This window comes from Oreochromis niloticus, linkage group LG3 (assembly GCF_001858045.2).
Source record: "Oreochromis niloticus isolate F11D_XX linkage group LG3, O_niloticus_UMD_NMBU, whole genome shotgun sequence".
Taxonomy (NCBI): domain Eukaryota; kingdom Metazoa; phylum Chordata; class Actinopteri; order Cichliformes; family Cichlidae; genus Oreochromis; species Oreochromis niloticus.
The window spans coordinates 70,766,425-70,838,513 of NC_031967.2; the positions used below are offsets into that span (position 1 = coordinate 70,766,425).

General features: G+C 41.2%; 2 long non-coding RNA genes across 5 annotated transcripts; both read right to left on the minus strand.

The window, feature by feature from the left end:
- Positions 1-2,857: 2,857 nt before the first annotated feature.
- Positions 2,858-50,733, minus strand: LOC106096778 (uncharacterized). Of its 4 annotated transcripts, XR_003217327.1 has the most exons (11): positions 48,913-50,733; positions 48,719-48,770; positions 48,426-48,639; positions 48,129-48,344; positions 40,608-40,955; positions 37,986-38,318; positions 37,800-37,898; positions 33,695-34,021; positions 9,736-10,062; positions 4,382-4,683; positions 2,858-2,876 (listed from the first exon to the last, which is right to left on the minus strand). It is a non-coding gene; the product is annotated as an uncharacterized LOC106096778 (long non-coding RNA). The 4 variants fall into 4 exon arrangements; XR_003217332.1 differs by lacking the exon at positions 48,719-48,770; XR_003217322.1 differs by having other exon boundaries at positions 48,129-48,363; positions 48,426-50,733.
- On the minus strand, positions 16,155-17,052 carry LOC112844695 (uncharacterized). The gene is made up of 2 exons (XR_003217425.1): positions 16,981-17,052; positions 16,155-16,237 (listed from the first exon to the last, which is right to left on the minus strand). It is a non-coding gene; the product is annotated as an uncharacterized LOC112844695 (long non-coding RNA).
- Positions 50,734-72,089: the final 21,356 nt, after the last annotated feature.

Here is a 72,089-nt window from a genome sequence, read left to right on the forward strand (position 1 = left end):
ATGTGTGAGTTTAAAGTTAAAGCTCCATCTCTGCTCTTCTTTCCCATAAATGTGAACCTACTGTCTGCTGCTGAATTAAATAGTACACATCTACGGTCCAACACTCATCTGATCAACACAGTGTACAGAGCTCTGAGAGAATTCCTGTCTGCTGCTCATATTAACCATCTCATATTTAACACCTTACTAAAATGTATTATCCACGTCACTGTTTCAAACCACAAACTTGAATTGTTTAAATCACATAACGCTTAACTTGATCTTGTAACTTGTGCCTGACCTCATTTCCTACATTTTCCTTATAAAAAACATCATCTTTGTCTTATTGAGTAAAAATTTCAATCCCCATTCATATGAGTACTTTTCATTGAAGTGCAACTCACTAAGGAACTGTTAAGGGTTCAGAAATTGAGGAGGAAGACCAAAAATAATGACCACTGATCCTGCCGGGTGCAATTAGACGACATTTTAATGAATACACATGTGGAGTCCAACACTGTGCAGATTCAGTGTTGAACTGTCTTACAATAATCAGAACAAAGATTTTATAGGGGTGAAATAGTACAGCCCCCCTTCTGTTGCCAGGCAGATCCAGTACAGCATACGTCAATCCAAAACCACAAACGTTCAGTTAACTTTTGACACAGTTTAAAAAGAACATTTGTCTCCGGCTCGAACCCAGGTGCTTCCCCCAGCCTCGGTGTCGCTTATCTCTGGGACATCTGGTGTACTTCCTGGAACAGACTAACACGTACGCACCCCAACTTTGCAGTTACTGCAAAACACATCTTAACTTCTTACCTACTAAATGAGTCTACTTATATGTATGTGTATGTGTGTGTCAGCTTCTGCTGCCCTTTATTTCACCCTTCACTTCATCAGCTAAACCTTGTAACCTTTCCACTAGACAGAAGGCCAGCACGTACACAACTGAAACTATGTGTGTGAATGTGTGTCTCGTCCTTAAATGCTCTCTCATCTCACCCTTTGCACTTCTGACCTTTCACCAGAACAGAGGCTCATCCTTACATGTAATACCCCAATTGGAACTATATATGTAATATGTTGAGTAAATGTTTTAATCAAGAGCCTCTACTAAAAGCTTAATCCAAAGATATAAATGCATAATAAAATAACATGCTCTTAGCTTGCACTCAGACTCTGCTTTTAGTTTTACTTTTGCAAAGCATGGCGTTTCCTGTCTCCTTTTGCACAGAGTATATTTCCTGTCCCTGCAGTCTGCACAGAAACATTTAAGATTATAGGAGCATTGAAAAGCATTTAGAATTATAGATTCAACTCAACAGTTTAAAGTGGTTCTTCCTGGACCTGTAATAAAAGCTTAATTGGGTGCCAATATGTTTAAACATCTAAATGCAATATCAATATTAATAATTAATGGAATAGTAATAATGATCATAAAAATAGCAGCAAATAATAGCAGCATAATATTTTACTATTCCTGACAGAACCTATAACCAAATATTGCAAACAATCTGCACGTGACTGATGTTCTTGAAAATTGTTAAATAAAATTAATTAATTAATTATTTAATTTAATTAAAATTGTTAGTGACTGAGTCTGAAGGAGGTTTTCTGACTTCTGGAACAAACTTGAAAGTTTCTCTTCAGCTCTGCTAACCATCGGCATTATGGGTAGTGTAGGAGGAGACACTCACCTGACACCAAATAATGACGGAATTGAAATAAAAGACCGACAGAAACAACTAGAAGAAGAACAAGAAAAACCAGAAGAGCTGTGGCCCAGGATGGAAACGGTTCTGTGGAGAAACATGAAATAACATCAACATGACTGTTGAACATTGACCTCAATCTCCTGCACTGACCCCTGGTGTTTTTCCACATCTCTGACCTTTGACCTGCAGCACTACTTTCTGTCTCAGGATGTCTTTGTCCCTGTAGATGGTGCAGATGTATCCTCCACTGTCTCTCTCTGTGGGGTATTCCAGGGTCAGACTGAGGTCTCCAGTTCTCAGCAGGTCTTTGTTCATCTTTGCGCGACCACAATAAAGTCTGTGAAGGTTCTCAGTCATCCAGGTCATCGTAGTCAAAGGAGTTTGCAAAGAAAAGCGTCTGGACTTCTTTGAGTTGCTTGAAGACGTTTCACCTCTCATCCGAGAAGCTTCTTCAGTTCTAAGGTCAAATGGCCGAGAGTCCCAGATTTAAACCCAGTGGGAGTATCCCCCCAAGGAGGGACAATGTTCACATATTGGACAGAGAGGACAGATGGTTTGAAAGAGGAGTGAAAGAGGCCATCTATGTCCACTGTGAGCGACCATCTTTGAACAGAGGCGGTGGTTTACGACACCAACTGTCTGCCATCTATAATCCAGTTTTGAGTTCCCTCCCCAGACGCCTTAACGCCCACTCACATCCTGGGCCATCTGACCTCAGGAAATCACATGATAGGGTGGGGCCAGGTTTCACAATGAGCTCACCCGAAACCCTGGCTGATTAGGTCCCACACCCACTTTCACACCTTGGCGCATGTGATTAGAGGATCACCAGGGGGTCCTTTGTCCCTCCTTGGGGGGATACTCCCACTGGGTTTAAATCTGGGACTCTCGGCCATTTGACCTTAGAACTGAAGAAGCTTCTCGGATGAGAGGTGAAACGTCTTCAAGCAACTCAAAGAAGTCCAGACGCTTTTCTTTGCAAACTCCTTTGACGACCACAATAAAGGTTGTCTAAATTTTTAGGACGGTCACTTCTGTTTACATACAAATGGACCATAGTGAGTTCTCGGTCGGGGCGAGTCCACTCCACTGTGGCCTTTTCAGGCAGGTCAGGTGTTGTTTTGCAGGGCAGGATGACAGAGTCTGATCCTTCCTCCACCTTCACCTCCACCTGCTGATCTACGAGGAAAATGAACCATAATATCAGCTACAGAAGCAGCAGCAGCCATGCTCATGGTAAAGACAGAGCTGATGTGCTCTGATCTGAGCATCTATGTTACTGAACTCTGACTCTGCTACCAGTAAAAACTACATATTAATAATATATAAATATCATGATTCTCTCCTTTTTGTTTTAAATGGTAACTAAATTGGACAATTCAAACTAATCCAAAGGTGATTATTTACAAATTACCAGCTGTATGAGGAAATGGCCACACTGATGTGTGGACTTTACATATCCAGAAATGTTATGTTTTTAGTATCAAGTTAAAATCTCTGGTCAGCATAAAACTATCAGAATAGGTTGTTATCTCAAAACGGTTCCAGGTCTTCACAGTGCTACCTTTAGTAATCACTAACAAGCATCAGAACATGTTGTGTCTAATTAAAGTTAGAGACATATTTCATCCTGGATGATTGGTCAGATGGGTTGTTTCATCAAGCTCAACCGTTGTTGCTGATTGGCTCTGATTACCCACATTTCCTGACTCCAGTGGAGCCTGTACATCTGGATCCATGAACAGGACCAGCTGTCACAACTTGGGTGGACTCTGGCAGGTCCAGCCCTGCTCTGAAAACAGTTGACCAGCCAGCAGCTTCATCTCCATTTCATCCCTCAGTATGCTGCACACGGTGGTTCATGGGAACAGGAGATTTGTTCCATCAAGTCAGCTTTACATCCAGCTCCACACCATTCTCAGCTCGTAGCATGTCACTGAACAAGTCTTTAGGACGTTACTCAGCAAAGTAAAGGGCATCATCACCTCCAAGCCCCTGGTTATGTCCCCTCATACGTAGCTGATTTTGATTCAATCACTCCCAACATGTTGTTGATGTGGCGGCCTAATGCAGGTATGTGCAGGTCATCTACCCAGAAACGGAGCTCCTGGACCATCATAGATGGAGTCAGTGCCAAGTTTTGGATCCACAACATTCAAAATTAGCTGTCTTTCCTCCAGATGCGCCACAAAAGGTCATTAAGGGAGCGTCGCTAATTTCTCATGTTGGCCCTTGTATAACACCCCTTACCACACACCACACTCACATTATGAATGCTACATGATTGTAAGTGGATTCTTTGGGATAAGCCATCTGTTCCTATTAGACAACCTGATAAGAACAGCTGGCAGCACTTTATCATCCTGTCATTCATAGTTCTGGAGGTCAGGTTCATCTTTCTTAAAATGACATCCTCCATTACATGTTGTACATCGGTCTCTATTAGGCCTGTGAGCTGCAGGTTTTCCTGCGTATACAGGATGTAAAACCTTCTGAATCAAATCATCCAGATTTAGTAGAAATAATAAAAATTGTACCAATAAGATTTTATTTTCTGGTGCTTCATTTTGATGTTTGCAAACTGGTTACATCAAGAAAATGTTACTTGTGTCCGCACTACTGATCTTTGACTTGTCATTACAGAAGGTGTTGGGTTTTTGTGTTTGTTTGTTTGAGTTTCTTACCTTTGACATGCAGCTGTATGTCTGTCAGTTTTAGTTCCTCCCTTTCATTTAGGATGGAGCAGGTGTAGATGCCGCTGTCTGTTGGTTGGGGGTTTTTCAGAGTGAGGCTGAAGTCTAAAGTGTCCAGAGCATCAGGCCTCGTTGATGTGCGCCCTCTGTAACGCTGGTTTTGTCCTGTTACATCATCGGTTTCCACAGCACTGTGCGGTTCTTAAGTGTAACATCTGTGTCCTGGCACGGCAACAGGACAGATGTTTCCCCCTCATACACCTCCACCACCACAGCCAGGGCATGCTGGGAAACTGGAAGGAGACACAAGCACACAAAACAAAAAACACTAATCACCTGTATGTGGTGGATTTTCCCAGTGGTTCTCGTAATGGACAAAGTGGTTTCATAACGTTGATGTATGTCTGAAAAACATGAAGGTGAAACGTTCTGAGACTAGTCTGTGTTAGGAAGTGTTTTAATCTGGAGTCACTTCCATGTTTACATTTTCTAAGCTCTAACAAGTCCTTGACTTTACTCTGCAAATGAAGAACGTGTTAATAAACAAGTGTTATTAAAGAAAAGGCGTCATCTATTTTGAACAAGGATGTATTTTTTTAATTTGTATGTATTTTTGATTAAAATTAAATGTGATCTATTTTTTTAAATATCATTTTTTGTAAATTTACTCCCTTCAGTTAACCACAATATTTATAAAAATTTATTTTGAACAAAAACAACAACAACACTTACCTAAACGCACAGGTAACAGAGTGGACAGGATATAACAGTGAATACTTGTATACTAAACCAATGGGAACCTGCATTGTGATTTGTTTTCATGGGTCGGGTTTAGAAAAGAAAAAAAATTCTCATTCACATTAACTCAATAAAATATTCCTCATGTCCCAAATTATTCTTTAAATTCAGCAAATTAAAAACCTTTAAAAGGTTAACAGTTTCTCACACCTATTGAATAAAACTACCAACCATAATAACAGCTGTTAAAAACAGTTTGAGAAATGTAATAATCCTAAAGCCTTTAATAATAACAATATTGATTTCATGCAGTTCTTAAATTTAAAATATATATATACACTATAATACATTAATATTTCCTAGTTCTTACATTTGTTCTCCTCCTGACATGGAACAAACACCAAATGTACAAAGATAACAGTTTATACAGTAAGAGTCACAGGGTGGAGATATATGAACGTAAGTCATGTGACCAGAGGAACAGTGGGGGGGACCTGTTCAGGGGGATTTCCATGGGCTGGCTGGGTGGGGGGGAGCATTCAGGACACAAGTTATTCCAAGGCTGAGCATTAAAAATATATAAACAGACACAGTAACATCTCGTGGTGAATAAAAAAAAAAGAAAAATGTCTATTTGTTGTTTTTGGATTGTTCTAACTTTATATTAATAAGTGAACTTGAACATAGATGATTGTGCACGTGGCGTTATTGTAAAATAAAACCATTTTTGACACATTAAAGTGCTTTTATAATGTAAGACAAGCTTTCAGTTTTTATACAAACTACTTTTATTCCTGCCGTGAATCACACGGACACGAGCACTGACGCACTTTTTAAACACACACGCGCAGATATCAGGATCATGAGCTCAGCTGTCACTGTGAGACCCGCCCCGCATGAAGCCTGCATGTGGGGACCACAGTCACTACACAGAGGGGCCTCATGCAGTCAGCGCGTGTCACACACTGTCTGCGTGTGTGCTTTCTTACCGAGGACCTGCAGTACGAGCCACAGCAGCATCTTCCTCTCCGCTGAAAGTCCCGTTAACTCTGAGAAACAGGCGCACACAGCTCGAGCACAGCACCGCTGACGCACTAAACAAAGTTTCCTCCCCTTAAGTTACACAGAGACACCTCACAACTTCCTCTCAGAGCCTTCAAAATAATTTTTTTTTATTTAAATACAATCTTCCTGCAGAACTTTCAGCATGAAAGTGAGAGAGAAGCAGCAGGCAGCACAGACACTGCAGACAGCGGGCTGCTTTCAGGAACACGTGGTTGATCCACGGGGTTTATATTAATGTAACCTGAAGCTGAAGCTTATTACAGATTTAGTTTAGCAAAACTGACAGTAAGTTTAGAAGCTGTATAGATGGTGGTGTGTGTGTGTGTGTGTGTGTGTGTGCGTGCGTAAAATAATAAAAATGAATAAATAATTAAATAAAAAGAAAAAAGTATTAGTATAATAATATGAGTAATTGTTCCTTCTTTTCCCTTCAGGCTTAGAGGGAACATGTTCTGCCCGGTGGTGTAGGGTCCTAATTACTCCAAGTTTGTGTTCCAGAGGGTGATGGGAGTCAAAGAGGAGGTACTGGTCCGTGTGTGTGGGCTTCCGGTAAACACACACACCACCGGGCAGAACATGTTCCCTCTAAGCCTGAAGAGAAAAAGAAGGAACACACACACGTGTAAAGGAAGCACTCAAAACATGCAGTTATCCTAACTGGGCATTCATAAAGTCAGCAAAGATGCACAGAAAAGAAGATCAGACACCAGCGAGGGAGGATAAGAAAGACAGACGCAACAACGTTGTCATCCCCTATGTAGCTGGTGTATCAGAGAAACTCAGGAGAGTTTTCTCCAAACACGACATCCCAGTGTACTTCAGACCCAGCAACACACTCAGACACAAACTGGTTCACCCGAAAGACAAAACTCCAAAACACAGACTGAACAACGTGGTGTATGCTGTACAGTGCAGCGAGGAATGCCCAGACCTCTACATTGGAGAGACCAAACAGCCACTTCACAAGCGCATGGCACAACATAGAAGAGCCACCTCCACAGGACAAGACTCAGCAGTTCATCTGCATCTTAAGGACAAAGGTCACTCTTTCGAGGATGCCAATGTTCACATATTGGACAGAGAGGACAGATGGTTTGAAAGAGGAGTGAAAGAGGCCATCTATGTCCACTGTGAGCGACCACCTTTGAACAGAGGCGGTGGTTTACGACACCAATTGTCTGCCATCTATAATCCAGTTTTGAGATCCTTCCCAGACACCTTAACGCCCACTCACATCCTGGGCCATCTGACCTCAGGAATTCACATGATAGGGTGGGGCCAGGTTTCACAATGAGCTCACCCGAAAGCCTGTCGCTTGACCCAGCGTGTTGTGTTTAGTATTATTATTTTCTCATGTTCTAGTTTATTCTGGTTTTGGTTTCCTGTGTCCTCCCCTTGTGCTCTGTTTGTGTCCCTGAGTTTGTGTTTGTGAATTTCCTGTTTTCCTTTGAAGGTCCCGTCTCATGTTAGCATATTCTGTTTTACTTCCTTGTCTTGACTAATTAGGTTCAGCTGTGGTCCCCCTTCACTAAAACCACACGACTGCTGCCACAGTCATGACAAAATGATGATCTTCTACACGCCATTTCCTTACGAGTTATCTGCTTTAGGTTATGTGTTTGAGAATTATACCACGGAGTCAGGTACTTCTGATTTGAGGCCTTAGTTTTCACAGGAGCTACAGTATCCAGAGTCGTATGTAGTGAGAAGGTAAAATTATTAACAAGATAATCGACCTCTGTTGGAGTAGCGTTCAGATAGCTGCTCTGCTCTATGTTGGTACAGGGCATTGAAGATGATAACAGTGGGTGGATTATATTCTTAAACTTAGTTACAGCACTTTCAGAAAGACATCTACTTTGATAAAGTCTACTCTCCACTGCTGTGCAATCAATTATTGTAAATGTAAATGTTATCAGGAAATGATCAGACAGCAGAGGGTTTTCAGGAAACACTGTTAAATGTTCAGTTTCTATGCCATATGTTAAAACAAGATCTAGAGTGTGATTAAAGTGGTGGGTGGGTTCTTTTACATTTTGAGAGAAGCCAATTGAGTCTAATAACAGATTAAATGCCATGTTGAGGCTGTCATTTTTAGCATCTACATGGATGTTAAAATCACCCACAATAATTATTTTATCAGAGCTGAACACTAAATCAGATAAAAAGTCAGAGAAATCAGAGAGAAACTCTGTGTAAGGCCCAGGTGGACGATAGATGATAACAAGTAAGACTGGTTTCTGAGTTTTACAGCTGGGGTGGACGAGGCTAAGCATCAGGCTTTCAAATGAATTAAAAGTGTACGAGTATCTCCAGATGGTTAAAACATATCGTCTATGATGAGCCCTGGCTGGATATAGAACAGGCACTGTGCAATAATAAATCTCTGACAGCATGGTGGGAGTTTCTAAAAATGACTGTCTTCAGTAATTGCACGCAAACATACACACAGCTGGAAAAACTTCTCAGATTGCAGTTGTAAAGGAATACCTGGAACATATATTTGAAGGAACAGACTTTATTCCATTCAACAGGTTAGTTATACAATATGGGATTATCAAGAATAGATTTTTTGAAAAGCAACAAATTAAATCTTTAGTTAAAAAAAACTGGACCTTAGGGTGGGCACTGAACAGCATCCAGGAACTGCTTAATCAGCCTCATCTCTAGTGATAGTTCCCACTTTTCATGCAAACATAGGTTTTTAAGCTTTGTCAAAACCTTTTTTTACATTTACATCATTTTGTCTGTGAGGTTTCCTTCTTCACACCTGCAGCGAGGATGTGCTGACTCAGACTCTTGATTATGTCCAGCAGAGATGTTGAAAAGATGAGAAAGATCCATCAAGGACACAGAAACTGTTAGTGCCCACTCAGCTCTGTGAAACATCACCTCAGTCAGAGTCAGCACCAGGAAGTCCAAACTAACTACATCGGTTCTCATTGTTTGTCTCACTCCTGTGATCATTTTTCAAATCTGATCCTTACTGTGCTCAGCTTTGTTCTAAAGAAAATATAACACAGCTCCATTAACAGCAGAAAAACTCATGATGAGTTTACAGGCTGACTTTAATGTGTTTCTACACATGCTTGTCCTCTGGTCATGTGATCATGGGGTTTGTAGGAACGCTCCTCTTCCTCAGAGGATCCACCTGTGCTTCCTCTCCTCTCTCCTCCACCTGTTACAGTGAGGGAACGTCCTCCATGATGGAGGAGCTGCTGGAAAGTGCTGAGAGTTTCCTCCAGAGTCAGACCTCTGTCACAGTTCAGAGGATCTACGGCAGCAGAGACCTTCATGGACACTAAAAGTCTCAAACACACAACAACAACATCACACTGACTCCACTCTGACATCACTGATCAATAATCAAAGAACACACAGATCAAACTGATTGATCAGCCATCAGAGGAGTCGGATCAATGGAGCTGCTTCTGTTCCTGATGTCCCCTGTTTGATCCTGGACCTAAACTCCCCCTGCAGAGGAGACACAAGACAGTCAGACACACACACACACACACACACACACACACACACAAACAAACCTTTGACTTTGAGCAGCACTTTTTTGAATCTAATCCGTCCGTTCCTCCTCACTTCACATTCATATTTCCCACTGTCTCTCTCTGTGGGGTGTTTCAGGGTCAGACTGAGGTCTCCAGTTTTCAGCAGGTCTTCATTCATCTTCGTTCGGTCTCTGTAATGCTGGTCCTGTTCTTCAGGCTGGTCAGAGCCGTTTTTATACACGTGGACCTTCCTGTATTCAGGTTCATAGCGTACCCACTCCACTTCAGCATCTCCAGGCAGGTTTTGTGTGGTTCTGAAGGGCAGCTGGACAGACTCCGCCCCCTCCTCCGCCTCCACCTGACAGACTGAGAGGACAACAAACACAACATGAGCTGTACAAAGTGTGACTGGTGTTGACAGAGCAGCATCATGTGACTCTTGTTCTGCACTAAATGAAGCGATGGAGTGGCGCCTCCTTCAGGCAGAGAAACAGCTCATGGAGAGAAATAATTATTAGAGCAAAAACAAGAGTGGAGCTGCAAATAAGGCCGAGAGGAATGCTGCAGAAAACTGTTCATGTGTGAATTCATCACTTCATAGATTTATTTGAGCAGTAAAATTAGAGCTGCTTCTATTTCTAATATGACAGCTGTACATTAGAGCTGGAACACTTTAAATGTGAGCCATAAAAACATGATACTCTACAAGTGCATTCAGCTCTGACACTGTCACATCATGAAGGAGACGTGGAAATCACTTTGTTACACAAATCAAAGTCACATCAATTCTATTGATGGAATATTGTGTGATCAATAGACTGATCAGTTTCTAATCTGTCATCTATCAGCTGGAAATCCAGCAGTGTCAAACAGACTTGGCAGCAGATTAGGACCAAACACAAACACATTGAGACTTTTTCTTCATCAGCAGTTGCAGGTAAATTGCAGCAACAATGCGACTCAGACAGTTTCTCTATAACTGCAGGGCTTCCTGCGCTGCTGTTAGTCAGATACGGATCAACAGGTTGTGGATAGAAAGCAGATTCCTTCAGCAGAGGATCCATATCACACTTGAAGCATGTCGTCGGGAAAACAATCAGTGAAAATGGGACACTTGGAGCCAATTTGAGCCTCAAACTCTGAACATAACCTGCTGCAGACCAGCTGATGTGTTCAGTTACCATGGTGAGGAATTTCACAATAAAGGAGGCGTACGCTCTGTCTTTTCCCGGCCCGACGCTCTGGGACATTTTAGACAAGTTTCCTGGCAGAATACGATCCCGTCCGGAGGCCGACACCATCCTTATCCACATGGGCACAAACCGGATTCCAAACAGCGCTCCCACTTCCTCAAACTGGACTTTGTGTGTCTTTGTGAGGCTGTGAAACAAGCCCACCGTAGTGTTTGTATCTGCGGCCCCACTCCCACCTGTGGCCGTGGGGCGTTTGGGCGGCTGCTCGGCCTCCACACCTGGCTCTCCTCTGTGTGTGACTCCCACAGCCTGGGCTTTAGAGACAACTTCAATGTTTTCTGGGACAGGAGGCATCTTTCTGCAGCAGATGGGCTCCACTTCAACCAATCAGGAGCCAGATCCTCTCTGCTAACATATCATATGGAGTCCAGCGTGCAGGAAACACTCCATCAAGTACCTGTCCACACCTGCCCACACCTGCTGACCGCTCCGTCACTGACTGACGTCCCCCAGGTCCTAGTCCCTATCATCTCAGTTCCACTCTAAACACTAATACATGTTCAGGTGGACTCGGAGCCTCTGGAGACATTTTGGATATTCCAGTCATAATAACTAACAGGACAGTTTGTGCAAGGTGGAGAAAATCTGCTGCATCATCCCATTGATGAAGCATTCAGCTCCACCCTACAGTTTCTCTGCTGCCTCCATCCACCTTGGTTCACTTTGCTCTTCTTAATGTTGGAGCTCTGAATAGTCAGGCTTTTATTCTGAAGGATTTTACAACTTCCCATCAGCTTGATTTGATGTTTTGAACATCAACATGCTGCTTGCTAAAATAAATTTATTTCTCTCCTTTAATTCATTCTAATAAGCACAGCCCAGAGCTCTTTGGAGCTCAGTGGAGCGTGCAAGTTTTTCCTGCAAGTTTTCATCAGATTACGGCATCGAGTGAGGAACGTCTTCACTTTCTAAAATTTCTGAAGGATCAAATGAATGAGAGGAAATCCAAACCAGCAGCTCCTGATTCTTTTCTTGATGTCCCCGACCCCAGCCACAATATCTGATCTTCTTCATCAAAGATCCAGCCTCCATCCTTCTGACTACAACAATTACAGAGCCAGCTCAAAGTTTCCTTTTAGAGCAGAACTTTTGGAGAACACTGTCTGTCTGAAGCTTCTTGAAGTGTTACGTCCATGCTAGAACTCCACTTTGACTCTGACTGTGGATCCTGCTGAAGCTTCTCCAAATAGTGGAGAAATGAAGACCTCCACAAGATCAGCAGACCCAGCTCAACAATGTCTGCAGGTGCTAACAGGTCAATCTTTGAGACGCTGAATGTTCCCAGTTTCCTGCTGTGAAACTAGAAGTGATGACTATTATTGTAACAGCACTACAGCTGGAACTGCTGACAGGGCTGGAGATGAACTGGATTCTGATTTCAGTCACAGTTTTGGCTTTCAGTCGTCATCAAAACACTTTGTTTCATTCATGTTGCTCTGAAGCTTTCCTTTCTTCTCATTGACGTGTTATGAACCAATCACAGCCCTTTCCTTTTCAGCACTCTGCTTTTAACATGTTGCCCCTTGAGGCAGACGTGTTTGTTTGCTCTGCTCTCAGATGCCGACTTGAGGTTTGTTTTTGTTTACTTTTTGCTTTGTTTGCACTTGATAAGTGCAGTGCACTATTAACATACCCGAGACAGGCACTACTTGACATCGGTAACACATACAATCCTCTGGACTTCACCCTTTCACCGGAACTTCAAGTCATCGTTCGCTGCACCAGCCACCGCCACCACCACTCCCTGAAACACCGAGCCCTAGTGACTCAGCTGACCCCAGGATAGCACTTCGGAAATGACAACATAAGCAACGCGGGGGGGGGGGGATTAGAGAATGCTGCGCTCTTATTTTCACCGAGATCTGGCTCTCAGACAAAGTCTGCACCATTCAGCTGCAGACCCATTCCGTATACCGAGGAGACCGGACTGCAGCCTCCAGTAAGGGTATTGGGGGAGGTGTGTGTGCGTTGATTAATAAATCATGGTGTGGAGACGTACAGACTGTCCACAAGTACTGTTAGCCAGATATGGAGTTTTAAATGCTGAAATGCTGCCCCTACTATCTGCTGTGGGAGTTCTCAGCTGTGTTTCTGGCCATTGTTTACATCCTGCCGCGAGCTGACTCCACGGCAGCGCTCGGCAAACTATGACATCATCAGTGCATTACAGACTACTCATTTAGATGCTGTTTTTATCGTTGCTGGTGACTTTAATAAATGCAACTTACAGACTGTACTCCCAAAATACCACCAACACGTGGCCATTGCTTCCCGTGACAAGAACACCCTGTCTACAGCATTCAGGGCTGCGCCACGCCCCCACTTCGGACCATCTGACCACATCTCTCTGTTCAAGTACCCGACTTTCAGGCAAAAACTGAAACAATCTAACCCTGTCACTAAACCTGTGAAACTCTGGACACCAGAGACTGAGAGCATCCTACAGGACTGCTTTGCACAAACAGACTGGGATGTGTTTCAAACTGCAGCCACCATGGAGAACTGCTCTGTCAACATGCTGCGTAAAGAGTCTCTCACATTTAGATCAGGCAATGAGTACAAAGCTGCAAAGTGCGGACTGAGGAAAGCCATCACAGCGGCACAGAGGCAGTACAGAGAGAAGCTGGATGGCTTCTATTCTTCTGCGGACCCCAGGCGGATGTGGCAAGGCCTGCAGCACATCACAGAGTATAGGGCCACCATCAGCTCTGCAGGCAGTCTGCTGGATGATCTCAATGCATTCTACACCCGCTTTGAGACCTCCCAGACCCTCCAGACCACCCAACCCCCACCCCTGCCAGCAGTCTCAATAGACCAGGTGCACAAAGCCCTGAGGAGGAACAACCCCCGTAAGGCAGCAGGACCAGGCAACATGGCGGGACGGGCGCTTAAAGCATTTGCCAATGAGCTGGCTGAGGTTCTTACCTCCATCTTCAACATCTCCCTAAGCCAGAACACTGTCCCCACATGCTTCAAGACCACAACCATCATCCCTCTCCCCAAGAAAAGCTCAGAGACCTGCCTGAATGACTACAGAACAGTTGCACTCACTCCAATCATTGCAAAGTGTTTTGAGAGAGTGGTGCTGGAGCAACATCACAGACACTCTGGGTCCCCTGCAGTATGCCAACCGGCCCAATAGGTCCACATCAGACACCATCACTGCTGTCCTTCACTATTTACTCACCCACCTAGAAAACACAGACTCATACATCAGGGTACTTTTTGTTGATTACAGCTCCGCCTTCAATACTGCCATCCCACACAAACTCAATCACAAGCTGGGAACACTCGGCCTACACCCCACCCTCTGTGACTGGCTATAGGACTTTTTGACTGGCAGACTCCAGTCTGTCAGGATCGGCAACAGGACCTCAGCCAGTCTTATTACAAACACTGGTGTTCCACAAGGTTGCGTCCTCAGCCCCATCCTCTACACCCTGTACAATCACGACTGTGTCACCTCCAACAAAAATAACATCATTTTGAAGTTCGCATCACTGGAGGGGATAAAGTGGTTTATAGGAGAGAGGTGGTCAGTTTGGTGTCATGGTGTGAGGACGACAACCTCAAACTCAACACTGACAAGACAAAGGAGATGATATTGTGCATGAGGAAGAAGAGGAGGCCTCACCAGCCACCATCCAGGGCCTTGGAGTGCAGAGGGTGAGCAGCTTTAGGTACCTGGGCGTCTACATCTCTGAGCACCTCACCTGGACACTGAACACCACACAGCTGGTCAAGAAGGCTCAGCAGCGGCTGTATTTCCTGAGGAGGCTGAGGAAATTTGGTATGTCGGCCAAGATCCTCAGCAGGTTCTACAGCTGCACTGTGGAGAGCACAATGACCAGCTGCATCACTGCATGGTACGGCATCACTACTGCTATGGACCAAACGCCTGCAGAGAGTGATAGCAACTGCGGAGAAGATCACCAGGACTCCACTGCCCTCTCTGCAGAGCATCTACCATCGCAGAGTCCAGAGGAGAGCTGCCTCCATCCTCAAAGACCCCACACACCCCCAACACGCACTGTTCACACTTCTGCCCTCGAGACAAAGGTTTAGAAGTGTGAAATCCAGAACATCCAGACTCAACAAATCCTTCTTCCCCACTGCTATCAGACTCTTGAACAGTTGACCTATTTTTGAACAGTAATAATAATTTTTTTTGCACATCAGGACATCCTGCATATTAAGCCAGCATATAAAGCTATAGCTCTTTGCACACATCTATGTTTCACATTTCCATATTTTGTCTCCTCTTTCTGTCCTTATTTATTTATTTGTACTATTTGTATTTATATGTTCCTTCCTATTGTATATGTTAACTGGCATCTGTAGGTGGACAGCAATATGACAGCACATGACAATAAACACTTTGAATCCTTGAATCCTTTCACCCCTCCCTAAAAGCCCAAATTCACTCTCAGTTTAGTTCAGCTGGAGCCAAGATGACACAGAGAGCCTTTGGTCCATGAGATCTATCTAGGAGACATCAGTAACATCAGGTTTGTGTAAGCCGTCCTGTAGAACGCTTACATACAGCTGCTTCTGTCTGTGATCTCTGAGTATCTCTCAGCTTCAGCTGGGACTCCACCCAGGTGTTGGTTGGTTGACATTTGACAACATCCAAATGACTGGATCAAAGTGTTTGAATGATCTCAGCAGCTTTAAAACTATTGATATTTATACATTTACATTGATTTGGACTAAACTAACAAAACTATTGATTTGATCCAAACTCAAATCATGCCAGAGGCTTTTATTTTGAAGTTAGGATCATTTTTAATGGTCTTCTTAGTCTGTTCATTTAAACACACAGTTGCTCCGCCTGACATTTTTGGCTTTTAGATCAAAACATCAAAGAATTTATTTTATTTGAATGAACTGAAAATAGATTCAAACTAAAAGCTTTTAGAGAATAAACTCCTACATGACCTCTGACCTGTATCTACAGCACTGACCTCTGACTTTCAGTCCCACTTGTTTCTTCAGCAGGATGTTTCCCTCCCTGCTGTAGACGGTGCAGGTGTAGGTCCAGTTGTGCCAGTCTGTGGGGTATTTCAGGGTCAGACTGAGGTCTCCAGTTTTCAGCAGGTCTTCATTCATCTTCGTTCGGTCTCTGTAAGCCTGGTGCTGTTCTTCAGACTGGTCAGAGCCGTTCTCATACACGTGGACCTTTGCATTGTTATCCATCCACTCCACTTTAGCTTCTTCAGGAAGGTGAAGTGTGGTTTTGAGGGGCAGTTGGACAGACTCCACCCCTGAATCCACCTCCACCTGGGGGACTGAGAGGACAACAAAACAAAGCACAACATGATCTTGGATGGAGACATTTGTGTTGACTCTAACAGGCTGAATGCTGCAGCTTCACTGGGAGAAGTACACTACACTGCATTAGAAAAACTGCTGCTTTCAAGTGCAGAGCAACAAAGTATTTGAACTGATCCAACTTTATTAACACAGACAAAGATTTGTGGATCAGCTGCTGTTTGCTGCTATAGATATAATCCAGCTGATGTGGGAGAACTACATGTGACACTTTGATGCAGCCATGAATCTGACTGATTTCTTTCCATTTTCAAAGGTTGATGCATCAGTTAAAGTCCTTAAAAAGCTCAGAAATAAAGAGAAAGGTTGGTTAAAGCAAAGAGAGGCACTGGCAGCATTTAAGACACTAAACAAGAGAAACAGATCAGAGAACATCAGACTGAATAAGTGGAATAAAGTGAAACAGAGAACTAACGCTCCCTAAGAATGGAGCTGTCAGAGGAAGAGAGCAGCAAACTGAAAGTCTCTGTTAGCTGCAGAGCTCTGAAACTTCACACAGCTTTGGATGATAACATGGAGAAAGGATGTGGAGATTTTCACAGCTCTGCTAGAAATCATCTTCTAGTTATTGTGACTCAGATATGACTGATTATAGATGAGGACCAAAGAAGGTTTTTACTGAGATTTGAACTGACTTAGCTTAGCCTGTGTTTTAGCCACATGCTAAACAAACACATGTTCAGAAACTAGAAGATGTTACCTTTCAGATGAAGTCTCACACATGAACTTTGCTCCTACAGTTCATCTGCTGAAGCTTTTACATTTGGCTGTGTGGAATTACAGGGATTATTTTATATAACCATCATCTTTGTCATTGCATTAATTATCATTTCATCCAAGCATTTATTGAAGTTGCTGGCATTATGTTATAATTGATATTATAGGGGTTATCCTAATCAAATATTAACAGGTTTATTACAGGTGCAGTTATAACTACTTTAAAATGATTGAGTTAAATATATATGTATCATAACTCATATGCTGAGTATATTGGTATAGTAAAATAGTAGCTGAGCAAAGGCCTGAATGTATTCAGCTTCTTGTGGTATTTGAGTTTGCTTAGTTACAGGTGACGGAAGGATGTCCAGTCCATGGTGACCTTAAAGGCCTTAGATCATCACCATATTCTTAAGAGTATGCCACAAGGAGGAACCTCTATGTTGCAGTTAATTCTTAAAATACATGAATGTTCTGTACATGCAAATTATGTGCTTGTAAACGCAAGAAGGGGCGTTACAATACCCTGATGTTATAAAAGCAATTTAGAGTGTATTTTGGGCAGAGATGTACAACTGTTTTGCAGTTTACACCTCTCCACGCTGCGTGCATTCATTAAAATCAATTGTTTGATTGACCTCTTCTGGACCATCATTGTTTTACTCTCATCCTCAATTTCGGACCCGTAACATTTGGTGCATTGGCCGGTTGAGGGAGAAAAGTTGGAGGTTGAGACTGAGAGGGTCCAAGGTGCTCAAACAGGCAGACACGAGTCAGTGGTCGAAGTGAGTGGACATAAGCCGGCTTATTCAAAGGTAAGGCACTACCTGTTGAATTATTTCCAAACAGTGCTGAATTGGGTCTGACAAAATTGAAAGTCTACTCACTGAAAATTACTGGTAAAGGTCTGTTTTGGTTTTGGTGAAAATCTCATGAGAAGTTGAAGTTGAAGTAATGATAAGAAAAAGAGTAAAAGTGAGTTAGAGTCTCACTAAAGGTACCGGGTTAAAGTCCCAAAGGAATAAGAATAAAGAGGATTTAGGATAAAGAGAATTTAGAATAATAGGTAATTGGTGAAGTTTGTGACATTAAAGTCTCAATTGAATATAAAGCCGGGCTTGGACACCGATATGGTGGGTTTATGATTTTCGGGGTGTCTTCAAAATAATTAAATTGTATAGAACGGGACTCTGGGAGTCTAACAAGTGCATTGCTCAGACGTAACGGTTGCCAAGGTCAAGGACGCTTAGACCTTGTCCTCAGTTGAGGGATAGTCAGTTGGTCACTGTGGAGCTTGGGGCACTCCAGAATAACTAGTGGTTGGACCACTTTGCCGTCCGGGACGGTGGTTTGCACTTTTTTGGTCAGTAGAAACCGGGTTTCGGGCGTCTACCTTTTAACTTAAAACTTCGGGGAAGCCTGGGATGTGAAATGTCCCCAAAACAGAGCTTTTCGGCAGGGGTTGAGTTGGTTGACGCTTTTAAATTGTGTAGGGTCTTAGATATTTGACCACGGTCCGGGGCCGAGACTGGTTAAATTGATCACAAAAAACTCAGGGAGTTTGTCCCTTGGAGGGTTAATTTAAAAATTGTCTAAATTGTGTAGGTTTTGGAATGAGAAGCCTAAAATCTGTGCAGTTGTAATCATAGGACGTCTGTGTAAATATATTAAGAGACATGTCTGAGTCTGTGAGTCAGGCTGGTATTATTTTTAGACTGTGTGTGTGTGTGTGAGAATGCAAATAAGGCAGCTGAGAGGTCAATAGAGTATGAGGAAGTTTATAGAGACTGCTAGACATTGCTGATGCATGTACGCTGGTTTTGTTTATTACAATATGTAAGTAAAGTTTTATTTCTTGCCATGACTGTATGACTTTTTGCGGGGTTTTGAGATAGGATACATAAACTGTTGATACTTAAGACCGTTACCTGGGTTCTGAGAACTGAAATTGAATTTGAGATAATTTAATTAATAAAGGTGTCTGTAAGCGATGTGTGTTTTGGGGTGTCGAAGTAAGATGTTTTAGGATTTTTAGATGGGTTTTGTTTCAGTTTGAGATAATATATATACAGTTACATTTTCTGTGTGTGTCGTTGAGTGACAACATGCGCACTTTAAATTGGGCGCTGTCCCTTCCTCTTTTTAGTTTCAAAACACAAAGGCTGTGAGATTAAAATTACTGTGAGTAACGGTTTGACTTTTGACTAGGGAAATAATATGCTTACTTTTGGGTCTATGAAGATATTTGACCTTCAGTGATGTTATGAGAGGTTTCAGTTTTCTTTTTCTTTTTTCTTTTGACTTGCTCTTTCTGATCATGGAAGGCATGTCCAAAATACTCGTATGAAAGCGTATTTTGTGTGATTTTAACTGTGTGAATGCTGTCAGTATTTGATTTGAGTGACTGGGTGATTTGTCTGAGTAAGTGAAAAGGGGAAGTCTGAGAGAGAGAAAGGCAGTGCGTGTGAGACGATTTATGGCGTCTGAAAGAGGTTAGAGCATATAAAAGGTGTGTATGGAATAAAGGAGTGTGAAATATATTTCTTGTGTGATGAAAAGTAGGATGTGCTAAAGTTTGAAAGTGTTTTTAATTCAAGAAAACAAAAAAACAAAGGAGTTAGATTAGTTTGAGGAACAGGAAATATTGCTCTCTGTACCGGGGCTGCAGCGACAGGAAATAGTGAACAGGAACTGTGCATGCCCATATATGGGAACTGAGTGTGTACAGAAAGAACACAGAGAGAGAGATTTAACTCTAGGCACATGAAGCAAATGAAGCCTTTAAGAAAAAATGAATATAATACTAATTATATGGTTTAGTGTGTCAATACAGGTGGGCGTCTTTCAACTTTGCAACCTTGAGTTCAGCAGCAGAAAAGTAGATTAAAAGAATTGGGAGAATAAGCCAGTTTTTGGCTCGAAATTGTGCGGCTGGATCTCTCACTTTGTCCCTGAAGCGGAGAAGAAGTTCAAAGGACAGTCAATCGCCTGATGAAGACCGATAGAACATCGTGGATTTGAATACAGCAGGCAAACGACAGTGCCACTGATCCAGTAACACTGATGACGACTGACGACCAGCAGCAGCATGTAAGAGTAATGTAACATGTACTGTGAAAATACAGGCTGGGCAGTTGAACAGTGGGATAAAGAATTGTGGAAGAGCACTGGACATTGAGTGATATTTTGCCATGCTGGGACTGAATCTGAAAGAAAGACTGTAAAGAAACAGAGAAGAAGACAACAGCTGAGTTGAGACTGTGTTTGCTGGAGCTTTGAAGCCCGAACAGGACATTGTGCAGAGAGGACCAGTGAGAGATGAAGCTGGACGAGTTTGACTGCGAGAAGATAGGAGATGATTGGATTGAAAATTGAAACCTGAACTCATGAATTGTTTAGGGATGTCCACCACAGCATAACAAAGAGGTAAACATTAGAAAAGGTAAGAATAATGAAAGAAATAATTGTCATTACCTTAATGAATAGAAAACACACATACAAATTGTTACATGTGAGATTATTTTTGAAATGAATCAGAAGTGAGATAGTTTGAATCTAAAGCTCAGTGGTGAAATGCATAAATTAAATATGAATATATAGGATGCAATGAAGAAACAGCTTACACGTAGTGTACATTAACATGAATACATAGAAATGCAATGAGAAACTCAATGAATTAATTTAATGAAGAAGCAGTTTACACCCAATTAACATAAAATGCAGGGAAGAACACGCTTACATGCATGGCATAATTGGTGTTTCTGACCAGAGACAGAGAAATGGGTTATTTAACCACTGGTGATAATAATGAAAATGTCTTAGTTTTGTTATTTTCAGGAGTAAAGCAGACTTGGACCGGCTCTCCACATCCAGCAGTCGGAAGAAAGTTAGAGGTTAACATCTATGGATAAGTTAAGGCAAGTTTCTGGTTGAATTGTTCACAGCATGATGTGTCCAGGAACCTGAAAAGCAAGCCCCAGCTCCTGGCTGAAGACCAGGAGGGCGGTAATTTAAGGTGGGAAATCAAAATGTGGGTTAGTAACTCGGGGAAAAGAAAACTGACTGCTTAACTGGAGAGTTGGGAAGAAGTCTGGGAGACTGTGAAGTCATAGATGCAAAATAACATATACCCATACACACACAAACAGAAAATGTATTAACCTTATAAAGACAAGCTCCTGAAGCTTAATGAACAGATATTGATTAAAAACCTGGCTAAGAACATAAGCATATGCAATGAAGATCTGCTTGCTGCTTGTATGAGTGAGAGAATGGTGTGAATGGTTCATAAAATAGATGGAAAAACAAAAGAAAAGTGTCTATAAGAGTGACTCAGGAGTGCTCTTGCACTGAGTGATCAAAACAAGTGATTAGTATAGAAAGAAAATGAAAATAATTCAATAATGTGATAAAGTTTAAACATGTATTTCTTTTGCCAAGTTAAATTGTTGAGATATGGCTGAGTATGGAAAAAGTTTGAGAGCTCGTGTGAATGTGGACAGAGGAGCTTGCTGTGTGTGTGTGATTGAGGCCTTAAAGGAGGGGTAGATTGTTCAGAGGTGCAAATTTGATTAGGAGGTTTATAAATTAGTGTTGACATATTGTGAGAACGTGCTTATATGTTAAGGTTGAATGTGAGTTTGGTAAAGTGCTTAAAGGGGGATCTCGTGTACAAAACGGTGTAGCTTTTTTACGTTTTGGGTGTGTTCTATGGGTGAAATTTAAGATTGTTGAAGATTTTTGAGGTTGTTGTTTTATTTTTAAAGAGGGAGTGTTAATAAACATGGACATGTTTAAGGGGTTTTGTAACAGTGCACTTATAAAGAAAAACCTGTCAGGTGATTTTGTTTTGTACTTTGATGAGCTAATACTCAGCTCTCTTTTTTCTCATTTTTGTTCTAAGCAGGCCTGCAAAAGAGTGGATAACAGCGCTGACAAAGTAAAAGGATTGCCGCGAGCCAATCCAGTCTAAAAGCAGAAAGAACTATTTTCTTAAAAACAAAGTAAAACAAATAAATGAGTTGATGTTGCTGAGAGTGAAGACTGAATATTTGCGAGATAGTCTCCACTGTCAGCAATACCTGATGGTAATGCGTGTGAGTGAATGTGTGGGAATGGACAGGTGAATGGACGGACGAGGCAGACCATAGGTTGGACCGACTGGACACTGACAAAAGACTGGACTAAGGTTGGACATATGACTGATAATTGTTCTGTTTTAACTTTTTTTTATATTACAGGTTGGATGAAGTGGAGAAACTGAGTATAAAAGGTGATGTTCTGGTTAACACACAGGTTTTTGTTTCTAGGACGTTTCAAGGATGCAGGCTGTGGATGGAGCCAAGAAAGGATTTGACATGATGATTAATTTGATTTCATTCCTTAAATACAGGTTTGAAGGGCCGGAGCATTTATACATAATATGATAGGACTAAACTTTTCTTTAATTCCCTAACCTGAGTGAAGGATTTTGAGTTTGTAACACATGAGATGTGTCACAAAAAGGGGGGTGTTAATATATGCGATTAGCTACATGAAATGTGTTCTTTTAGGGTTACTAGGCAAATGTCTACGTGACCTTTACCTAATAACCTTTGTGAGGATAAACTTGTTTACCGACTTGCTCTCTTGTAGAACAGACAGACTTAGAAAAGGGGAACCTCAGCTCTGAGTTCTGAGAATAACTCTGTTAAGTTGACAGGAAACACGTCGAGACAGCAATATAGGGCAAATGTGTTTGAGCTTGTAATTAAATGTGGGACTTGAAAAGAGGAAGCAAATTTGGTACAGGACGTGCTTGAGATGATCAGACGAGAGAAAGGAGAAGAACAGAGCACAAATACACCGAGTTGTTTATATTACAAAGAAGATCAAAAGCTTGTTAGACACAGGTTATAATGGAAGCATAAAAGGGATGAGAGGAACTTTACATAACATAGAAATCCTGCAACAATTCGTAAATTGCCCAAACACAGTGTTCAGACCGGATATGCGCTACCCGTTAAAGGGGGCGAAGAAATCAGGCCTAACTTTGAAAAATGAAATGGGTTAACTCGATAGAGGATGTTTCCAAAGGTAGAGAAAATAATGTAGGACCTTTTACCAGGAGAAAGCTAATTGTATCTTTTACACTTTACAGTGTGCATTGAGGGAAGTCAGGAATAGTTTAAATTAGGATTGAAAAAATTAAACTAGGTGAAAAGGGGGTGTAGCAAGTAGATTTAGGGCAGTTCACAGCCTGGCGTAAACGCAAGGTGCTGTCACACAGCTTAAGTTATTTGGTTGATTTATTTTATGACAAAATAATAAGGAAATATTAAAAATATACAACACGTTGAGAAGATTTCTTATGTTATATTTTAGTGTTTAACATGGAAGATGCCTCTCCGGAGCTTCTCTCCTGATGCTACTCCACCAAAAGAAGTTCATTTATAGAGACTATGTCAGCTCCCAAACAGACAACAACAAACCAAGATTAGCAATAAACAATCTAAACATAAATAATAACAAATGAAGAACAATACAGAATCCAAATCTGAACCAAAGAACAAAATAGTGAAATGTGGATTATTGGGTTTTTCTCTGTATATATGAAGTATTTGTAATGTGTATCTGCTAATGAAGGCTTGTAGAGGCCAGTTTATACTCACAAACGAGTGCTCAGCCAGACTGAAAAACAGGAAGCTTTAGTGCACAAGGCATATTAATAAATATAGACACAAAAAGAGGAACTCCCCATATAAACAACGTTCAAAATGTGTGAAGTATAAAGTACCGAAATAACACTATATAAGTCACAGCTGATGATTCTAATGTTAGAGAGCTCTTGCAACTGGCGTCTGAGCTGTGCAGAGGTCTCCCTTAAGACAGGTACTTATGTAGGTTAGCATGAGGTTGAGTTAATTTTATACACAATGCATAACTGTGCTTGTTTAGAGTTGATGTTCTATCCAAGAGGGTTTTAAGCTTCACTGGTGAGAGTGTCCAGGTGATACATGTTGAGGGATGATGAGAACATAGCAGGTGAATTGCACGCACGCTTACAAACACACATGATTTAAATATAGGCCAGGCCAGAGGCCTGGACTTGATGTAGCTTTCAACTTTACAGCTCCTAACTTGTAGGAATGGCGTGGAGTGTAATGAATGAATGCAAAACATGCTTACAGACACAATCATGACAGGGGTTTATTTTACAGGGTAAAGGTGGACCACAGGTTGCTTTGTTTCTGCTTAGCAACTCCTGAGGTAAAAGGTGTTAAAGATAAATATGCAATAAGTGAACAGGAAATGTGTGAGGGTGAGCCGGGTGAAACAAAATGTTGTAGATAATGGAAACTTGTCTAACGGGCATTAACAGTAACCTTGGCATGTTATGTATATGCTTGAGGCCAAAAGAGGCGTAAATCCAGATAGAAAACTTTGAAGTGTGCTTTTTAGCGGAGATTTAGGCTGACATGGGGATGGTGTGCATTTTACTTGGGTTGTGTTTAATAAGACTAAAAGCGTTGCTCACACACATAAAGAGTATTGAGATTAAATAAAGTTAATATAATGGATAGAGCCCAGAACAGGATAATACATAAGTAAAATCAAATGTAATGTTTGATTTCACTTTTATTGGGAAAATAATTAGCCAAGAAATGTGTATTGAATTCTCCACATACTTTGAAACTGCGCAACTCTGAGTGGGCAATGTAATGAAGCAACTGTTACATATTTGCATTAAACTAGCCAACATAGACTCACCACCACATGATGTTGCCCTGCAGCGGGGGCAGAAAATCATTTGCAAACCAGGGATCTTATGTTGATTATCATATTCTTACTTATGTACACACACACACACAGAAGGGAAAAATTTCAAAACAAAACAAAAAACAACTTCGCTTAACCTGTCAAGCACAGGAGCAAAATAAAAATCTCTTTGGGCTCGGTTAAAATTTCTTTAGTAAAAGTGTAAAAGGCCAAACCTAGGAAGTTCGGCAAACAGGAAAGTTCCTTGAGTATCAGGAGTTAATAGTCAGGAAACATTTCTCACATTAACGCCTTATATCTGACAAATCGTTGATTCATAGATGCAGATAGACACACAAGTGCACATACATCCAGATGTGCATTTAGACATTAAAAGTGTAGAGACATGTACACACAGATTGGCAAACCGGTACAGAGTCTAGCTGAAGAGCTTAACAAAGTAGACGTGGCAGTAGGGTTTGTGATTTTGCCTGATATGATATTGGGAACCAACTTTGAATAATGACAGGAACCTTAGGTGAACACAGTAAGTTAGTAAGGTGTAGCAGAGAAAGGTTGTTTGTTTTCTATCCCTTACAGGAGAAGATTTCCACTAGAGAAGGACCCAGAAAAGGAGTGGAGATTACCTAAGCATGAAGTGTTTTCAAGTGGGGGCTGGTGTTTTATTGCTGGACCACCTAGAGGACATGAGGTTGTTGTCGGATTTGCTGAGTCAGGGGGCGGCTAGAGAGGGTCAGAGCGAAGGTAGTGGACCTGGGAATAGTGTAGTGACGTCTTTGGAAGACGTCAAAAGGGGGAATTGTGGAATTACAGGGATTATTTTATATAACCATCATCTTTGTCATTGCATTAATTATCATTTCATCCAAGCATTTATTGAAGTTGCTGGCATTATGTTATAATTGATATTATAGGGGTTATCCTAATCAAATATTAACAGGTTTATTACAGGTGCAGTTATAACTACTTTAAAATGATTGAGTTAAATATATATATATCATAACTCATATGCTGAGTATATTGGTATAGTAAAATAGTAGCTGAGCAAAGGCCTGAATGTATTCAGCTTCTTGTGGTATTTGAGTTTGCTTAGTTACAGGTGACGGAAGGATGTCCAGTCCATGGTGACCTTAAAGGCCTTAGATCATCACCATATTCTTAAGAGTATGCCACAAGGAGGAACCTCTATGTTGCAGTTAATTCTTAAAATACATGAATGTTCTGTACATGCAAATTATGTGCTTGTAAACGCAAGAAGGGGCGTTACAATACCCTGATGTTATAAAAGCAATTTAGAGTGTATTTTGGGCAGAGATGTACAACTGTTTTGCAGTTTGCACCTCTCCACGCTGCGTGCATTCATTAAAATCAATTGTTTGATTGACCTCTTCTGGACCATCATTGTTTTACTCTCATCCTCAATTTCGGACCCGTAACAGCTGGAAATCAAATAAAAACCAAAACAGCCACAAACATCAGACATGCTAACACTGTAACATTATTGGATGGAGCCCACTGAGACTGAACCACCATCATGAGTCTGACCTTTGACCTTTGACCTGTATCTACAGCACTGACTGATAGGTTTGTAGCTTGAACCTATTCGCTGGAACGTTGAAGGCAATGTGATTACACAGCAAGCAAGACACGAGTAGGCAACATTCTTTATGTTTCACGTGCACGGGAGAGAACTGGACAGGCGCCGTTCCTTCGCTTGACCCCAGTTGCTCTCGTCCGTTCCCCCGTAACACTGCTCTTTTATTGTGGTTACATGAATATGCATAGGTTCATTAACATATGACATAGGTATACATGTGAACAAAGAATACCTTGTGTGTGGGGGTCAAACTGTGACCCCAGGAAGACTCCCCAGAGCCGTCCATCTAAACAAAAGGCACTTAGACTAAAACAGACATAGATACGTTTATCCTACCATAAAACAATAAGACAAGGTACGACCTCTCCCATGCTCCTAAAATGTGGGTGTGAAAGTCAGAGAGCTCTGGAATGCACACAAAGCTTGCAGACTATTAAGGATCAAACCTCTACCAATCTACACCTAATTATAAAACTCTAAGAATATATAAGTAGATATTTCTAAGCATAAATGACAATCACAATACAAATCTAACACTGACCTCTGACTGTCAGCTCCACTTGTTTCTTCAGCAGGATGTTTCCCTCCCTGCTGTAGACGGTGCAGGTGTAGGTGTAGTTGTCTCCATCTGTGGGGTGTTTCAGGGTCAGACTGAGGTCTCCAGTTTTCAGCAGGTCTTCATTCATCTTTGTTCGGTATCTGTAATCCTGGTGCTGTTCTTCAGGCTGGTCAGAGCCGTTCTCATACACGTGGACCTTTGCATTGTTATCCATCCACTCCACTTTAGCGTCTTCAGGCAGGTGAAGTGTGGTGTTGAAGGGCAGCTGGACAGACTCCACCCCTGAATCCACCTTCACCCGGGGGACTGAGAGGACAACAAAGCACAACATGAGCTTGGATGGAGACATTTGTGTTGACTCTAACAGGCTGAATGCTGCTGCTTCACTGGGAGCTCACTGTTAGATAGAAAGTGGTCAGTGTGAAGAGGAGACGCAGCAGAAAGATGAAGACTGACAGGAAGAAAGCAGTGAACAGACTGTTGGAGCTGCTGTTAGTGGGACAGGACTTTATTCAGTCTCTGAGGACCAGATTTGACTTGATGAAGCAGAGAAACACAGTCTGAGTGTTTCTGTCACACTCACTTCATCACACAGCTCAGTTTGACAACATTTGGAAGAATTTGATAGAAGCCTTCCTTTAGTAAAAGCACCAATAAAACACCATGAAAACACCTCACTACACACAAAACTGCAGTACTGGCAAATTGGACATAAAGTATGAAAAGTCAAAGTACTTATTGTGCAGAAAAATGTTCCCATCAGTGTCTATGGATCAATATTACTGCTGCACATGTTTAAGGCTGAGCTCATTTCAAATCCTTTCTATTGTGTTGAATCTGCAGTAATGCATCATATTCTATAAAATCATATGTTTGTAGTGGCTGTCCTGTGAGGACCACGTATCTCTAAATAAACAGCTGTTAATGAGCTCACAAACACAGGCCTACAGCTGGATTTGAAAAAGTCCATTCAATAGAAAATCAACAATCACAGCTGGATTCAAAGGCTTGAGCTCTGTGTGACATGGTTACCTGTCAGTATCTACAGGGGGATTCAAATATGAAGGAAACATGAAGGTGGTGCATTAGAAAAACTGCTGCTTTCAAGTGCAGAGCAACAAACTATTTGAACTGATCCAACTTTATTAACACAGACAAAGATTTGTGGATCAGCTGCTGTTTGCTGCTATAGATATAATCCAGCTGATGTGGGAGAACTACATGTGGCACTTTGATGCAGCCATGAATCTGACTGATTTCTTTCCATTTTCAAAGGTTGATGCATCAGTTAAAGTCCTTAAAAAGCTCAGAAATAAAGAGAAAGGTTGGTTAAAGCAAAGAGAGGCACTGGCAGCATTTAAGACACTAAACAAGAGAAACAGATCAGAGAACATCAGACTGAATAAGTGGAATAAAGTGAAACAGAGAACTAACGCTCCCTAAGAATGGAGCTGTCAGAGGAAGAGAGCAGCAAACTGAAAGTCTCTGTTAGCTGCAGAGCTCTGAAACTTCACACAGCTTTGGATGATAACATGGAGAAAGGATGTGGAGATTTTCACAGCTCTGCTAGAAATCATCTTCTAGTTATTGTGACTCAGATATGACCAGTGTTGGTCAAGTTACTTGAAAAAAGTAATCAGCAACTAATTACTGATTACTTCCCCCAAAAAGTAATCCAGTTACTTTATTGATTTCTTATTTTTGAAAGTAATTAGTTACTTAGTTACTTTTTTAAAACTTTTATTGCCAAAAGTAACAAGGCGATTCACAGCAACAACATGACCTGAGACCAAATCTGCAGTATATAATAGTAAGAGTTATTCAAAAACTTACTTTAAAAGGAAAAACATACATACACATATACATACATACCCATACTTACATACCTAAGCACAGATGTAACAGTGTTAAGGCTTGAGTGTCCTGTCAAGATATTTTATAATTGCTCCCCATTTTTTCCTCAAAGGTTGGCACTTTTAGTTGTAGTTGAGCTGTTATCCGTTCCATTGTATAGACATGTCTAGTTTTCAGAAGCCACTGGGCAACTGTGGGTGCTTCTGGTTTAAGCCAGTGAATTGTTATCATCTTTCTTGCAGTCATGAGGAGATGTAGGAGAAAGCGCTGCTCACAGGAGATACCATCAGGAAAGATTTCCAACAAAAAGATCAGAGGATCCATTGGGAGGTTGACTGACAATATGTTCTGTATAATGTTCTTAACATCCATCCAGTACTGTTGTATGCAAACACAGTCCCAAAAGATGTGCGTCTGGTCCCCCACAAACCCACAGTTTCTCCAACATCCATCACTGACACTACTTTTGGATAAAAAGGTTTTCAGTGGAGTTCTAAAAAAATCTTAAATTAACCTTCCAGTCGAATTCCTTCCACATTTGACTACCCACCCCTCTGTGGCAGCCACAGCAGACACTTTCCCATGTGACATCATCCAAAATTATATTGATTTTGGATGATGTCCATTTCCCATTGTTGTTTTATATGATAGGTATTATCAGACATGTCAATCAGCAGTTTCTGGTAAATCAAAGACACTTGGTTTTTCAGTGTACCCGTCTTTTCAAGCAGTTTTATAAAATGGTTTTCTAACCCAATTGGTTCTCTTCTAATATTGTCCCAATCTTTATGCTTTGTAATGTAGTCCCTTAACTGCAAATATCTATAGTGGTCCCCTGGAGATAAAGCATATTTAGCCCTTAGCTGGGCAAAACTTTTAAGAGTATTCTTTTCAAACAGCTGTTTGACTGTAATCAATCCTTTCTCCGCCCAACTCTCAAAACTCCGATCTGACAATGATGGAAGGAACTCAACATTTCCATTTATGGGAACAGCTTGAGACATAGTCAAATTCCCTTTTAGCATTTTTAACACTTGGTTCCAAATCTTTATAGTGTGCTTGACCCATGGGTTAGTTATTTTAATTTTTTTCCATGATTGTGGGTTGAGAAATGGGAGACTCCAAAGGGAGATACCTGGTAATGAATACTCTTCCATAGATACCCACTGCATTTCTGAATCATGAATAATCCAGGCAGCCATTGATTTTAATTGAGCTGCCCAGTGGTACATTCTGAAGTTAGGCAGTTTGAGGCCCCCTTTTTCTTTTCCAGACATTAACATTTTGAGTCTGACCCTTGGTCGTTTATTCTGCCAGATAAATTTAGATGTAATGCTTTCTAATAATTTGAATGCAGACTGTGGGATCAAAATGGGTAGGTTCTGAAATAGGAATAATAGGCGTGGAAGAATATTCATCCTTATACATTCAATCCTCCCCATAAGAGTGAGTGGGAGTAGGTTCCATCTGTCCAAGTCCCCCTTAATCTCCTTGAATAACCGATCATAATTAAGTGCAAGTAACTGATTGGTTTTAGGAGTAATAATTACCCCCCAAGTATCTGAAGCCCTGTTTGGAGTGTCTAAAAGATACAAGATGATCTAGCTGTGTGGGCCAGTTGCCAACAATCATTAACACCTCAGATTTGTTTGTAATTATTTTATAACCTGACACTGTACCATAATCTTTAAGGTTGCTCAGAAGGGCTGGGACAGAGGTGTTCAGATTCTCTAAAAATAGCAGAATATCATCTGCGAAAAGTGACAGCTTATGTTGTGTATTGGTTTCATCTCTAATTCCTTGTATGAGAGGGTTGGCTCTGATCACTTCACCCTGTCTAGTGCCACGGCCTAGAGAGAAGTCAGAGGCCATGTGGCCATTAACCCTTACCCGAGATTTGGGATTTTTATATAGTGTTTGGACCCATGAGATAAAAGTCTCATTGAAGCCCATGTGCCTGAGAGTCTGTTGCAGGAAGTCCCAATCTTCCCGGTCAAAGGCCTTTTCCGCATCCAGGCTCAAGAACATTGATGAGGTGTCCCTTTCCTGTGCCATAGTTTGAAGATTGAGGGCCCTTCTAACATTATCTGAACCTTGCCTGTGGGAGATAAAACCTGTCTGGTCAGGTTTCACTAGTTTTTGTTTTTGGATTCTATTTGCAATAATGGCTGTAAGAATTTTTAAATCAACACAAAACAGGCTGATAGATAGACATGCATAAAGTCTGGTCCTTGCTTTTTTTTATGGATGACACTAATAATAGCTTCAGACCATGACTGGCGGGGGGGGGGGGGGGAATCACCTTTAAATAACGCATAATTATAAACTTTGCATAACAATGATGTTAGCTCTTTTTCAAAAAAATTTATAATACTCCCCAGGCAGGCCATCCACTCCGGGAGACTTGTTGTTTTTCATTTTTCCAATACTGTTTTTTATTTCTTCAATGGTGGTTGGATTTGTTATTAGTTCAGCCTCTTCCTGAGACAGTTTACTAAGATTGATCGGGTTAAGAAATTATTCAATGTTTTCAATTTTATTTGTGACATTTTCTTCTTTATATAATTCCTGATAATACAGAGAAAATGCTTTTGCAACGTCCTTAGGTTGGCACACAATTTTTCCAGAGTTTGGACATTTGACTTTATGAACAACCCTGCTTGATTGCTCTTTACACAGCTGAAATGCCAGCAGTCGGCTTGCCCGATTGCCGTGCTGGTAGTACTTTTGATTAGCAAAGCGTAGTTGTCCCTCCGCCTTATATGTTAGTAAATCATGCCTTTTGCCTCTGCTCTTTCAGTGAGTTCAAAGTCCCAGTGTCTTTAGTTACCTGATAGACTTTTTCTAATGTCTTAACTTTGTTTCCTAGTTCTATTTTTTCTGGTAATCTCTCTTTTTTCAGTCTTGATGAGACTGCTATATTATTACCTCTCAAATAACTTTTGGCACTCTCCCACAAGATTGAAGGGGACACCTCATTATTATCATTGAATTGAATATATTCAGTGAGACTCCTTTGAAGTTCTTGTCGGGTTGTTTCATTATTCAAGATAGATACATTGGCTCTCCAGTACTTAAAATGATTGTTTGGATTCATTCTTAATTTCAGACAAATCGGGGCGTGATCAGAGATAGTGATTGCCTCTATGTTACACTGACTAGCCCTATAGAGGTCCATCCTAGGCATTAAAAACATATCTATCCTTAAATGGCTGTGATGTACATGTGAATAGAAAGTAAAATCTTTTTCTTGGGGGTGCAACTGGTGCCACACGTCCACCAGGCCCAATTCCTTAATCATTGTATTTAAACTATGAGATTTTTTGGATTTGGGGCCAATGTGTGCCGGGAGTCTGTCGACAGCTGCTTTCAAAATACAATTGAAATAAGCAAGATCATTCCTTCAGATTATTCTGCTATTAATGATGCAATATTCTTGAAGAAATTTGGACAGTCTTCGTTTGGTGCATATAAATTTAGTAAAGTAATTTTAGTTATTATAAGTTATAATAACTAAGTTATTATACTCAATGAAATAGTGGTCCACAATTGGTCTCAGGTCAAGATAAACAAAAACATTCAGAAGTAAACAAACAAAGAAGATTAAGAACAGTAGCTTCCACGTACCCGACTGGATTAATAATAGTAATCCAGTCCTTGGTGTATCCTAGACGGAGGGTGGTGACGAGTCCTCCGAGGGGGATTACTTAGTTACTTTTTAAAAACATGATTTACACCCTGAATAGGTAATGAAGCGATATATCTTCAATCGCTTCAATCCCAATTCTACTTTTTCTGCATAATCCATCATATAAAATGTAATCAAATGAAAAAGTCTCTTTTTAAAACTTGTTTTACTAGTTTTAATCTTTTAACTTTATGCATCAAGCAAAAATTACATTATATGCAACATTCTCTGACTGGAAGAAAATTTGTTTAACATTTAAACCTATTTTCTGCACATTCCCGCACATAAAATAAAATAGTTTGTGTTTACACTCAGTCTTTCAAATAGATGCAAGTGAAACACAGCAGAAAATAAATAAAATCAAAGACTCAGCGGTCCTGTTGCTCTATTTTCACCTGTTTAGCAGGAGTGGGGCAGGCGGAGGTTTGTCCTGGTGCAGGTGTGTCACAGCCGTCATGTCAGTGGAAGAATCCGTGAGTTTCTCTGTGAATTTCACATTCCCGTGGCAGCGTAGCACACTCGGTGCTTGTGCGGAAGTTTAGGGGGTTTTTTCGCTGTAAAAAGAAGTTTTCTTCGAACAGCGGACACTAATGTTTTTGTCACTTTTTACGGAATGAAACTCAAAGTAAGGTCAGTACTTCCACGCTTTAAACGCTGCACGCTCATACTCTCTCCCGCACTCGATATATTATCCATTGTTGATCTGCACACAGCTGTTGCCACGAACGTCGCACTTGCTTACGTCACTGTCATGAGACACTCTCGCAAAATGGTTTTAATAACGCAGTAACGCAGCGTGCTCACGGGAAAGTAACAGTAATCTAATTACCTTTTTTGAAACAGTAATCCCTTACTTTACTTGTTACTTGAAAAAAGTAATCGGATTACAGTAACGCATTACTGCCCATCTCTGGATGTGACTGATTATAGATGAGGACCAAAGAAGGTTTTTACTGAGATTTGAACTGACTTAGCTTAGCCTGTGTTTTAGCCACATGCTAAACAAACACATGTTCAGAAACTAGAAGATGTTACCTTTCAGATGAAGTCTCACACATGAACTTTGCTCCTACAGTTCATCTGCTGAAGCTTTTACATTTGGGTGGAAATCAAATAAAAACCAAAACAGCCACAAACATCAGACATGCTAACACTGTAACATTATTGGATGGAGCCCACTGAGACTGAACCACCATCTTAAGTCTGACCTCTGACCTTTGACCTGTATCTACAGCACTGACCTCTGACTTTCAGCTCCACTTGTTTCTCCATCAGGATGTTTTCCTCCCCTCTGTAGACGGTGCAGGTGTAGGTGGAGTTGTCTCCATCTGTGGGGTATTTCAGGGTCAGACTGAGGTCTCCAGGTTCCAGTAAGTTTCTCTTCATCTTTGTTCGGTTCTTGTATTTATCGTCCTGTTCTTCAGGCTGGTCAGAGCCGTTCTCATATATGTGGACCTTCCTGTCGTTGTTGTCCTTCCACTCCACTTTAGCATCTTTAGGCAGCCAAACTGTGGCTTTGCAGATCAGCAGGACAGACTCCACCCCTGAATCCACCTCCACCCAGGGGACTGAGAGGACAACAAAGCACAACATGAGCTGTAGTGAGGGTTACTAATGTTCTCCTTATGCCCTGTTACAGAGGACTTACTCCCCCCCCCCCACCCACACACACACACACACACACACACACAAAAAACATATTAAGGATTGTACATTAGCATAAAACTGTTGTCAGAACCATAACCAATTTCACCAGAGAAACATACACACACATATTATGAAGAGAGAGAGATTATGCAAACGGCTACCAAACAGCCATCATAATTCATCAGACAATGAGAATAGGACAAATCAACAACTGACAATGACTAATTACTACTGTGCTTAACACAGTCCAAAAGATTCCGTAAGCTACATCAGTGTCTACCGTTTACTATCATAGCCAAGTAGCTAACAAACATAAACAGACGTTTTCACTATCCCTACTAATAATGTTATCTTGTTGTATCTCTGTTGTGGCCAGTGCTATCCTCTATGCTGTTGCATGCTGGGGCAGCAGGTTGAGGGTCACAGATGCCAACAGTCTAAATAAACTGATCCACAAGGCCAGAAATGTTGTGGGGATGGAGCTGGACTCTGTTAGGGTGGTGTTTGAGAGGCAGATGTTGTCCAAGATAAAGACAATCATGGATAATACCTCCCACCCAATCCATGACGTACTGGTCAGTCACAGGAGCACGTTCAGTGAGAGACTGAGATTACCAAAAAGCACCACTGAACGACACAGGAAATCATTCCTGCCTGTGGCCATCTCCCTGTACAACTCCTCCATCTAACACACTGTAAACACTGCAATAGTTACACCCTGTTTACACACGCTCTTTTCTACTCTGCAATATTCTCGTCAGTTTTCTTGATATTTATTTATAATCACCTCTGTTAATCCTTGATATTTATAATTGAGTGATCTATATATATTAGTGCTATTTCTTTAATGTGTAAAATCTGTAACATAATGTATTTTTTGGAGTTTAGTCTGTTACTGTTACTATTTTTACCAACTTCGTTGAGCAACTGTAACCCACATTATTTCCTTAGGGATTAATAAAGTATTCTGATTCTGATTGTTTCAGGATACATGACCTGCCATGATCCAATGACACATCTGCTTACCTGCATCTTTTGCTCGTTTCTCCTCCTCTTCTTTTCCTTTTTTTTCTAAAGTGGGCACCTGATGGCTTTGACCTTTTTTTGTCCATAGCCATGTTTAATTTGACCTCCAGTATCAAGACCCATCCCCCAACCTGAGAATCACAACGTAAACTAACAGCCCTACATGTTATTGCGCAGACTCAGTTTGTATAGGGTTTTTTCTGCGATTTCGCACAACCCAGGAAAATTAATTGTGACATAATGGGCTTGGATTGACAATATTATTAATGAAATGTGCTCTATTTGAAAGCACCCCGCTCCCCTCCCCTTGTGTGTAAGACTTCAGCACAGCAGCAGCAGCCAGCAGGGGCACCGAGGGACTTCGGCTCACTGCCCGCATACATGGATGTGATAGAATACACGGAACACATCAATGCAAATTTCAAAGTTTATGTCCAGATGTCTGGTGCTTTTGCGTTTGTTTCTTCCTTTCCATTTCGCAAGCCGGTTATTTGAAGGCACTCCAGTCAGCCAGAGAGTCCCTCGCCGCCAACCCCACTCCTCCCTGTGTGGCAAGCCGCAGGCGCTAGAAAACAAATCGGTGCCTATGCAATGCAGCATGGGTGTGAGCAAAAAAAAAAAAAAAAAAAAAAGCCCAGTTTTTAAGAATTTCTGTGAGCAATCTTTCTTTCATGATTTCTGGGACTAAAACTGGAACAGAATCCACCTCATTACTGATGTAGAGCTGGCATGGAAATATGTTAAATGGTGTTTTGATAAGAATTATAAATAAACATGCCTCCGTCATTAAATTTAGAGTAAACTACAGAAATAATGCTTAGTTTTGTCCTTAGATTTCCACAGGAATCATTAAAACTTCTAAAATTTAAAAAGGCCAAATCAGAGTTCTAGCTCTGCAAAAACATTAAACATCTTAATCATCCTAAAAAAATTCTGGAAAATAATAAAATCTTATTACAGTGATATAACCACCAAAATACCATATTTTGACTGATGTACTTTACTGAAAAATGTAATAATTTAAGTGCTTTTTACATTTTGTTTCTTAGGGATCTTTATGTGAATCTTTACATCAGATTTCAAACAGCTTAATGAACAGGAGGCTCTCTGTAACCACTCAAACTCAGTCTGTGCTTCAAGCCTTCAGCTTTTCTCCTCTGAATGTCCTGGAGGTCCACAGGACCTCAAAACTGTTGGATCCCAATGATCTGCAGGACCAAATCAACTTGATCCTTATTTTCTTAAACTGGCTGCAGATTTTATAACAGAACCAGTAACTTGTATTGTTAGTTTTAGCTTTTGAACACTGGGTTCCCTGAAATATGGAAATCTACCAATGTTCTCTCTTTGATGAAAAGAGGTGATGTTGATAACTACAGGCCCATATCTAAATACTGTGTTTAAGTTTACAAAAGCTTATTAGTGAACAACTCAAAGAATTTGGATAAATATTTAATTCTTTCCCAACATCAGGATTCAGTAAACAACACAGCACAATAACTGCTGCTGTTAAAGTGGTGAACGACATCATTAATATAATGGACTGAAAAAAAAATACTGAGCTGCTCTTTGTCTTGACTTGTCGGAGGCTTTTGACACAGTTGTCCTGCCATTTTAGTAAACAGACTAAACAATATTGGTGTAGCTGTAAATGCTATGAGTTGGTTATCAAATTATTTGTCAGCTAGAACATAGTGTGTCCAAAGGTGTTCCCCAGGGCTCCATATTAGGACCACTGCTCTTCTGTGTATATAGATAAAAATGCTGCATTACATTTTTATTCAGATGAAGTGCAAAAACTTGAATTTCTACAGTCTGCCTTTGATATTGTTCAGTCTCATTTGACTCAAATTAAGTTGGTGTTAAATTCAGATAAATTCAAGCTCAAGTTATTCTCAAGTGCCAAAGAGTTGTTATCGACACTTCCTAAGATCAAAACCAGATAAGGGATTGAAAATAAAAAATAGTCACATCTTATAAATATCTAGGTATCATTATAGATCTGTCATGGTCCTGGGTCGGTGACCCAGATGTAGACCCTGACAAGATCATAATTTGTCATTTAAAGCTCTCACTGAAAGGCTGCTGGATGATCATCTGTTGTCTCTGGAAAAATCTACAGAAGGAGTTTAAAGTCCATTTTACAGAAGTGAGAGAATGGCTCAGTTTGATTAGTGTGAATTTTGTTATTGTTGGTTTTATAATGACCGGTTATTTTATAGGATTCATGAATTCATGATTCATGTTTGTGTTCACTTGTCCGTGTGGAATATTGTATTTGCTTCTTTACTTGTCATGTATTGTATTTGTTGTAACTTATGCTGCCCTCTGCTGGTCACTCTTGGAAAAGAGACTTTAATCTCAGTGAGATATTTACGTGGACAAATAAAAAACACAAGCAGCCTCTGTGTCAGATCAATGCAGTGAAGCACACACACTGTTTAGTAAAGTCATGTTGTGGAGCTGTTTCACTGATCAATGACTGAGTCTGAAGGAGGTTTTCTGACTTCTGGAACAAACCTGGAAGTTTCTCTTCAGCTCTCTGTATCAGCTGTTTGTAACTCTCAACTCTTTCAGCTTCTGGAACAAGTTTGTGTGAGCCACAGTCAAGGAGCCACCAGAGGACACCTGCTAACCATCGGCATTATGGGTAGTGTAGTAGGAGACACTCACCTGACATCAAATAGTGCCGGAAATAAAATAAAAGACCTCCAGAAACCACAAGAAGAACCAGGAGAACCAGGAGAGGTTTGGCCCAGGATGGAAACTGTTCTGTGGAAAAATACAAGAACAACATCATCTTTGGACTCTGACCTCAATGTCCTGCACTGTATCCTGGTTTTTATCTACATGTCTGACCTTTGACCTGCAGCACTACTTTCTGCTTCTGGATGTCTTTGTCCCTGTAGATGGTGCAGATGTATCCTCCACTGTCTCTCTCTGTGGGGTATATCAGTGTCAGACTGAGGTCTCCAGTTCTCAGCAGGTCTTTGTTCATCTTTGTGCGATCACAGTAACGGTCGTCCTGGTTCTTAAGTTGGTCAGTTCCATTTGAATACTCATGGACCATCATGATTTCTCTGTCAAATCTCGCCCACTCCACTGTGGTGTCCTCAGGCAGGTCAGGTATTGTTTTGCATGGCAGGATGACAGACTCTGATCCTTCAACAACCTCCAACTTAAGTTCTTGGTCTGAGAGGACAGTAAAGCAAAATAAGCAAAATTGCATCTGGAAAGTATTCCCAGTGCTTTACTTGTTCCACATTGTAGATTAGATTAGATAAAACTTTATTAATCCCTCAGGTGGGTTCCCCGGGAAATTCGGTTTTTATGCCAACATGGATTAGATTCATTTTCACTTCACATTTCTACACACACAATACCTGGGGATTCCCATGATGCATTCAGTTTTTCCTTTCCAGTCACCTTTCTCACTCACTATGTGTTAATAGACCTCTCTGCATTGAATCGTATCTGTTATTAACCTCTGTCTCTCTTCCACAGCATGTCTTTATCCTGTTTTCCTTCTCTCACCCCAACCGGGTCGCAGCAGATGGCCCCGCCCCTCCCTGAGCCTGGTTCTGCTGGAGGTTTCTTCCTGTTAAAAGGGAGTTTTTCCTTCCCACTGTCGCCAAAGTTCTTGCTCATAGTGGGTCATATGATTGTTGGGTTTTCTCTGTATGTATTATTGTAGGGTCTACCTTACAATATAAAGCACCTTGAGGTGACTGTTGTTGTGATTTTGCGCTATATAAATAAAATTGAATTGAACAATACCCCGCAATGATAGGGTACTGCTTTAAATGACTGCAAATGTATTAAAAATAAATAATGACAGTAACATGTAATCACAAACTTTGCTCAGTCCTTCAAGGAGGAGTGCTATCAAGGAGGTCTCTATACATTGGTGCATTCAAGAAACCTTTTAGTTCTTCCACTGTAAGTAGTAATATAGCTGTGGGTTTTTTTGCCCCCACCACCCCACGCATTCATGTGAGTGCATGTACGCGTGCGTGGCCCCCCTGTAGTAGGCGGCTTTGCTCTTTCATGTGAGTTCAGGGGTAGTATGACTAGGTGAGAATACGTGTTTTTAGAAGTATCACAAGAAAAAGTTTATTTCTAAAGGGATGAATATTATTATTAACTACTATGCTCTGTCTCTGTGAAATATCGTAAACTAGTTAAATTAAATCACCTATGTCTAAATAACAGCACGCTGAGACAAATGCGATCCTTAAAAACAGTTTAATTAAAACACATAATGGTTTCATTAAATTAAACTCAAATTAAACACTTATGAACTCACATGAACCCTGAACTCAAAAAAAAAAAAAAAAAGGAAAAGAAAAAAATCCACAGCTATATTACTACTACTGTAAAATATCCCACAGCATGATGCTACCACCACCAGTGGTGTCTGGTTTTTCCAGACACGACACTTGGCATTCAGGCCAAAGAGTTCAATACTGGTTTCATAAGACCAGAGAATTCTTTCTCATGATCTGAGAGTCCTTCAGGGGCTTTTTGGCAAACGTGATTCAATGCATATTGTCTCAGACGTCTGCAGACAATTCTTTGGACTTCAAGGCTCGATTTGTGTTCTGACATGCACTGTCAACTATGGGACCTTATACAGACAGGTGTGTGCCTGTCCAAATCATGTCCAATCAACTGAATGTACCACAGGTGGACTCCAGTCAAGAAACATCTGACAGATTATCAGAGGGAACAAGATTCAACTGAGCTAATTTTTTAGTGTCCCGGCAAAGGCTGTAAGTACTTATGTACATCTGTGGATTTTAGCTTTTTTAAAATACACCTGGACAAATTTTAAGCCAATGATTTTCTGTTTTCATTATGGGGATATTGTGCAGGTAGAATCTGGAGGTGAAAAACTGATTTCATCCATTTTGGAATAAGGCTGTTACATAACAAAATGTGGAACAAATGAAGACCTGAGAGTATTTTCCAGATGCCCTGTAACTAAAGAAGCAGCAGTCACACTGATTTTAATCATAGAATTGATCTGATCTGAGTCTGTTACTGACCTCTGACTGCTGCCAGTAAAAATAAATATCAATAATCAAGTCTTTAAAATCTCTATTCTGCATGAAAAATATCAGGATACATTATGAGCCAAAACTGTGCCAGGACTTCACAGTACTACTGTTAGTAATCACACATAAGTAACAGTCATGTTGTGTTATTGTCTGTTCCTATTAGGCATGTGAGCTGCTGGTTTTCCTGCACATGTAAGAACTTCTGTATCAAATCATCCAGATTTAGTAGATACACCAAAAATTGTACCAATAAGATTCTATTTTCTTCTTCTTTGGTGTTCATGTTTTGATGTTTCCAAAGTGGTTACGTCTAGAAAACATTCTCACTATTTTATCAGTTTTTTCAGAACTAGAAATATCTTTTCTGTTACTCTTTAGTTTGACCTCTGACCTTTGTAATCACAGGTGTTGGGTTTTGTACCTTTGACATGCAGCTGTATGTCTGTCAGTTTCAATTCATCTCTTTCATTGCCGATGGAGCAGGTGTAGTTGCCGCTATCAGTCATTTGGGGGTTTCTCAGAGTGAGGCTGAAGTCTAACGTGTCCAGAGCATCAGGCCTCATTGATGTGCGCCTGCTGTAACGCTGGTGTTGCCCTTTCAGATCATCCGTTTCCTCTCGTCGTAGGTGGACAGATTTGGGGTTGAGATCACTGCGAGTCCACAGCACTGTGGGGTTTTCAGGTATAAAACCTGAGTACTCGCAAGCCAACAGGACAGATGTTTCCCCCTCATACACCTCCACCAATGGAGCCAGGGCATGCTGGGAAACTGGAAGGAGACACAAGCACACACAACAAAAACATGTTTATGTGTATGCAGTGGAGTTTTTCCTTGGGTTGATATAAAGTGGTTTCAGAAAGTTGCAGAATATATAACGTCACTCTCAGCCATGTTTTATGAAAAGTATTCAAACACGGATTCTTCCTGTCCAACAAACACTGAAAGGACGTCAAAGATGTTAAAGAAAACTGATGGATGTCTGAACAACACTGAGGTGAAAGGAGGAAACCATCTCTTATTTATATCTACATTTGGTTGAAAAATGAACACAGATACAAGCAGATGTGAGCTCAGACACCTTCTTTTTATGAGACAGCAGTGCTAACAACTGCATCGCAGTCCATCAGTTTTTAACAAATAACCTCACCATGCAACAACATCAAATGAGGCAGAAACACACACACAGAGAAAACAAAAAGAGTTTATTAGTAAATAGACATCTCAGTGTTACAACACATAAAACTGTCACCACTGACAATGTTACACACAACTGGTAACACAACCAATTTTCATCTGTATCATTGGGCACTTTTTCTTCTTCTCTTTTTAACCATAGTCGTTAATCTTAACAGTTTATTAGTAAATAAACATCTCAGTGTTTCAGCACATAAAAGTGTTACCACTGACAAAGTTCATCTGTATCATTGGGCACTTCTTCTGTTTTTGCCATAGCCGTTAATCTTGTCAAACGTCACTACACTCTGGCAGGTTTGTGGTTCTATCAGTAAGAAACAGACGTCTGGAACACACAGATAGTTCGTCTTAAACAGATATGAACTCAACTGTAACCCTGTGAGCGCCCTGCATGAAGTCCCAGAGGGGGTTATAAGGAATAAAGTCAAGTACAGTCAGTTTACATCCAGTAAACTCATGTTACAGACTTTATGTTGTCTAAAAGCACAAACAGCTGTGTCGTTGTGTTTGCATTCAAAGAGCGCTCTTACCGAGTACGAGGAGCAGGAGTGGCAGCAACATCTTCATCTCCGGTTAAAGTCCTGATAACAACAACACACAGCTGCTGCTGCACTAAAGGTTTGGTGCTCTTAAGTTAGACAAAGAAACCCTGATCATTTCCTGTTGATCCTTCAAAATAAAATGTGTTTTATAGCAAATGACTTTCACTATTAAACTCAGAGGAGAAACAACATGCTGCCAGGATGTGTGGTGCTGCTTGAGTCATGTGTCATATTTTGAAGACATAACTTTGTTTGTTTCTTCAGGTTTTATGTATTAAAGTAAAAAACAAAAAACACAGCAATCATCAGTGCTGAACACAGAGTCATAAAAAGAATATATATGCATTGTGATTGAGCTAAAATTAAATCATACTATATTGACAATGAATCAGAATTTTAAAACAGAAAAATAAGTAATAATTTTGTAATAATTGTTCTAGATTTTCAATCTCAGTGTTTAAGTGACTCATCAGGAAGTTAGACCGTGACCGTTTGGATGTGGTGAAAAGAGGAAAAGAACATAACAGGAAAAGTGTTAGAAGTAAGAAGAGTGGGGTAAGAGTGAGAGGTGGAGGAAGGAGGGACAAGCCTGGACAACCGTATAAAAACACTGTGTCAGTATAGAACCTACTCATGTGTTAACCACACCTTACACCACAGGGCAGGGATCCTGCTGGAACACAGCTGGCTCCTTTAAATACAGAGGACTTACAGTGGTTTATAGTGGTGGTTACTCACCTCTGTATGGTCAGTCTGCTGACCTGTTTCTGTGTTTGCCTTCTTTGTCCTCTTTTTCTCCCAGGAGCCAGTTTTAGCCTGACTTACCTGCTGGGATTGTTGGACATAGAGACCGTGGATTTTCCCTTCTGAAAGACTTTTGAGTCCAGCCTGTAACTTCAGTTAAGACATTTTTTTTCTCAACCTAGATCAGGGGTCAGCAACCTTTAAGATCCAAAGAGCCATTTGGACCCGGTTTCCATGCAAAAGAAAACACTGGGAGCCGCAAATACTTTTTGACATCTAAAATGTGGATAACACTGTATATATTGTTTTGCTTATGTTGCTTATGAAATCCATGAAGTGCTACAGAGAAAATTAAATTTTATTTATGTAATTAACACATTTTGAACTCTTAAAAAAATATAACAAAAGGAAAGACACCAACCTGAACTAAAATGATCCATGTAGCAAACAAAAACTGTTTATATCTCCTTTGGGCTTTTGGAGCCTTGACCTGACTTTTAAAAAATAATTGACAAAAAGCACTACGGTGCTAAAAAATGAAAAATAGATATTTGTAAAATTCTGCCTAAATATGTATTTTACCTTGTTAATGTGTGTGGCGGGGCGTGGTCTGCAGCGCCACTACAGGGGAGGCGGACGCACCTGAGCGGCACCCGCAATCACGCCTCGCTGCCTTTACGTCTGCGCTATCTGTGCTGTTGTGTTGTCGGGCTGTGAGCTGAAAAGCTACAGCCGGCTGTATGCGTACAGCAACCGTGTGTGAAAAGTGGTCAATAAAGAGATGCTGAAAAGCATGTTCATGCAAACATCGTCGGGTCTGCCGTGATATGTTTACAATGAGACTTCTGGTCCCGAACCTCTGCGCACAGCGTCTGCAAATCGGGGCTGTACGAAGTCACTTGCATCTTTACGCAGGACTGTAAGCTGTCATCTGTGAGGCGTGAGCGGTGTTTGTTTTTAACATAGTTCACAGTGGAGAATAGCTGCTGACACAATGTGGATCCGAAGATCCATAATTGGCCTACCTGGGGCTGAAAGTCTCGATAAATGCACCGCCTTTCAGCAGGTATACCGGCTTCCGCGAGTGGGACTCTTATTTTGAGCGATGAAAAAATAATAGAATATAATTTTATTTTTATATTTCAATATCAAAATAATCTTCCAATTTAGAACTACAAGTTAAAAAAGAACTGACATAAATAAAATACACTTCAGCTACTTAAAAAAAATAATTTATTTTCCCAAACCACGTGGAGCCGCACTATAAGGACTAAAGAGCCGCAGGTTGCCGACCCCTGACCTAGAAACTGAATGTCTCTGTCCCGCTGCAGCCTCTTTTTAACTGTCTATGTGATGTTAAAGATTAGTTAACACTGAATTTTTTTACCCTACACAAAAATAAGACTGGAGTTATTGTATTTTGAGTACATATCTGTGCTGTCCTTGCCCTGAGTCTCTTAGTTTCACCAGCTAGACAGCGAGATAACGATGCTCCAATAACCAGACTTATTTTCCTTTTTGTGCTGATTTATTGAAGAATGGCCTCTGACCATTGCCTTCTCTTTGACCATCGTAAAACTGAAAGTACAAAATACTGTATTAGCTAACTAACATTGTAAACTAGCTTGTTACACTCTTACTGCAAGCTAACAAGATGAAACTTTCAAATGTACAAATTATCATACCATTTTTACAAAAAACAAAAGATAATAATTATTTTATCGTCACTCCTACTTACAGACATATCTTGTCCAAGGCAACAACATTTTAAGGTCCGTATCAGCTTAAAACGATAACATTTCGGCATCACTTTCCGCCATCTTTGATTTCTTCTTCACGTTCTCATTTTTTCCCTTCCCCAAGTAACCAAACCCATATTACAAAGCAGCCACTGGAGGGAGCTCTAGGGCAGTTTACAACTATAATATCCAGTTTAAGTTATAAAAGGCAGAACATATCCCTTTGGATAAGTTAACTGATGCCCTCGGTCCTTCCAGCTTTTAGTTTCATCTCATATTATTTTCTATGTTCATTATCACTTTGAGTTTGTTTCCTTCTTCTATTGTGAACATGACTGAGACGTGTTTGAGTCTTCAGATCAAGCTGTCCTTTGTTTCCTTTGTAAGACACAGGTAAGCAGTAAGTGGCTGACTTAACCCAGAAGACGACGAAACCACTTATATCTGTTTTTATGAATTACATGATGATGTGTGTTAATGCAGGAGTAATGTTCCATAATTAAATGAAGAATTCATTTCGCCCTGATACCTTACTAATGCCTCATGGTGTGTATTTATCATTGACATGCATGCATTTTCTTTTGATAGCCTCCAAAGCGTTGTGGGAGCTGAAGTTTCACAATTCTGAGCATGTTCATTTAATAAATGTAATTTGCCCAAAAACAAACAAACTGAGAAGAAACATGTAAAACATGTAAATATGAAAACATGAATATAAGAATATAAATCTTTAGAAGTAGTTCAAATTATTCCGTTTCCTTGCAGTCAGTCAAACTAATCAATGACTGATGCACCCTAGTTTATTACTGATATCAAGTTTCACATAGATCAGTGCTTCTCAAACTTTTCACAATGAGCACCACCTCATAAAATATATGGCTCTTGAAGTATCACCCTTACGACCAACATTATAGTACAGTAGTATAGGCCTATTTAACACCACATACAGTTTACATGAGACAATTTTATTTCTTATATGAATGTTATTTATTTTAACTGTCATAAACAGGATGTGTGACATAATGATAATAATAACAACTGTACTGCATTAAAACATTCACAGCAGGTGGGATAGCCAATTTTTAAGTGATGACGTATGAACCCTACTTCTGGGTCCAAAATAGGGCTGCCACGATTACGTCGACTAGTCACGATTACGACGACTATCAAAATCGTGGACGCCTAATTTAATAGTCGACGCGTCGTTTAAATGCAGTAAAATCCTGAAAGGTGCAGGAATAACAGCAGGATTTAAGAGCGTGATAACGGACTGAAACAGAAGATGGCGGAAATGCATCTCCAAGGATACCGTTAAACGCCAAAGACGACGAAGAAGAAGCAGTCTCCGTTATCATGGCTACTCGGCAACGGAACTCGAAAGTCTGGGAGCATTTTGACAAAACAAAAGAAAAGAAGGTCCAATGCAAAATCTGCAAAATGGAACTTGCCTTCCATAGCAGTACGACGGAAGCACGTTGTGGCATCCGACGACGAAGTGGTACAGTCGTCTCGGTAAGCCAATTGGCTAGTTAGCTGCTAACATTAGCGTAAACAGCAAGCTGCTAATTATTTGTGCTGTCAGCGTTAATCTTGTTAATATGATGTTAACGCCATAACCGCATTAACGCGGCAAATCCCCGTTAGTGAGTCCCGTGCAGCCCTCGCACCGCGTTATCGAACTAACGGGGATTTGCCGCGTTAACGTCGTATTGACGAGATTAACGCCACTTATTATTGCTTATATTAATAGCTGTTAACGTTACGTTACAGGACTGCTAAAAAAATACGTTCGTCTTCAATGGACGACTTTGTCACCAAGCCAACAACATGTACACCTCGGCAAGCAGATGTCCTGACCAATGACTGTAGAAAACATGGACGACGCCACAGCTCCCCAAAAATGAAGCCAAAACGTCTCTATCACCCCCCTGGTGTCTGGCTGCAGTATAGGTCATAAACCCCGCCTCCCCCATGTTAGCGGATGGAACTGGGGTCAGACTAAAATAAATTAATTCTCCTCAGATAATTTTTTTCCAAAGATTCTCTCTTTTGTTATCAATAGTTCTCATCGTGCTGATTTATGTCCAAGGGGTCTCCTCTCCCATAAGTTTGATTCTAATTCCTACCGCGGTGATGTTAAATTGGGGTGAAACGTCATCATAGCAGCTTTGACTGACAGCTGCAGTCACGGAGAAACTTGCGCATCTCTGTTCGGGAATAGCAGATAGAGCGCAGGTTCTGAGAGGAGGGCCAGCATTTACGTTACGAAAACACGACCGAGTGTTTTAACCTGACAGCCTGAGGTGTTCTTCAGTAAACTGGACTACCCGACAGAAGGACCCGAGGCCCCGCTGCACTTTTTCGGTAAGTTAAACGGGTTTGTAAGCTAGTCCGTAACTACCGTCCTTAGCTAGGTCCAGAGACCTAGCTAGTTAAGATGAGCACTCGGCTGTCGGGGAAACTTGTTTTGTAAAGTTCGTTTAGCTAATCCATGCAGTTGAATGAATTTACCCTTACTAAAGAAATCAAGAGAAACGCCCCGGGCTACTCAGTCACTAATTACCGTTACTGTACTTTTATTACAAGTATTATACTATAAAAGCAACAGGCTGTGTAACACACCCAAAGAAAGATTCTAGGTCTGACCAACCGTCTCAGTCGTGGGCAAAAAGATGAGTCAATAAAATTCTAAAAGACAATTTAGTGACAAATAATCAAGAGATAAAATATAAAACAGTCCAGTGTCCCATTTATGAATCAAATAAAAACACACAGTCCCAAGGTCAGAGCCAGCTATGCCACACGACCAGTTGCACTCCACGTGTTGCCTTTAACAGGGTTAGAAGTTGTCGTCTGAGACCCACCACCCTGTAAGCATATAGCCAGTGGTCACTCCAGCCTCTGCAACTCTGCTGCCTTTAGGCTGTGGCATATAATAGGCCCTGGCCTGCACAGAGAGACAAAATGACACACTCACTATAGAATTCATAGCACAAAACCCATCCATCCCAAACATATCCAATTTCATCACATTACATACCTGCACAGAGAGACAAAATGACACAGCAGTGTTTGTAGTGTGGGCTATAAGTAGACCAGTGTATCAGTGCAATCAAGTACACCTGCCTCTAATTAGTCCAACCCCATTCCAGCCATTGGCTCACCAAAAATGTGACACACACACACACACACACACACACACTCCCAACCCAGTGCAACTTCACACAATAATATGGAGCTGAATCAACACAGGCACATTAGTCTACCATGTTACACCCCTCCCTGCTGAAATGGTCATTGTCCCAATGACCATGTAATCTATAAATATTAGTCTCCAAATCTCTGTGGAGGCAGTCCTTTGGTTGTTCTTGTTGACCGTCTGGGTTCTTGATGAATGGGTCCTGTCTCGATGTCTTCTGGGCCAGCATCGAGAGGGATTTCTGTAGGAAGCCAAAACCCAACCCAGGGTGGAGCAGCTGAAGATCTACCAGTGTGTGGCAATGCATTTCCAGTTTTTAAATCTTCCTGCCTGGCTGTCTCCACCTCACTCTTAGAGTTCTGCATGTCTTGTTGCATAGGTAACAAACAAGGTCTCATTAAGTTACGATGCATCACTTTCTCAACATTTCCCCCTTCTTGTCTAATCACATACACCGGCAAATCAGGATCTGCTTGTTTTATGATGACATAAGGTCGTTGCTCCCACTTATCTGCCAACTTACCTCGGCCCCTTGCTCTCAAGTCCTGTAGCAATACTCTCTCCAGGCAGCGATGGAAGAGCATCCGTTTTCAGGTCATAATATTTCTTTTGCCGGGACATTTCAGAGTCTCTGGTCCTGAGCTTTTTGGAAGGCATACTGCAGCCGTCTCTGATGGCATTGCACCCAGTTGCTCACAGAAGAGCAGCCCACATTTTCAGTAAGGCCCATCAGCCGATCCTGGGGAAGAAATCCATGCCTTCCAAACATCAAATAATGTGGTGAATATCCTGTAGAACTGTGCACTGTATTGTTATATACCTGGATCATCTCAGGCAGGTGATCTCGCCAGTTTCGCCTCTCTTCATCTCCTGATATAACTTTGGTGGAATTTGTCTATAGCACTCACGGACTGGTGCAGCATTGCCCGTAGGAATTGAATGCTGCATGGTGCTTGTCAATCCATAATCTTCCTCATGCACAGCGAACACTGCTTGGTGCTTATGCAATAAAGCCTGCAGTTTCTCCAATTCCTCTGTGGACAAATGAAGACCAGTTAAATCAGGGAACATGCATTTCTCCTTGGGCAGGGCTTGCGTTTGGTCCATACTCACTCTGTGTTTACACCAACACAAGTCATGTTCACACTATTCTCTTGTATGATATCTGCTGGATCAATAATAAAAGTCTTAGCCAACTTCTGATGTCTGTAAAGGTACATTGGTGAGTCATTAAGGTTTTGAACCCTAATCAAAAGCCTCCCATCATGGACTGTAGATAATGTTCTAGCAATTAAGACTTGACCCACCTCGACAGGTTCCACCAGGCATTGATAATCCCTGCCGTCCACTCCAGTCTTCGTACGACCCCAAACCAACATCTCACTCCGAGGAGGAATCTGTATAGGATGGCGATTTACGGTACATACATACCCAATGGACCCATCTGAAGCTGCAAACTGTGCCTGACTGGCACAAATCTGAAAAGCAGTAGTCCAAACTCTCTGTTCGGCCCCACTAGAGGAGAGGTGGGCTAATGGCTTCTCCTGATCCATTTTTTCGTAGCACTGTGAAATAACATTCATACCCAGGACGCCTTCACTGTCGGTTAAACATTGGTCCTTAATCACCAAAAAGCCACATTCAGGGAGTTCCACCTGTCCAACCTTCACATGTAGCAATACATAGCCCAGGTATGGAATATCTAGTCCATTAGCAGCCTTGAGCGCCAGCCAGCTGCTTGCATCCTTCAAGTTCATACCATTACTGCCAAAGTGTTTAGAGAAATAGCTGTTCTTTATCAGTTACACATTTGATCCAGTATCAAGAATACACTGTATTGGGACATCATCAAGACACAAGCTGACTTTAGGAACTTTTCCAATTAGTTTTTTCACATCAGTTTGAGGCCCATTGGCATCGACACAACCCACTGTCTGGGCCACCACAGTGGTGTCGTCTAGTTTAACGATCCAGATCTAGGCTTGCTTTTACAGAACCATGCTATGTGGCCCGGCTGGGAACAAGTGTTACAGATGGGGCTACCTTGTTCATCATACCTGTTTGAGTGGACTCTGGGTCTGCTCCCTCCTTTCTTTCTTGACCTGTACTGGTCAGTCTGTTTCCAGTCCACAGTCTTTTTTGTAGCCTGATGAAGTTCTGATCGGATTTCTTTGATCAAAGTCTGTGATAAATCATTGAATTGGGTGGTCATTTGCTTGTTCATGTCATCCCACAACTCTGACTTGATCTGTTCCATATCCTTAACATTACAGGTCTTGTATCTTTCCCCTTTGGCAGCAAAACAATGGACTGGCTCAACCATTTCACCATAAACATGTTCACTCAGGATTAGTTCTGCTTTAATTTCTGCAAATGTCAACTGATCATTCATTAGAATTTTTGTTCTGAATTCACCTCTAAGGGCAGTGTCTCTCAAGCCTTCAACCAGATGATCTCTGAGAAGAATATCTTCATCATTCATACCTCTAGGGTCCTTCCTCTTTAACCTGAGAAAATGTTCTTGTAATCTCAGTGCAAATGAACTGATGTCTTCATGTGTTTCTTGACGAGCATTGAAGAACTGAGAGCGCAGGACCGAAGCAGTTGTTTTATTCCCATACAACTTATCTAACTCATTAAAAATTAGCTCAGGTGAATTACGCTTCTCTGGTGGTAGAATTAAAATCTCTCTTTTAGCCTTGCCTTCTAAGCAACAGTGTTAATTCTGCTCTAAAATCTACAGGAACTCCTTGCAAAGCAAATGTTGTCTGCAAATTACTTTTCCATTCACCTAGACTAATATCTGAATCCTTCCCTCTAAATTTAGTTGTGACTAGTGATGGGTCCAGCAACACTGACGCACCGGCGCATGTATCAAGCTCACAGAGCGAAGCCTGTATCGGTGCGTGCATCGCTTTAAGAAAAAGTCACGTGATCGATACAGCTGCTGTATCGCTCATTGCCAACGCACCAAACTGTCTTTAAAAGGTACCGCGTCCGCATCTGCCAACGGAATGAGTCGCCACCAAAAAAACAAAACAAAAAAACCCACGAAATTACTCTCGCAAAGACAAAAAAACCCCACACATCTCTCCATAACAAAATGGAGCCCGAAAGAAAAAGATATGCTTCTGCTGTGTGGGATCATTTTGATCTTTTAACTGCAAATAAGGTAACTGTTTGTCTGTCTTTGTTTCAGTGTAATCTATCAGAATAGGAAAAACAGCAATGTGAGTTGAAGTGTAAATTATTTATTTCATTTAATGCAGGTTAAATGTCGCATCTGTTCTGCAGAGCTTTCTTACACAAACAAAAGCACCTCCTCAATGTTTAGGCATTACAGAGCCAAACATGAAAATGAGGAGACAAACACACCGAGAATGAACACAGGTCGGCCTATATTGACACTGAACAGCTTTATCATCATTTTTTTTTAATTAATTTTTGTTTTATTATTTTGAAATCAAGCATCTAGGAAGACTGTTCTGGACCAGGCAGTCCTGAATTTTATTATAAAGGACTGCCAACTAGAGCTGGGCGATATGACCCAAAATTCATATCTCGATATTTTTTAGCTGGATGGCGATATACGATATATATCTCGATATTTATTTTCTTTAAGCCATAAGGTAAGAACAAAAAGAGAGTTTAGTCAAAGCTGTGTCCTAGATGTCACACAGGCACTTTTATTAACATACAGCGTAGATGTACATGAAGAATTTACTCTAATAAATTATCAGCGTTTATTAAATAATAATGCTCCATAAATAAAAGAACACAATGTTGTTTTTGTGCATAACAAAAAGCTCACAATTGTGCAGTCAAAATGTAAACTAAAAGATGCTGAGCATAATAACAAAGAGATTTCACAGCTGCTCCCAAGTTCTACTGCATGACTGACAGCCTGCAATTTGAAATCCTCTTAACCGTGTCTCTGCACAGGTGCCATTTATGGTCCTTATACACACACAATACGGTAATATTACGTTGAAGCACAGTACGTATCACTCCGCGAGGCTCCACTACGGTAGCCGTAATGCTCCGACAATCTATCAAGCGGTGCAGCTCCGTAGCTCACCAAAGTCGTACTGAAACATTTTTTGACAGATTGCTGTGCGCCGTCTAGCACATGAAAAACTGTTCGCGGTCATCAAGCACAACCAGAATTCATACATAATGCGCGCGGTCAACTTTTGAGAGAATGAAAGGATTTCAGGCCGTGCATGGCATTAGCGTGGTTAGCTCGTTAGCGTGGTTAGCTCATTAGCGTGGTTAGCTCATTAGCGCGGTTAGCTCTCTAACACATTGACGCCGTCCAGCCCCAAGCATGGGGCAATCCACGGTAACACGGAGATTTGCCGTGTTCATCTTGTCGTTGTCTGCAGGTGAAGCTTTGGGGGAGGAGGGGGAGTTGTTCACTGAAGGAGAGACAAGGCCCAGTAACGCAGCGTAGAGACAAAAATGGACGGAAGAGAGGCAAACTTACGGCTCCACAAGTATAGTTATAACGTAACATAGACTATATCGATATAAACGATATTGTCACATCTTATATCTCGTATGAAAATATATCGATATTTTTAAAAAACTCGATATATCGCCCAGCACTACTGCCAACCCCTTAGTATTGTAGAGAGTGTCGGAGAGAAACATTCCAAGATCAGAGGATCCTTTAACGTACTGGGGGAAAGGAAGACATCTTATCAGAACCTTTTCCACCTGGCTTTACAGTTTGTGTGTACCCCAGCTTCATCAGTGCCTGTGAGTTTTCCAAAGCTGGGGAAATGGTGTCAAAAAAAACGTAACAGACTGAATGCAAAAACATTGGATAAACTTATTTTTCTGAATAGAAATTTATAATAAACTCTGAGTCAATTACATTTAAATGGGTAATAATACATTCACAATACTTTCATTTTAATTTTCACTTAATGTCATTCACAATGTATTTTAAAGATGTCTACAATATTTGCAATGTAAAAGATATAAAATGATTCCATGGAAAGTACAATACCTTAGTGTACAAGTATGACGAGGTCATTGAATCAGTGTCTGTTGTGAGTCTCAAGTAAGTTGCCTGCAATGATATTCAAGGTCCAGCAGGAGTCAGTATGGAGCAAAACAGCAACACTGTGTTGACACAGTATCGATACAGTTTGGGGAATGTGCTGAAACGCTTCACGAGGCCTCATCTACCCATCACTAGTTGTGACCATATTAAACATAGGGATCATACCAAAGGGCCTAAACCCTGCACTAGAAACTGGTGCTTCTCTATTTGGGCCAGACTGTGATTCACTCTGATCAGTCATCCTGCTTTTGCCCACTACAGATTATGGTGGCCAGACACTGTCGACAACGCCAGTTGTAACACACCCAAAGAAAGATTCTAGGTCTGACCAACCGTCTCAGCCGTGGGCAAAAAGATGAGAATCAATAAAATTCTAAAAGAATTTATTGACAAATAATCAAGAGATAAAATATAAAACAGTCCAGTGTCCCATTTATGAATCAAATAAAAACACACAGTCCCAAGGCCAGAGCCAGCTATGCCACACGACCAGTTGCACTCCACGTGTTGCCTTTAACAGGGTTAGAAGTTGTCGTCTGAGACCCACCACCCTGTAAGCATATAGCCAGTGGTCACTCCGGCCTCTGCAACTCTGCTGCCTTTAGGCTGTGGCATATAATAGGCCCTGGCCTGCACAGAGAGACAAAATGACACAGCAGTGTTTGTAGTGTGGGCTATAAGTAGACCAGTGTACACCTGCCTCTAATTAGTCCAACCCCATTCCAGCCATTGGCTCACCAAAAATGTGACACACACACACACACACACACACACTCCCAACCCAGTGCAACTTCACACAATAATATGGAGCTGAATCAACACAGGCACATTAGTCTACCATGTTACAGGCTGCACTCTGCTTCAGCTCCTGTGCAGAGTTGATTATATGTGTACATCTGTAAAGACAGTAACACCATTTTTTTTTTTAAAGAAAAAAAAGCTTGTACTTCAGTAACTCCTCATTAATCAGTAACTATGGATTAAAGTACTGTAGTGAACTGTAATACTGAAAAAAGTGTAAGAGAAGAACTTCAGATCCTGAGTGTGTGAGGACAGAAGGATCAGCTTTATTTCAATTTTGAGGGATAAAATTTATATTTGAGTTTGATGGTTCTGTTCTCTTTGTGATTACAGGAGCTGCCCTCAGATTCAGACCTCAGCACCACCCAGTGACAGCAGACAGATCATCCAACATGTTCACATGTTAACTGCAAAATGAACTGATGAAAACAGTGCAAAGGTTAAAGTACCATATATGCTGTCAGTGAAAGCTGCAGCTGTTTTATTGATAAAGTTAAAGACAAAAAAACAAAAGGATTAATCACCCCTGTAACTGTGTCACTATATATCAGCATTAACAGGACCTCAGTTTGGTGTTTCAGAGAGCTGCTGATCTCAGACCTGCACAGCTTTCGTTTTAAACACTTGATGTACTCAGCTGCATGAAGAGCATATGAGATTTTCTCTGGCACAATTAAATAAAACCTGATGAAGGTCAAAGGTCGTCACTTGTATGTTGAACTACAAACTTGTCATCTGGAATTCTTTCAGTTTTTTGCAGATAGTGTTATTTACCTTAAAGTAATTCAGAGTTATTCATACCAGAGTAACCAGAGAGGTTATTTTTAAATATAACTTTTTACAGGACTGAATATAATATCTTTATGTAAAAGTCCGGAGCCTCTGGGGAGTATCCGAGTATTTATAACATTACACAAACCAAAGGTCTCCATCACAGTGTTCATGAAATGCTGGGTTTATCCATTTCCTGGGGCGGGCCTACGGAGGAGTGCTGAAGATTTCTTTGTGAGTGACTGATGTAACTGAATTATTCAATTGGTAAATTTAAATCTTGATGCATAAACTGAGAAGCATTATTAATAATGAAAAAATATACTGTAATATATTTCCCTAATGCTTACTATTGTTCCAAATCATCTCATATCTTTAGGTAAAGCAGACCCTTGGTGGTGTCAAAGGTTTCTTCACCCTGACTGCTGATATCTGGACCAGTCGTGCAACAGAGGCCTCCCTTGGTGTGTATTGCCATTTCCTGAGTGAAGATTGGAAGATGAAGAGCTTCATCCTTGATACCATGCCTCTTGAGGAGAGGCATACTGGTGCCAATATAGTGACATGGATGGAAGAGGTGCTAACAAAGTTTGACATCTTGCCTGCCAAAATAAAAGCAGTAGTACATGACAGTGGTTCCAATATGGTGGCAGCAATGCGACTGCTTAAAGAAAAACATGGATGGGCCTCTATCCGCTGTGCTGGACACACACTCCAGCTCATAGTCAATACTGCTCTCAAAGAAACCACCATCAGCAGAGCACCAGGTGCTGCTAGGCAGCTAGTGGAGCACTTTAAGAGAAGCGAGCTGGCTAGTACAAGACTAAAAATGAAACAGGAGCAAATGAATGTGAAGAAAAATATACTGATCCAAGATGTCAGTACAAGATAGTACATTTCACATGATAGAGAGACTCCTCGAACAGCGCTGGCCTCTCACTGCCACTCTTTCAGATCCCGAGGTAACGCCAAGGGGGAAACACTACTTCGACTTGAAGCCAGAGCAGTGGGTGCTGCTTGAAGAACTGAAGCAAGGTTTGGCACCTTTTGAGACTGCTACTGTTTACCTTAGTGGACAGCAATACACAACTGTTTCAGGTCTTCCACAGGTGGTCAAAGGGCTGACACGGGCTGTACACCAAAGCCAACTGGAGACGAGCTCAGGAAAATCTTTCATTGCCAGTGCAGAAAAAGGCATAACACAGAGATGGGGGAGTGTATGCACTTCCTCAGCAGACAAAGAAAACCCTGTTATTCTCGCAGCTGCCTTGGACCCCAAATACAGAAAGTTGAAGTTTTTGGCTCCTGAAGATGTCATCAGAGTGCAGGGGACTGTTGAAGTGCTTGCTGTCAAAGAAGCAAATGCTGGGACACATGAGCATGCAAAAGTGCAGACGGCCAATGGTTCAGGTAGAATTGAAAAGACTGCTCTGGACAACCTCCTTGAGTCTGACACAGACAGTCAGGGTGACAATGAGGAAGCAGCATCTAAGGAGGACCAAGATGTCCAAGTTGTGAGAAGTGAAGTTCAGCTGTACTTTAAAGAAGCCACAGTTTCTAAAAAGGATGATCCTCTTAAATGGTGGAGCGAAAATGAGGGACGTTTCCCCACACTATCAAAGCTAGCTAAATCTTTTCTGTGCATTCCTGCAACCTCCACCCCATCGGAGTGGATCTTCTCCACAGCAGGGAACATCTGCTCTCAAAAGAGAGCAAGCCTTTCTGCAGAACATGTAGAAAAGCTAACTTTCCTGTCTATGAACAATAATCTCGTGTAGATTGCTATACTGACTATATAGTCCCAAAGTTCAATATAGTTGTGAGGACTGAGCACAAAATGCTATTTTGTTATATTTGTTTTCGGTTTGCTTCAAACTAGAATTTTCATTAAAAGTTTAATAAACTATCATCTTGTCTTTATTTTTAGTTTCACATACCCTAAACACTTAAAGCTGTAAGCTAATGATAGTTATATAAGAGCAGATACATGCTGGTGCAATAAGCTGTACGTTTTATGTTCAATGGATGCATGATCTGATTAGTCAACTAATCGCAAAAATAATCGGTGACTAGTCGACAATCAAAATAATCGTTTGTGGCAGCCGTAGTCCAAACTACTCTGGGTTTTATTAAGGCTGTGGTGTTTTTAACATGTTTTAATGTTTTGTATTTGTATTTTCTATTTAATCCAAACAAGCACCTACAAACAGTCAGTGATCACTGTCGGCCTCTCGGTTTTTATTACCACTGTTCATTTTAAAGCTCAGTTTTTAGACCCTTACGATTTAACTACAGCCCAGCCCATGCAGCAGTATATTAATGACTAACCTCATATTGTGGATGGATTAACACAGTTGATCTCCTGACTGAAGGTTGATCTGTTTACAGCATCCTGCCATGCGATTGCATTTGTCCCTAACCATCGAGAACCCTCACGCTAGCTTTTATCAAGTGGAAAAAACGCTAGCGTTCATCCTCCAGCTTCACTGTGTTTATATTATGCTAACCATAGCTGTTTAGCTAGCCACCACATACCAGCTAGCCCAACTTCAGTAACACTACAAACTAGTGATGTGTCGGTCGCGAACGAAATGGCTCTTAGAGCCGGATCTTTGACGTGAACGACGCGAGTCGGCTCCTTATCACGAGCCGTGGGTTTTTTTTTGTGCTTTACGCTGGGAGGGAGAGACAGAGAAAGAGAGCCAGGGACAACAACGTCACATTAGAAAGGTATAGTAATCATCCACAACTATTTTCAGTTGCAGATGATAAAGGATTCAGAAAGTTTATTCATGCAGGCCCATATGACAGAGAATGTGAATCTTCTTTTTGTTTTCAGATTTTATTTATATTTAATTGTGTTGTGGTTTGAAGTGTTTTGTGTTTGTTTGTTTGTTTGTTTAAAAGGAAAAAGCTGAAAATTTAAATAGTTAAAAGTTAAACTGTGACTAGTTGGTTTTTGTATTATATGATTTATTTATTACATTTTATGTGGAGTGAATAAATAAAAGGTGGCCCCTAGAGACAAAGCACGTACAAACTTCAAAACACGGACGAACTCTGAGGCACCTACAAACTTCAAAAGACGTAAAAGCTTCAAAACACTTAAAAACTCAGAAGCACGTACAAAACACAACAGAAGTTCTCCAGGATGCTCGGCGCAGTGTTGAGCTTTGTTACCTAGTGGGTACACAAGCCAGCAAGTACCAACGACCGGATTTGGTGTGTGGTAGTAACAGGTAAATGAACTTTTTTTTTTTAATTATTTGAAAATATATGAGTGCTTGTGTATAAATACTTTCAATTGTGTAATTTAAGTGATCTAGGTAGCTCTGTTTTGGAAGTTCAGTTAAAGCTAGCTAGCTAAAATGTGTTTTGGAGTTTGTACGTGCTTTGTCTCTAGGGGCCACCGCATATATTTTTATATAAACATATATAAATAAAACCACTTTTTTTTTTACATTAGTAATTCCTTTTGTGCAAACTTTTATATTATTGTTAATAATAAATAAATTAAAGCAACAAAACAACCTGAAGAGCCGATTCGGAGCCGAAAGAGCCGGTTCTCTAAAAAGAGCCGGAAATCCCATTACTGCTACAAACACCACTGCTGTTTAGTTTTTCAATTCAATTCAACTTATCTATCGCTAAATCACAACAACAGTCGCTCAAGGTGATTTATATGTTTTCTGTCTTCATTAAACCTCGCTGGATCCACTGTCCACCCGCTGTGTGATGACCCTCCTCCAGGAACCCCCCATCCAAGGTAAATACACCACTCTCAAGTCGCTGCTTCTGCGGTGCTATTTTCTCTCCGACGCAGAGTGGGCTGAGAAACTCCTCTCTTTCTTGGGCCTGAGTGATGGTACCGCTCTCGAGCTCATAGAGAGCACGCAGAGAGCACGCTGTCCTTGTTAGGAACGGATGACGCTGGATTCCTCTTTACTCATGTCTTCCTCTGACAGTTATCGGCACCAGTGTGAGCTGGCTCATCAACTCCCTGCTGCTGGTCTCAAAGGATTATCGCTCTTCTGGCTACTAGGAGCTTCAGCATCCAGGTGATAGTTCAGACAGCATCTCCTGCACTCCCACCGATTCTCCTGGGGGACTCCGACTCATCGATGGTGGTTGGGATCACGGCACGGAGGCAGCGTGAAAAAGGGCTGTGTTTTTACCATCAGCATTTTGGCCAGCTTGCAGTTTTAAGGCCAAGGGAAACGAGCCCACCAGCACTCTGTAGCAGCCACGACCGCTGGCAATAAGGAAAGGCTGGTCTTCATAGAGGACTCACGCTCGCGGAAACGTTTTCTGGTCGACTCCGGATCCCAGAGGAGCCTCGGGAACTCTCGTGTCATCTTTGCATACCTCCACAATGGTATATTATTTAATCTTAATTTTGGGGGGCGGGGGGATATTTCCCACGTACCACCACAGGGAGCCCAAGTACCACCACTGGTACGTGTACCACAGTTTGAGAATGACTGACATAGAGTTTATCTTCTTACACCAGCTGCTGTTCACTGTGAAGAAAGATTATGTCCAGCAGAGATGTGGAGAAGATGAGAAAGCTCCATCAAGGACACAGAAACTGTTAGCATCCACCCGTCACCTCAGTCTGAGTCAGCATCAGGAAGTCCAAACTAACTTCATCTGTTCTCATGTCTTCATCTCAGTCCTTACTGTGCTCAGCTTTGTTCTAAAGAAAATATAACACGGCTTCATTTACAGCAGAAAAACTCATGATGAGTTTACAGGCTGACTTTAATGTGTTTCTACACATGCTTGTCCTCTGGTCATGTGATCATGTGGTTTGTAGGAACGCTCCTCTTCCTCAGAGGATCCACCTGTGCTTCCTCTCCTCTCTCCTCCACCTGTTACAGTGAGGGAACGTCCTCCATGATGGAGGAGCTGCTGGAAAGTGCTGAGAGTTTCCTCCAGAGTGAGACCTCTGTCACAGTTCAGAGGATCTACGGCAGCAGAGACCTTCATGGACACTAAAAGTCTCAAACACACAACAACAACATCACACTGACTCCACTCTGACATCACTGATCAATAATCAAAGAACACACAGATCAAACTGATTGATCAGCCATCAGAGGAGTCGGATCAATGGAGCTGCTTCTGTTCCTGATGTCCCCTGTTTGATCCTGGACCTGAACTCTCCCTGCAGAGGAGACACAAGACAGTCAGACACACACACACACACACACACACACACACAGACACTAACCTTTGACTCTGAGCAGCACAGTTTTGTATCTCTGGATCTTCCCGTAGACTCTGCATCTGTATCTCCCACTGTCTCTCTCTGTGGGGTGTTTCAGGGTCAGACTGAGGTCTCCAGTTTTCAGCAGGTCTTCATTCATCTTCGTTCGGTCTCTGTAATCCTGGTGCTGTTTGTCAGGCTGCTCAGAGCCGTTCATATACACGTAGACGTTCCTGTCATCACTGTCCCTCCACACCACTTTAACATCTCCAGGCAGGTTTTGTGTGGTTGTGAAGGGCAGCTGGACAGACTCCGCCTCCTCCTCCCCCTCCACCTGACAGTCTGAGAGGACAACAAACACAAAATGAGCTGTACAGACAGACACAGGGTTTCAGAGTTTTGGAAATGCTGGGGCAGTGAGTTATCGTCTCTCTGTCTGTAGTTTTACTTAATGCTGGAGGTTCAAAAACAGCCAAAGCACAAAGTCCGATTTGAGTTCACAGAACAGGTCTCACTGTTTAACTGCTGATAAAGAAGATCTCATTATTTCTTTCTCTTTTTTGGGGGGAGCTCACACACATAACAGCACTGACCTCTGACTTTCAGCTCCACTTGTTTTATCATGACGATGTTTCCCTCCCTGCTGTAGACGGTGCAGTTGTAGGTGTCTGTGTCCCAGTCTGCTGGATATTTCAGGGTCAGACTGAGGTCTCCAGTTTTCAGCAGGTCTTCATTTATCTTCGTTCGGTCTCTGTAACGGTGGTCATGTTCTTCAAGATGGTCAGGGCCGTTCTCATACACGTGGACCTTCCTGTTATGTACACACCGCCACTCCACTTTAGCGTCTTCAGGCAGGTGAAGCGTGGTGTGAAAGGGCAGCTGGACAGACTCCACCCCTGAATCCACCACCACCTTGGGGACTGAGAGGACAACAAAGCACATGAGCTGTACAGACAGCAACACTAAGCTGGTTTTGATTAGAAAAAGTTATATCTTTGCAATGAAATCAAGTTTGACTGGTTCCAGTCTGAAACATGTCCCATTGCTTCATTTAACAAAAACAGTGTCGTATTTGGTTTCTGTCCAATCAGCAGCAGAGCCCTTAATTGAAGAACTCTGCTTTTTTATTTCAGAGTCAAAGATTTATTTGCTGTCTTTAAAAGGAATCCAGATTTTCACTGCAGGAAACTCTGAACCTCTAACTTAATCTGTTTCACATCATTGTCAGTGACAGAGTCAAAGCAGAGAGAGACAATTTTGATGGCAGGACTTGTAGGTATAAAGATTACTGTAGGAATCAGCACAGTACTTTAATATGTTTTAGTATCATCATTTCTAATTATTTAATTTCCAGTCTAGTCCCTCTATGAACCATTTAATACATGATCTGATAAATGTTCCTTCAGTTTTATGATGATTTATCTCATCCAGCCTGCTGCTGATCAATAAGTTCTAAACCACTGAGAACCTGAACTCACCAAGAGGCTGAAGTAGAAAATAGTGTCAAAAGTAAAATATGTGTATCACATGAAGGAAAAGGAAAGATTTTGTTCTGACCTCTGACTTTCAGCTCCACTTCTTTGCTCATCAGGATGTTTCCCTCCCTGCTGTAGACGGTGCAGGTGTAGGTCTTTGTGTCCCAGTCTGTGGGGTGTTTCAGGATCAGACTGAGGTTGCTCATTTTTAGCAGGGTTCTCGGGATCTTTGTCCGATTTATATAAAACTGGTCCTGTTCTGTAGGCCGGTCAAGGCTTTTCTGATACACATGAGCTGTCCTGTGACCGCTATCCTTCCACTCCACTTTAGCATCTTCAGGCAGGCAAACTGTGGTTTTGCAGGGCAGCAGGACAGACTCCACCCCTGAATCCACCTCGACCTTGTAAACTGTGAGGACAACAAAGGACAACCTGATGACATCAGCAGCAGCTGTGATGGTCACATGACCTCCCTGTCCCCTCCTTGTCTTCTAGTCTCAGTCAGATTGTGTCTCAGTTTGTTCCTGATGTGTTCCTGACTCGTTCTTTGGTAACTAGTCTGCAGCGTCCTGTAAAGTGCTGCAGACATGTTGGATGAAGAGCAGAAGAACAGACAGACTGAGCCTCCACAGTCGGCCATGTCTCACACACATCAGCACAGAAACCATGAAGATCTCATGTGTCTGCTCTGAACATCTGAAGCTCTGCATCACATGACTGAGCACAACTCAAGGAGGAACATTTACTGAAGCTGCTGCAACATTTACTGTCAGCACATGTTTCCATGTCAGCCTGCTGTTTACCACCACAGAAGAAGAACAGCTTGTACACATGCAGCCTCTGTGTCAGATCAATGCAGTGAAGCACACACACTGTTTAGTAAAGTCATGTTGTGGAGCTGTTTCACTGATCAATGACTGAGTCTGAAGGAGGTTTTCTGACTTCTGGAACAAACCTGGAAGTTTCTCTTCAGCTCTCTGTATCAGCTGTTTGTAACTCTCAACTCTTTCAGCTTCTGGAACAAGTTTGTGTGAGCCGCAGTCAAGGAGCCACCAGAGGACACCTGCTAACCATCGGCATTATGGGTAGTGTAGTAGGAGACACTCACCTGACATGAAATAGTGACGGAAATGAAATAAAAGACCTCCAGAAACTACAAGAAGAACCAGGAGCACAAGGACAGCTTTCACCCAGGATGGAAATGGTTCTGTGGAGGAATATAAAATATAACAACATGAAAACTGAACTCTGACCTTAATCCTCTGCATTGACCTTTGGTCTTAATCTGCATGTCTGACCTTTGACCTGCAGCACTACTTTCTGTCTCAGGATGTCTTTGTCCCTGTAGATGGTGCAGATGTATCCTCCACTGTCTCTCTCTGTGGGGTATTTCAGGGTCAGACTGAGGTCTCCAGTTCTCAGCAGGTCTTTGTTCATCTTTGTGCGACCATAGTAAAGGTCATCCTGGTTCTTAAGGTTGTCGCTTCTGTTTGAATACACATGGACCACTTGGTCAGCGTGAGTCCACTCAACTGTGGTGGCCTTGGGCAGCTCAGGTTTTGTTTTACAGGGCAGGATGATGAAGTCTGACGTTTTCCACATTGTCACCTCCTCTTGGTCGTCTAGTATGAGTACAAGAACCACATTATCACCATAAAAGACAGTGCAGTATAATTGTGGTGGTAACTGGAGCACAATGAACATGTATATCCTTGACATCTGACTCTGTCTTTTTACTGGTGAAGATATCTGAGTGAAGAAAATCCAACTACCATAATTGTCGGGCTATAAGCCGCTACTTTTTGCACAAGCTTTGAACCCTGCGGCTTTTAGTCAGGTGCGGCTTTTCTATGGATTGTCCATGATTTTTGTCATATGGTAAGACGATTTGTTTTTTTGTTCCGCTGTTGTACGGCACTACGTTGCCTGGTGGAAGGGCATGTGATCAGACACACAGTATCGGGGTTCAAGAGTGGTATGTTGGTCACATGTCCATCCGCCAGGCAACATAGTGCCGTACGAAGTAGCGCGAAAAACAAACTTCAAAGTAGCGCTACGCGTTCAGCGGGAGGTGTGGATGACGAGCGGCGATAAACTTGCGAAAAGCAAGTTATGCTGAACTCCACCGGTGGATTCTGACAGCGTGGAACAGTGTGAAAACATCCACGATCACCAACGGATTTCGAAGGGCTGGACTGCTGCATGATGGAGAGGAGGACACCGCCACGGCCCTTCTGAGGGTGTTCGACTCAGACACTGACAACGAGGATTTCTTTGGTTTTGAAAGTGACAACGAAGGAGAGAAGCTGAGAATGGATGACGTAGCCATCCTGAGCCTGTTCGTATCCGACACTGGAGAAGAGGACTTTGGTGGTTTTAGTGCGCAGGAAGAAGAGAAAGATGGTGGTGAATGACTGACTTTTCTTCTTGTTAAAGCCGTGTCACTGCACCTGGGCCTAAAAGGTAGTCCGAATCTATTTTTCTGGTGTGCTGTAGGTTATTGTTATGTACTACATTTGTTACTCATGTATGAAGCACAGTACATGTTTCGTACTTGTAATTACCGGTACTTGTACATATACCTAAAAAGTTATGCAAATATGTACCCCTAATTTGTTTTTCAAAATATTAATAAAAGGGATGTCCCCAAACAGCCATCTCTTTCCTGACAATTCCCTTTGTGCATATTCTCTTACATATGATAAGTCAACATTGAAACACCTGCGGCTTTTAGTCAGGTGCGGCTAATGTATGTACAAAACAGGATTTTCCCCTGATTTTAGCTTGTGCGGCTAATATTCAGGTGCGCTTTGTAGTCCGGGAAATACGGTACTTTGTAATATTTACATAGCACCAGTCTTCTCTTGTTGAATTTCAGGGTAAAGAGTCTACAATATCTCAGAGAACTGACAATCTCCACTGAGCAGCACTGAAGCACTAAAAGGAGATCTTCAACAGAACCAGGCTGAAGGAGGGGGCAGCTGCTAACTGCAACTGGTTGGAGGGTGAGGGGGACAAAGAAGATAAAAAAAGGTGTAGGAGGGGCAAAACCCCAACCTATTGAAGAGTGACAGTACAATTTAACGGCATGCAGTGGTGTAATATAAATACATGGGGTGCGTTTGGGGATGAAAAGAAGGGAATGAAGAAGTGCTCAGTGCATCATCTATAGCAGCCAACTAAGGGATGGTGAAAGGTTGATGTCTGATCTTAAAAGCAGAGAGGTTCTCTCTCTTCTGAACTCAGACTGTGCCCTTTCTTTCTGTATGCCTTCATTAAACATTCACTTTTTCTTTCTCCAGCACAGCCAGTCCACCAGAGAAAAAAACCCCCTCCTTTCTATTTAGATTTTTAAAAGTGTCTCTCATAGGAGCAAATACTAAATGCTATTTTCATTATGTCTGTGAAGGTTCTCAGTCATCCAGGTCATCATAGACTAAGGGGCTTGGAAAGAAAAGCATCTGGACTTCTTTGAGTTGCTTGAAGACGTTTCACCTCTCATCCGAGAAGCTTCTTCAGTTCTAAGGGTCAATGGTGGAGAGTCCCAGATTTAAACCCAGGTTTCACAATGAGCTCACCTGAAACCCTGGCTGATTGTGACCCACACCCATTTTCACACCTTGGCTCATGTGATTAGAGGATCATCAGGGGGTCCTTTGTCCCTCTTTGGGGGGAAACTCCCACTGGGTTTAAATCTGGGACTCTCAGCCTTTTGACCTTAGAACTGAAGAAGCTTCTCGGATGAGAGGTGAAACGTCTTCAAGCAACTTAAAGAAGTCCAGACGCTTTTCTTTCCAAGCTTCTTAGACTTCCACCTCCACTGTCATCTCAAATACTCTTTGATACTGACATGGACATATCCAAAGGCGATGGATCCCAACCTGATAATGTTTTTCACATTGGGACTAACTGGATGAAACTTTAAAGTGACCCAACTATTTCTAGCACTAAAAGTAATATTTTCACACCAGTACCTACAATCTCAAATCACCATTCAAATTCTTATGTGAAGAATATTGAACTTCAGGTTTTACTGTGTATATATTCTGGAAAAAAATTAAGAAATTCTTCAAATTTCTAATTTTTCTTCTCTCTGTCATGTACTGTTTTTCTGTTTCCAGTGAAGGTCTATAAATGTTATTATTTTCAAGTGTGTCAGCATTTTGAGGGGAAAATACTACTCTTCCATTTGATCTTCCCTAAAGTACTTTTGACCTGTATTTCCAGCAGGTTCTGGGTTTGTTGCTGACCTTTGACCTGCAGCTGTATATCTGTCAGTCTCCATTCTTCTCTACCATCACTGATGGAGCAGGTGTATGTTCCACTGTCAGTCTTTGTAGGTTTTCTCAGAGTGAGGCTGAAGTCTGAAGAGTCCAGAGCATCAGGTCTCATTGATGTGCGCCCGCTGTAATGCTGGTTTTGTTCTCTAAGATCATCTCTTCCTTCACGCTGTAGGTGCACAGATTTGGAATGAAGATCATTGCGAGTCCACATCACTGCAGGATCTTCCTCAGGTACAAAACCTGAGAACTGACAGGGCAGTAATACAGATCTTTCGCCCTCATTCACCTCCACCATGGCAGCCAGAGCATGCTGGGAAACTGACGACACACAAACAGAAACACAAATGAACTGCTTGCTGTAGTTTTGTCTCAGAGTCCACCTTTATCTTCAGGGTTTTGTGGTCAGCCAGTCACATAAAAGTTTAATGAAATCAGAGACATTAAACTCAAGAAATGCGATGTTAAACATACTTGCATCTGCTTAATCACTTGCAAACTGTAAATGTTAATTTATCGAGCTTTTCTAGCCATAGTTGTAAAAGTTAAAGTCTCACACCTCTTTACTTGATCACATCTCCAACAACTGTTCTAATCTCTAGTTCATTTGTTATAAAATATTGATTATTTTGTTTTTATTTGTAAAATATTATGAACATTGTGAGGAATTGAGGTGTTATTTTTCTTCCATTTTTATTATTTCATTTTACTATTTCTAGTTTCATTATTTTGCTATTGCTATTGCATCATAATCATATAACAAGCATTTGCATTGACACATTTATTAATAGTGATATTGCATTTAGATGTTTAAACATATTGGCACCCAATTAAGCTTTTATTACAGGTGCAGTTATAACCACTTTAAACTGTTGAGTTGGATTTATAATCTTAAATGTTCATATGCAGACTGCATGGTGAAAGAAAAGGCCTAACGCTGAGTAACTCTGTGCCAAAATAAGACAGGAAGTTACATGTTTTTGAAGTTACATGCTTTGCAGGAAGTGAAACCAAAACCGTAACCACACATACACCCACATACGGTTAGAGGGGTTCATTTGTAGGTGAAAGTTTTGCTTGTGGCTGGAAAATTGTGTCTGCGTACATGACTGTTTGATGAAGAAGCAGGTGCACTATGCGAGAGCTGAGCTGACTTGCGGGAAACCACCGGGGAGAAGATGGAAGCCAGTGTCCTTTTAATTGTGTCACAAGTTGTCAAACAGAACATTTGTGGTTTTGAGTTGACGTATCCATGTAATTTACGCAAGAGGGGGCGTTCTAATACCCCGATGTATAAAACTGTGTTCTGAAGTTTTGAAGATAGAGATCGATGCTGTCTGCGTACAGAATTCATCTCTCCACATGTGTTATTAAATCATTCGTTGACTCCACCTGACAGGGTCAGTGTGTTATTCTGATCTCCACCATCTCTCTCTCCTCAAAATGAACCTTAACAACATCTTTCTACAGTCTGGCATTTTCCTGTTTCTCTCAAATGTGCTGTAATCACACCACTACTAAATAATTATAGCTATAGACACATTTATAATCTTTAATTCCAAAGCAAAATATTTTAAAATATTGTTTATAAACAGCTGAATATGTTTGATATCTTTCACTTCCTCACTTCTCATTAGTACATTGTTTAGAAGGGTGAAAGAAATCTGAGCTGGCAGCAATCACTTCAGAGTGTCGGGTCAGAACACTCGCAAATGTTCAGATGTGAGAGGAACAAACAGGCAGAGTCCAGGAATAAAGTTGTCATTCTTTGTATTTCCAATTGAGAATGTTCCCGCAGCTGGTCAAGAGAGAGAGAGAGAGAGAGAGAGAGAGAGAGAGAGTGTGAGTGAGTGTGTGTGTGTGTGTGTGTGTGGTTTCTATAGACAAAGCATAATGATACAAATCAATTAGAATCAAATTACATAATAAATATAAAGATACAACTGAGGTGTACTCAAGTACAGTATATAACTAAATAAGCTGACATTATACTTCAGACTGGTTACATAAACTTAAAGTCAGACATTATGCATTAACACACCGCATACAACTATGCACTGAAGGCAACTTTACATTGGTTTATCATCTGTTACACAGAGCACAGAATCAACAACACGAAAACAACGAATCTCTCTGCTAGAAGCTAATTAGCGAACAAATCTGTTATGCTAGCGAACTGCCACTTATACATAACATCACTTAAACAGAAGCAGAAAGTGCTGGTAAGTCATCATATACACTCATGGCTGAACACCAACATAACTGAGTGAAGTAAAACATTAACTCACGGTCTTATGAACGCACACACTGTCCGTCGTTTGGCTGTCATTTGTCTCTGAACTGAAGCTGCGGACATGCACGCCTATGGTACCTTCAGGGGGCATAGGAAATCCCATACACGAACCTAACCCTTTTGTACATACATGGAAATCTCCCAGGCCCAGGAGCCGCCACCAATCAAGGCTTTCCCCAAACTGCAGCTCAATTCTTAAGCCATTCGCCTTTATCTACTAAAAACGTGGCCAAATCTAATAAAGGACCTGGGTCCAGCTAGTGAAACAACGATGGCAGAACCAGTAACTTTGTTTACCATTATCTCTTTCTTTGGCGAGGCACCAGTTACAGTTAATCCCCCCTCCAAAAAAAAAGTATCGATAAAATAAGAAATAAAACAGAGGCGCGAATAGCAGCAGGAAGATTGTTCCAGAGGCTCAGGGCTGCCAGGGCAAACCTCTGGTCTTTAGCCAGGATCTAGGCTGTACTAAGAGTAATTGTCCTGATGATCTTAGGGCTCTCCTAGGGGTATAGAGACGCAGTATTTTCTATGATTTTAAAAGTAAGCAACAGAATTTTAAACTCAATGCGGTATTTGACAGGGAGCCAATGCAGGTCAGCAAGGACTGGGGTGATAGAGGCAAACCTTGTAGTTCTAGTCATAAGGCGTGCCGCAGCATTCTGGACAAGCTGCAATCTATGAAGAAGTGTGGAGTGGAGACCAAAGTAAAAAAGCATGGATAAAATTCTCATGGTCCTTGCGCGGTATGTAGTGCTTGGCCTTGGAGATTTGACGCAGCTGGTAGAAACTAGATTTAATTACAGATGATACTTGTTTGTCAAACTTAAAGGAGCTGTCAAAGAGGACACCTAAGTTGCTAACAGTGCCAGAAAGAAAGGCAGCAAGGGGTCCAAGAGTATCAGCAAATTGGCCCCGTGAAGTATGATTGTCAAACAGCATGATTTGTTTTCTTCTCCTTCAATATAAGAGAGTTGTCAGATAGCCAATCTTTAACCTCTCAAGCACTCTAGCAGAAAGTGTAATGACGACAAAATGTCATCAGTCAGCCGAAAGTAAGTTTGAATATTGTCAGCATAAAAGTTATAGGAGATATTATATTTCTCAAAGATAGAGCCAAGAGGCAGCATATACAATTAAAACAACATAGGGCCAAACACAGATTCCTGGGGCATACCACAGTAGAGGTGAGCAACAGAGGAAGAGCAGCCACCCATGGTGACAGAGTAAGACCTATCCGATAGATACGATCTAAACCAGTTAAGGGCATTACCCTTATGCCTACTGTATGTTCAGGCGTTGATAGGGGGATGTTATGGTCCACCATATCAAAGGCAGAAGTCAAGTCCAATAAAACTAAGACCGTAGGGCACCCCGAGTCAGCAAATAAAAGAAGGTCATTTAGGACTCTAAATGGCTGTGTAGTGGCTATCTTAATTTCTTCTTCTTAGTGTTTACTCCTTTTCTTATATCTAAAAAAAATCATAATCTGGATGGAAAAGGGACTTTTTGACGCGTCAGTTTGTCAGCAACGACGACGGCAAAACCAATTATTGTGTCGTTCCGCCATCTGCTTGTTTATTTTCCACCAACTTTTTACAATAAAAGCTCAACATCCTTTTTGAGACTTTTCAAAAATAAAACATGGAATATCTATAAATGTCGCTTACAGGCTGATGTATTTTATACAAATACATACACACAGCACTGCTAAAACAGAGGAATTAAACAAAGATGGAAGTGTGCATAACAGGGAGGTTTTGGAGAGTTAGTTATGTTAGCCTAGTTGAGATGATCTATCTGCTCAGTGGCTAGATTCACTGCTACCAGCACACACAGCAGCAGTGTCAGGGTTTGTTAGAATGTTTAGGGTAAGCATGAACTTGCTTTCAATATATGTGCATGTTTAGGATAAGTTAATAAGGTTCAGCTCCTATGAGAGCCCGATTGGCAAAGATAAGTTCCATCATATGGCTGCATTGTTTGTTTGGATGTAAAGAATGTGTCTTAGACTGAAATGAAATGTGTGTGGAAGAGGGTAAAATGATCCAAAGGAGAAGAAATTACAAATTGGATACAGTAACTGACCTTGACATAAGTACTGGAATGATACACAAGCACACACAACTGCACCACAGTCCCTTAATTTTTAACAAATAACCTCTAATAACATCAAATGAGGCAGAAACACACACACACACACAGTCAGAAATACACAACCACACACACATAAAACAAATAGTTTATTATTAAATGCTGGGGTGGCAGCATCTCTGCTGGGGACAGGAAGAGACTGAACAGGCTGATCCGCAGGGCCAGCTCTGTTCTAGGATGCCCTCTGGACCCAGTGGAGGTGGTGAGTGACAGGAGAATGGTGGCTAAGCTGTCATCCCTGTTGGACAACATCTCCCACCCCATGCAGGACACTCTGACACTCATTCAGTGGCAGGCTGCGGCACCCATGATGTGGGACGGAGAGATTTCGCAGGACTTTCCTCCCCACTGCTGTCAGACTCCACAACAAAGACTTCAACTGATCAAACACACACACACACAAAATATAGCAATAACACTAAGTGCAATACTCTTTTGTGGCATCGTTGTATTATACTCATATTGTATATGGCATTTGTATTCTATTTTATTCTATTTTATTTGATTGTACAGGGTGGGCCATTTATATGGATACACCGTAATAATCGTAATTATCAGTGTGTGAAGAGTGGGAGAAGAGGGTTGCACTGACAATCCAACACAACGGGCAACACACTGAACACATTTTATAAGTGGTCAGAAACTTGTAAATAACTCATGAAAGAATAAAGTTACGTTGAAACCAAGCACACCATTGTTTTTCTTGTCACATTACCAATAAGTTTGATGTGTCACATGGCCCTCTTCCTATTGAAAAAACAAAAGTTGTATCCAAGATGGCCGACTTCTAAATGGCCACCATGGTCACCACCCATCTTGAGGAGTTTGCCCCCTCACATATACTAATGTGCCACAAACAGGACTTTAATATCACCAACCATTCCCATTTTATTATGGTGTATCCATATAAATGGCCCACCCTGTATATAGTATTTTATTTTATTCTATTTTATTGTGTACAGAATCTTTTTAAAATCTTATTCTAGTGTTTTTCTCTAATTTTTCTATGCAGCTTTGCACTGTCCACTGCTGTAACAAAACAAATTTCCCACGCGTGGGACTAATAAAGGTCATCTTATCTTGTCTTAAATAGACATCTCAGTGCTACAAGACAAAAACTGTTACCACTGACCTGTATCATGCTGGACACAGGTCAGTGGTACACACAACAACACAACCAATTTTCATCTGTATCATTGGGCAATTTTTCTTCTTCTCTTTTTGCCATAGTCGTTAATCTTGTCAAACGTCACTACACTCTGGCAGGTTTGTGGTTCTATCAGTAAGAAACAGACGTCTGGAACACACAGATAGTTCATCTTAAACAGATATGAACTCAACTGTAACCCTGTGAGCGCCCTGCATGAAGTCCCAGAGGGAGTTATAAGGAATAAAGTCAAGTACAGTCAGTTTACATCCAGTAAACTCATGTTACAGACTTTATGTTGTCTAAAAGCACAAACAGCTGTGTCGTTGTGTTTGCATTCAAAGAGCGCTCTTACTGAGTACGAGGAGCAGGAGTGGCAGCAACATCTTCATCTCCAGTTAAAGTCCTGATAACAAATACACACAGCTGCTGCTGCACTAAAGGTTTGGTGTTCTTAAGTTAGACAGAGGAACACTGATCATTTCCTGTTGATCCTTCAAACTAAAATTTTCTTTTTTTTCTTACAGCAAATGACTTTCACAATTAAACTCAGAGGAGACACAACATGTAGCGTCTACACGGCTGACCGTGCACTGCTTCTAGTAACATGTGTTTGCTGCCCTGTGGAATTAATATTCTGCTGTCATTTAGAAATTAAATGTAGAAATTAAACTTAAAATTTTACAAAACTGACAGTAGGATTTTAAGCTTTGTCAAAACATTTTCCTACATTTACATTGTTTCGTGAGGTTTCCTTCTTCACACCTGCAGCGAGGATGTGCAGCACTGTTTGACTCACTTGTCATTTTCCAAAGACATAACTTGGTTTGTTACTTCTTTTACTTTTGTAAAAGTAAAAAAAAAAATAGAAAGAAAAAGGAAAAAGAAAAGTGAATAACGACAATCTTTATATTTAATTCTAATAAATACATGTATGTATTTTGGATTGTTGGTAAATTTATTCTTAAAAACTAAAAAATAACCCTCATACCTAAATTCTTTTAAACAACTCTGATAGCCAAAAAAAGTACTGTACCATTAGAAACTGGGAAAAATTCAAAGTACTTGGATGACCAACTGTAAAATATGAATTAAACTAAACAGTGATTGATGACGTGTTGAATGTATAACAGTTGAAACCTAATCTTCAGGCATTAAAGCAACATACTGTGTGAACTTGATCTCTAAACACGTGGGCCTTCTGGAACGGCTCATAACGTTCCCATATCACTTGAATTTCCCCTGACAGGTATTTCGTGGTTTTAAAGGGCAGCTGGACAGAC